The 71,156-nt window shown below is 33.1% G+C and overlaps 9 protein-coding genes and 1 long non-coding RNA gene across 11 annotated transcripts in view; 6 read left to right on the top strand and 4 right to left on the bottom strand.

Annotated features, from left to right (window-relative positions):
* LOC146936268 (glutathione S-transferase T2-like) overlaps positions 1-978 on the bottom strand; it is a 1,108-nt gene extending 130 nt beyond the window's left edge. Inside the window, exon 1 of the mRNA XM_085749183.1 lies at positions 179-978. Within this exon, the coding sequence (XP_085605309.1) occupies positions 179-978 (800 nt within the window). The remainder of the gene's footprint in view (positions 1-178) is intronic.
* Positions 979-8,224: 7,246 nt separating this feature from the next.
* Positions 8,225-9,788, top strand: LOC146936267 (uncharacterized). Its single transcript, XM_085749182.1, has 3 exons — positions 8,225-8,416; positions 8,503-8,748; positions 9,300-9,788. Exons 1-3 carry the CDS (start codon positions 8,225-8,227, stop codon positions 9,786-9,788), a joined length of 927 nt encoding a protein of 308 aa, XP_085605308.1.
* Positions 9,789-9,902: 114 nt separating this feature from the next.
* On the top strand, positions 9,903-10,915 carry LOC146936266 (uncharacterized). Its single transcript, XM_085749180.1, has 3 exons — positions 9,903-10,031; positions 10,175-10,321; positions 10,475-10,915. The coding sequence occupies exons 1-3, from the start codon at positions 9,903-9,905 to the stop codon at positions 10,913-10,915; spliced, it is 717 nt and encodes a 238-aa protein (XP_085605306.1).
* Positions 10,916-31,918: 21,003 nt separating this feature from the next.
* On the top strand, positions 31,919-32,714 carry LOC146936265 (uncharacterized). Its single transcript, XM_085757688.1, has one exon. The coding sequence runs from the start codon at positions 31,959-31,961 to the stop codon at positions 32,460-32,462; it is 504 nt and encodes a 167-aa protein (XP_085613814.1). The 5' UTR covers positions 31,919-31,958; the 3' UTR covers positions 32,463-32,714.
* Positions 32,715-36,863: 4,149 nt separating this feature from the next.
* On the top strand, positions 36,864-39,032 carry LOC146936264 (uncharacterized). Of its 2 annotated transcripts, none has more exons than XR_015030525.1 (2): positions 36,864-37,010; positions 38,644-39,032. It is a non-coding gene; the product is annotated as an uncharacterized LOC146936264 (long non-coding RNA). The 2 variants fall into 2 exon arrangements; XR_015030524.1 differs by having other exon boundaries at positions 38,619-39,032.
* An 813-nt stretch (positions 39,033-39,845) lies between these two features.
* Positions 39,846-42,097, top strand: LOC146936263 (uncharacterized). The gene is made up of 3 exons (XM_085751204.1): positions 39,846-39,954; positions 41,027-41,564; positions 41,667-42,097. Exons 2-3 carry the CDS (start codon positions 41,090-41,092, stop codon positions 41,687-41,689), a joined length of 498 nt encoding a protein of 165 aa, XP_085607330.1. The 5' UTR covers positions 39,846-39,954; positions 41,027-41,089; the 3' UTR covers positions 41,690-42,097.
* On the bottom strand, positions 42,006-44,874 carry LOC146936261 (uncharacterized). Its single transcript, XM_085751203.1, has 2 exons — positions 42,381-44,874; positions 42,006-42,291 (listed from the first exon to the last, which is right to left on the bottom strand). Exons 1-2 carry the CDS (start codon positions 44,124-44,126, stop codon positions 42,121-42,123), a joined length of 1,917 nt encoding a protein of 638 aa, XP_085607329.1. The 5' UTR covers positions 44,127-44,874; the 3' UTR covers positions 42,006-42,120.
* LOC146936262 (uncharacterized) lies at positions 44,178-44,873 on the bottom strand. The gene has a single exon (XM_085749179.1). The coding sequence runs from the start codon at positions 44,871-44,873 to the stop codon at positions 44,178-44,180; it is 696 nt and encodes a 231-aa protein (XP_085605305.1).
* Positions 44,875-55,808: 10,934 nt separating the features above from the next.
* Positions 55,809-56,132, bottom strand: LOC146936260 (uncharacterized). The gene has a single exon (XM_085749178.1). It carries the CDS (start codon positions 56,130-56,132, stop codon positions 55,809-55,811), a length of 324 nt encoding a protein of 107 aa, XP_085605304.1.
* A 3,665-nt stretch (positions 56,133-59,797) lies between these two features.
* Positions 59,798-60,390, top strand: LOC146936259 (uncharacterized). Its single transcript, XM_085757687.1, has one exon. It carries the CDS (start codon positions 59,823-59,825, stop codon positions 60,333-60,335), a length of 513 nt encoding a protein of 170 aa, XP_085613813.1. The 5' UTR covers positions 59,798-59,822; the 3' UTR covers positions 60,336-60,390.
* Positions 60,391-71,156: the final 10,766 nt, after the last annotated feature.

Raw genomic sequence — 71,156 nt, 5'->3', positions numbered from 1 at the left:
GACTAGACAACACTGACAATTATTTAAAGTAAACATTGGGGACTAGACAACACTGACAATTTTGACCGAATACAAACAAATATTAGTGAAATTAATTTCCAAACAGCTCACGCTCCAAGTTTTCCAACATTTTTTTTTCCTGTCATCGAGATGCTCTTGAGAACTTAACTTCATGTACAAGTCCATTTTCTTCAATCTGTTTTTCTCTTGTTGCACTGCGGTGTACTTTTCCATTTTTTCGGTGTACTCTTTAAATTGTTCCATCTCTTGCACCTTCATTTCTTTGAATTGAACCCACTCGTTTTCCACCTCCTTCAAGCCAGCGTCATTGCTTTTCTTTTTTCCTTTTTTTTTAGCTGCCTCCCTTCCCATTGGACGAGCACTAGATCCTACAGAGTCCTCGTGAGATCTCTTAGATCCACTACTACCTGAGCCAACATTTCCTCCCACTTGACTGCCTCCTACTTGACTGCCATAACGTGGTTGATCACGAAGAGCGCGCCATTCTTCCTTTAAAGTAAATTTACCATTCTTCCCACATGCATATATTTCCTGGGCTTTTGCCAAAACATCATCTTCCGACCAACCGCTTGCTTGCTGACGCTTAGCGGTATCATAAGCACCAACCCATTTATTTATTAATTTGCTCATATAATTAAAACGGTTTCGGCATGCAATGACATCGCGTGGAGAATCGAATGAGCAATGCTCATTACAATACTCAGTAATTTTACCCCAATATGCTTCACTTGTCTGGTTTCTCCCGACAACACTGGATGTTCCATATTTTATCCACCCACTAATTAACACCAAATTTTGTTCAGTGTTCCATGATGGTTGGGGGTTTTTTTTGCTCTTAGGAGTTGTATCCTCTTGAGTGACTTCATTGTCTCTTGTCATTTCTCCAACACTCTGAAAATTTTCATTCATCATCGGCATATAACCATTAAATGGGGGTGTTTGAGATGGATATCCCATCATAGATCTAGAATATGGATGAAAGTTGTTTGGAACAGAGGATGGATGATTGAAATTTGAGGCAAAACCAAAATTAGGCATGTTTTGAGGATTTTGGTTGAGAAATTGATTTGGGTTTTGAGGATATTGGTTGGGAAATTGATTTGGGTTTTGAGGATGTTGGTTGAGAAATTGATTTGGGTGTTGATAATTGTTGGGATTTTGGTAGCTAAATGGGTAATCAGAAGAATTTTGGGTGTTGAATTGATTGTTATTGAGATCCATTTCACTAATCAAAGACTAAAACTTTAAAAGAAAGACTAATAATGAGATTAAGAGAGTGAAAAACTTGATTTTTTTTCTGTGTCCAAATGAAATGATCCAAGTCTCTATTTATAGAGAAAAAAAATCACGAATTTTGGTAAAAAAAAAAATAAAATATTTGCAATGAAATAATTGAGTCCAAATTATTAAGAAGATAAAAATCCAAGCAGCCAATCGTAGCAAGCCACGTGGCAATTTCTTTATCCCTTTCCTTTCTCTCACCGCGTGAATTGTTCCCCACTTGCTCTTGTCGGCGCGTGATGTACACGCGCCATTTTCGGCCATTCCCGCAGTTCGCACAGGATTTCAACTTGTTTAATTTTTTCATCCTCTCTTTCCTCTGCATGATATTCAACAAGGCACTGCAATGGCTTCAACCTATTGAATTTGGGATTCAATAGGCCATTGTAAGTGGTCTTATATGAAAACAGAATACTACCATTATTACTTTACTACTCATAGCTAATTTTCTTCCAAATTTTTTCCTTTACTATTTTAGGGTTATTTTTGTCAAACCCACTTTACTAAAACCCACTTTCTTACCTTTCTTTATTTAATAATAAACTTTTCTCTCTCAACTTTCTTTATTTATAATAATAATTTTTTCTCTCTCACCTTTATTTATTTAATAATAAACTTTTCTTTCACCTTTATTTTTTAATAATAAACTTTTCTCTCTCAATTTCACTCTCATTTTTCTTACCAACTTTCTTCATTTTTCATTTTCTCTCTTCACTTTCAACTCAATTTCTCTACTAATTTTCAATTCGGTTTTATTAACAAGTTTTTTTTTTTATGGAGGAAACTAACAAGTATTGTTGTTATAGCAGAATATGATTTTGTATTTTACGATAACACTATTATATAATACGTTAATTATGTTTTTTCACGGGACACATATTAATATTTTTCACACTCAAACATATTAGTAAATAAAATCTATGATTATTTTTATTTATTAGCTTTTTCCATATCGAAAATACTAAACAAGAACAATATTATAATATACTATGATTAATCATACTTCAATTTTTTCCGTTGTTTTTTTTGTTTTGAAAATGTATCACTGAAAAAATCATTGAAGTGTACAAATGTAACACGGGACCCATTTTAGTAACTACAACGAGTGATCGGTTTTAATTAGTATTTTTTTAATAATAAACTTTTCTCTCTCATCTTTCTTTATTTATAATAATAAATTTTTCTCTTACCTTTATTTTTTAATAATAAAATTTTCTCTCTCAATCTCACTCTCCTCTCTTATCTTTTTGTTACCAAGTTTCTTCATTTTTCATTTTCTCTCTTCATTTTCAACTCCATTTTCTCTACTAATTTTCAATTCAATTTTACTAACAAGTTTTTTTTTAGAGGAAACTAACAAGTGTTGTTGTTATATCAGAATATGATTTTGTAATTTACGATAACACTATTATATAATACGTTAATTATGTTTTTTCACGGGACACATATTAATATTTTTCACACTCAAACATATTAGTAAATAAAATCTATGATTATTTTTATTTATTAGCTTTTTTCATATCGCCAATGCTAAAACAAGAACAATATTATAATATACTAGGATTAATCATACTTCAATTTTTTCTGTTGTTTTTTTTTAAATATTTCACTAAAATACCCGTTGGACTGTACAGTTGTAACACGAGACCCATTTTAGTAACTACAACGAGTGATCAGTTTTAATTAATATTTTTTTAATATCTCTAATTAAACACTGCGATTGCCTAAGTTTTATTAATATATTAATAAAATATATTTGGGTGTATGGACTATATATTAATAAAAATATATATGAGTATATGTTTGTTTTATGAAAATATATTAATATATTTTTATTTCTTTAATGGGAACTATATATTGATGAAATACAAATGAGTATATCAACTATATATTAACAAAAATATATCTCACTATATGTTTTTTTACGGGAATATGTTATTATATTTATGAAATGTATTTTCATTTATTAGCTTTTTTAATATCGTCAATACTAAAACAATATTATAATATACTAAGATCAATCAAACTTCAATTTTTTCCTTTTTTTTATTTGAAAATGTATCACTAAAAAAATCATTGGAGTGTACAATTGTAACACGGGACCCATTTTAGTAACTACAACGAGTGATCAGTTTTAATTAGTATTTTTTTAATATCTCTATTTAAACACCGTGACTGCCTAAGTTTTATTAATATATTCAAAATATATATGTGGGTGTGTGAACTATATATTAATAAAAATATATATATGTGAGTATATGTTTGTTTTACGGGAATATATTAGTATATTCTTATTTCTGAAATCTAATGGGAACTATATATTGATAAATATATATATATATATATATATATGAGTGTATGGACTATATATTAATAAAAATATATCTCACTATATGTTTTTATACGGGAATATATTAGTATATGTTTATTTGTGAAATGTATTTTCATTTTTTTAATATCGTCAATACTAAAACAAACAAAAAATTATAATATACTATGATTAATCACACTTCAATTTTTTCCGTTGTTTTTTTTAAATGTATCAATAAAAAACCTGTTAGAGTGTACAATTGTAACACGGGACCCATTTTAGTAACTATAACGAGTGATCAGTTTTAATTAGTATTTTTTAATCTTTCAAAAAAAATTAGTATTTTTTAATATCTCTATTTAAACACCGCAACTGGCAAAGTTTTATTAATATATTAATAAAGTATATGTGGGTGTATGGACTATATATTAATAAAAATATATATGAGTATATGTTTGTTTTACGGGAATATATTAGTATATTCTTATTTCTGAAATCTAATGAGAACTATATATATTGATAAAATATATATGAGTGTATAGACTATATATTAACAAAAATATATCTCAATGTATTTTTTTTACGGGAATATGTTAGCATATCTTTATTTTTTTTTTTTGAGGAAAATAAAACTCATAGCATTTCATTTAAAATAATATTGTCAATACAATGAGGAGGGGAGAGAAAAATACTTGGGCTAGACTGAAATACAGACGCTCTAGCAAGATTGTGAGCGGCCCTATTAGCTTGCCTACGAATAAAAGCTAGTTTAAAGCTAGCATGAGCAGAGAGATATGATCTGTAACTAGTAACAATAGTACCTAGTTCATTTTCGTAGATACAACCACTAAGCACAGAATGAACTATGGATTGGTTATCACTCTCATACACAACGCGTTCAAAGCCTTTGTCAACAGCTACCTTCATAGCAATGAGAAGAGTTGTAGCCTCACATTCGATAACCGGGATAGTATAAGAAAAACACTTTATATATGCTTGAACCAAATGTCCCGAGCTATCACGGAAACAAATGCCAACTCCAAAACAACCTTTGTATCTGAAAAGGGCACAATCCACGTTACACTTAAGCCAATTTAGGGAAGGTTTCTCCTAAGATATTATAGGTGGTGGTGTAGACGTATGATCTTGAGAGTTTTGGATGGCTTGAGTACACCAACGGAAGTCTTGGACTGCATCGGTTGTTGCCCTGCATGTTGTAGAAACATTAAATGTTTTATGCTCTCAAAGAACCTCGTTACGAGCGCGCCATATGCTCCATAGAAGGGCAACAAAACATGATTTTTCTATTTCAGATAAACCTGCAAAAATTGAGAAAAACAACTCGGGTAGAGTATGAAATGACAACAACTTTTGCTCAATTTTTCTCCATAAGTTTATGGCGACCCAGCAGTCTCAAGAATGTGCACAACCAAAGAAAAGGTGCATCTCATCTTCTACCGCGTCATCACATAGTACACATGTCGTCGGGCAAGAGACTCCTCGACAATGAAGGTTGAATCTAGTTGGAAGACATAGTCTAAGTAAGCGCCAACAAAAGTGCTTCATTTTTTGTGGTAATTGAAGCGACCAGACATCTTTCCAATTTCCATCAACTCGAGGGAGAGATTCATGGTCAGTGAGAGATATACATAACTTACATGCTGATTTGACAGTATAACAACCACTTGGCGTAGATGTCCAAACAACTGAATCAGACAAAGCTCTGGAGTAGAGAGGGATTTTACAAATATCTGATACATCTTCTGTATTCATAATTGAGTTCAACAAGGTAAGATCCCAAGTATTTTGTTGGTTATCAAAGAGTTGTGAGACCGTCAAATGAGAGAGGTGATACGATGATGGTGTTGTAGGCTTCATATTGTTACGAGTTCTAATCCACGGATCAGACCATACGTTGATACTTTTTCTGTCTCCAATTCTCCACCTATATCCAAGTGTTAACAGTGGAATGGTGCTCCATATACTCCTCCATGTATAGTTTGGACTATGACCAAGTTTGGCATCCAAAAATCCATTTCTAGGAAAATATTTAGCTTTGAGAACTCTGGTAAGAATAGAGGAAGAGTTTGTGAGAAGCTTCCATCCTTGCTTTCCCAACATGGAAAGGTTGAAACCTTCGAGATCACGGAAATTCAAGCCACCATAGTCTTTGTGGATTGTCATCTTGTCCCATTTGAGCCAATTGATACCGCGCGCTCCATTTTTCTTCGAACCCCAGTAAAAAGAGTTCAACATCCTTTCAATTTCTTCTCCAAAAGAGGTAGGAAGAAGAAAAGCACTCATGCAATAAGAAGGAATAGTTTGGGCAACTGATTTGATTAAAACCTCTTTACCCGCTCTAGAAAGTGATCTTTGGCTCCAATTCTGAATATTTTTCCAGATCCACTCCTTTAGGTATATAAATATAGCTTTTTTATTCCTTCCGACCATAGAAGGAAGACCCAAGTATTTACCTTGGCCGATTACCTCATGTACCCCTAACAATGAAGTAATAGTGGAACAAAAAGATGGGTCAGTATTCCGACTTATCTTTATTTATGAAATATATTTTACGATAACAATATTATATAATACATTAGTTATGATTTTTCATGGGATGCTTATTAGTATTTTTCACACTAAAACATATTAGTCAATAAAAACTATGATTATTTTTATTTATTAGATTTTTTAATATCGTCAGTACTAAAATTTAATATATATTTGTTCATATTAAAATTTAATTATTTTATAATTTTTTATTACTACCGATCAATATATATACATTATTATGCTTTAAATACTTTACATATTTTCACTATGGACAAAAAAATCACTATGTCAAACGCAGCCGAGACGCGACACGCGGCGGAGCCGCGGCCATAAAGCGCGGCGAAGCCGCGCTACCCGTGCTGCAGCACGGGTATCTCGGCTAGTTTATATCCAAAATGAGTTATCATCTCCTTCCAACCATTATCTCATTTTCTGTCATTCTAAAGTGTCTATCTCTCTCCTGATCTTTTCTCTCTTTCTTGATCTTCTCTCCTTATCCTCTCTCTCTTTCTCTCTCTCTCTCTCTCTATATATATATTCTTTCTAAAATTTAGAGACAGATATACATAAATTGTGAAAGGAAGGAGAAAGAGAGAGTGAATGAAAATAGAGGATTCCGTTTCCATTATATCATATGAATAATTTCGTCCCTCTTTTGTCTATTTTTGAAGATCGTATGAATTGTCGAGAAATCGTATGTAGATAATGTAATTTGTCTCAAGCAACTTATAATGATGACGTTTTATTGATAATTTTTTCTTTTGGTAAACGATTTATTTTATACTTAAAATGCATTTATTTGGTCACACCAAAATATCATAATTAATTATGATAATGCTTGATTTTATCCTTGTTGCATTCAAAATTTTACTGAAAAATCAACGGTGGTCAATTCTATTATAAACCTAAATATCGTAACATTTAAATAGTCACTAATCTATGAATTTAATCGATAATTAAATCATATATCTAAGGTTAATAAAACATACACCATCCGGTCACTATTATAAGCATAATTTTGTATTTTAAGTTTATTCAATTAATGATGTATATGGTCTTTATTGTAGACCACATACATCATTTAATGAATGAATCTAAAATGTAAACTTTTGCTTATAATAGTGACCGGAGGGTGTACATACTTATTTGAAAATTATTTTTTTGACATGAAATACTTCCTATTGACACAAGTAATTTACCAAAAATCCCCCAGCGATAGTTAACTACCATTGGGAAAACCGCCGGCAGTTAACTGCCGCTGGCACCAGCGGTAGTTAACTGCCGTTGCAATGTTAATGATATGAACGCGGAAACTCCAGTTTCTGGTTACAGTGTTAGATGCAAAATACTTCCATTTTCAATCCAAAATCATCCAAACCTCATTTGCTCGAAAATCACCCTAATTTCTGCAACTAAATCACAAGTAAGTCATCTTAATCCTATTTACATGCAATGTAGGTTGTTTATGACTTTATTTTACTTAATTTTGAGCAAAATGTTAGTGTTTAGGTTAGGTTAGAAAATACCAAATTATGATAGAATTTGATGTTGTTTAGGATTGTTTATGCTAACATTGTTGTTTAGAGTAGGTTTAGGTACAATGTAGTTGAATTTGATGTTGAATTTACACTAATTGTGATAGTATTTTAAAATGCACTTAAGGTGTTTGATGAAATGCCTAAGTGAAATAATCTTGCTTTTTTTGTGATTTTTTTTCTTCCAAATATGTTAAATTTAATAATGTATATATGTTATAATTATTATAATGTTTGATTTTGACATTTTTTGGCAAGTTTAAGAATGACATAATGTCATACAATACATAATTTTTTTTTATGAAATGTCTAAGTTGAATGATTCTAAGTTTGAATTTTTATGAATGGCCAAGTAAAATTTGTTACATGTTAAATGCCTTAAAAGTACATAGTTTTTAAGGAAATGCTTAGATACATTCAACTTAGGGATATGCCTAAGTAAAATTTGTTACATGTTAAATGCCTTAAAAGTATATATCTTTTGGCAACTTATTTGTGTTTTTTAAATTTGTTTTGAACAGATATGGCTAGGGATGAGGATGAACGGCAGCTGGTTATTAGAGAGGATAGGATGCGCAAAGGTAAAGCGGCGAGTACCGCTAGCGCTCGGAGAGAAAAGGGGGATCAAAACCCGTATGTCCCTAGGACTCGGAAGCGCAGGGACCCGAGGATAGTTGGAGAGGGCTCACAGGCACAGATGGATTACTCCTCCCAGGTGGTTGATCCGATGATTATGCTGGGTATGCGGATGAGGCTTTTGCTGGATATGATCGGATGGACGAGGATATGATGTTTTATCAGCCGCAGGACGAGGCAGAGGATGAGGAGGTAGGAGATGATGAGGGGGTGCCACAGGATGTTGTGGAGGATTATCTTGAGGCAGATAATCTAGTTCCTGAGGGTGAGCCTGAGCCTCAGACTCAGCCACGACGTCGTCGTGTTCCGTTGATACCGTTGTATCCTGTTGGAGGGCCTCTCTTTCCTGGTGGACTTGAGACCACGTCACTGTTGTCCGACTACGCGAGGCACGTGGCGAACCCACTTTGGGTGAACCATCATAATATAAGTGTTTAAATTGTTTAAAATGCTTTAAATGCTTTAAAGTGATTATTTAAAATAATGTAACGTAAGTGTTTTAATTATTAAATATTATGTAGCGTAAGTGATTTAATTATTTAAAATAATGTAGCGTAAATGTTTTAATTATTTAATATTATGTAGCATAAGTGTTTGAATTATTTAATATTATGTAGCGTAAGTGATTTAATTATTTAAAATAATGTAGCGTAAGTGTTTTAATTATTTAAAATAATGTAGCGTAAGTGTTTTAATTATTTAATGTAATGTAGCGTAAGTGTTTTAATTATTTAATATTATGTAGCCTAAGTGATTTAATTATTTAAAATAATGTAGCGTAAGTGATTTAATTATTTAAAAGAATGTAGCGTAAGTGTTTCAATTATTTAATATAATGTAGCGTAAGTGTTTTAATTATTTAATATTATGTAGCGTAAACGTTTTAATTATTTAATATTATGCAGCGTAAGTGTTTGAATTATTTAAAATAGTGACAATGTCTTAATTAATTTGAATTTCAGATGTGGTATGATGAAGTGGGTTACAAGAGTATAAATGCAGGGAAAAGGATGAAAGAGCTTGATAAGCCGGAGGCGGGTTTGAGGTGGTATTGGGAGCCTGTGGAGGGGTCTGGCCTACATGATTTGATATACACCGGGTATTCGACTGTGACCCATGCCATGATACGTGCTATGTACGAGAGGTGGCACACGGAGACCAGTAGTTTTCATCTACATGTGGGTGAGATGACGATCACTTTGGACGATGTGCATAATCTCCTACACATTCCTATTCACGGCCGCATGCTAGACCACGACGAGGCAATGAATCGGGACCGTTCGATTGATTTGATGACCAGGTTGTTGGGCATGTCATATGTTGATGCTAGGGCTAAGGTTAGGAATGAATCTGCTGGTCATATCAGTTATCCCTCACTGAAGCGGGTTTATGAAGACCACCTGACAGAGGCTAGACGGCTTGAGGAGCCACATACGAGGGAGGAGCTATAGGAGAGAACCAGGAGGAGGGTGTGTTGTGTGAGGAGTTTCCTTCTATATCTCGTCGGTTGTGCGTTGTTCACTAACAAAACGAACAGACACATCGACTTGATATATCTTGATTGCATGGCGGACTTGCAGGCGATTGGGAAGTGGTCATGGGGAGGGATGACTTTAGCTTACCTTTACGATTATCTGGATGATTCTGTTATCCTGAATAACAGAACGATGGTTGGTTGTACGACTCTTTTTATGGTAATAATTTAATATTTATCTTCATTTCTTTATGAATTTAGTTTATAAATTTTATTATCATGTTAGATTATTTTATAATGTTTTAGATTTATTGAATATTTAACTCGAATAATGATTTTTGTGTATTATTTATTTTGTTGCAGGGATGGATTTTGGAGCATTTGTCAGGTCCTTACCCAAGGAAGTCTAACCCGGGGTGGAAGCCGGAGAGACCATGTGCTGGGAGATGGCTTACTAGCAGAGGGCAAAAAGATGTGCACCATTACCGCTTACGCCTGGATCGCTTGGAGGTGGATGACGTCAGGTTTTCTACTTATGGTGATCACAGAGACATGCACCCATTTCAGCTTTTGTGCACTTACTCGGGATGACTAATGTGCGGGAAGGAGAGGGTGTACCGTCATTTACCTGAGCGGGTAAAGAGGCAATTATCCTTTGTACAGGACGTTCCCAGACATCCGTCTTCTGTCGTTCAGGTGCCTACGCAGTTGCTGACCACTGTGTTGATGGACGCTCAGGCGTGGTTATTCACTGCTTGGGGAGATGGGTGTGAGAGAGCATGGCATCATGCTCCTGGCTACATGGCTTGGTATGCCAAAGTCTCTTACCTTCGTATTCTCCCACCTGATGAAGGATCTCCTCCCAGGCCGGCGAACGTGGAGCAGATCATAGAGGAGGAGCATGCCATGGAGATGCCTGACACACTGACGATCATCCGGGATGTGGTGCATATAGCTGATGATATTGTGGCCAGGCAAGCCGAGATGACTAAAGAGGAGATTGTCCAGGAGGTGATGCGGATAGCCGGTACTGGTCGTCCTGCCCTTACGTATCAGATTGCATGGCGGCGCAGGGGGCCGAGGCATGCTAGACAACAGGGTTGATTATAATTAGGCTTTTTTTATGTACTTTTTGACAGTGATGTATAATTATGACATGTTCCGTACATTTTGTTATTTCTATGACATTTTCCGACATACCTTTATATTATTTCTTGCGTTTTAATTTTATCTGGTAAATATTATTTTGTACGTACGTTTTAATTTCCCGACATATCCTGGTTCTTTATTTTAATTTGAAATTGGATGCAAAAACAGGAAAAATTCTCCTGGATAACCAGTGCAAACAGCACTGGTCTAGTTAACTGGTGTGAACGGCAGTTAACTGCCACTGGTGCCAGCGGTTGTTAACTGCCGCTGGTACCAGCGGTTGTTAACTGTCGGCGTATCATTCAGCGGTTGTTAACAACCGTTGGGGGCATTTTAGTATTTTACTTGTGTCAATAGGAAGTTTTCATTGTCAGAAAAGCAATTTTCCCCGATTTATTACAATCGGGTATGCCACAAATTCTCTCTCTATAAAATAGCCTCACACTTGCAAAGGGTTTACTAGGGTTTTACACACTTAGGTTTTCATTCAATATACAACGATGGGCAACGGCGGAAATCATTCTCCCTCCGATATGTCAAACAAATCGCTTAATCGTGCGAGACGCGGTGTTGAACCTTCAAATCCCGATGACAACCCTGGTATTGCTTCTATTTTCCCAGTGCATACTTCTGCGTCTTATGCTTTTCTCGGTGCTTCTTCCCATAGGTATCTTATTATTTTTTGAATTTTTTTGTTCTATTGGTTTTTGTTTGATTTAATGTGTTTTTTTTTGTGTTGTTTCTGATTTTAGTAGTTTAACATGGTGGTTTGTTCTATTTATTGGATTTTGAATTATATTAGTGATGGTTCTGTTTTAATTTTCTAGTGGTGGTGGTGTTGGTGTGACTCAAGGTTCAGGATCACAACTTCCTGGTTCCGATTTGTCGACTGCTGTTGAGGGTTTTCATGCTATGAGGTCTGAACCTCCTTCTTTTTGATTTGTGCTTTATATTTGTGTTTTTATTTTGTTTGATTCTGATTTTAGTAGTTTAACATGGTGGTTTGTTCTATTTAATGGATTTTGAATTATATTAGTGATGGTTCTGTTTTAATTTTCAAGTGGTGGTGGTGCTGGTGTGACTCAAGGTTCGGGATCACAACTTCCTGGTTCCGATTTGTCGACTTCTGTTGAGGGTTTTCATGCTATGAGGTCTAAACCTCCTTCTTTTTGATTTGTGCTTTATATTTGTGTTTTTATTTTGTTTTTGTTTCTGATTTTAGTAGTTTAACATGGTGGTTTGTTCTATTTATTGGATTTTGAATTATATTAGTGATGGTTCTGTTTTAATTTTCTAGTGGTGGTGGTGCTGGTGTGACTCAAGGTTCGGGATCACAACTTCCAGGTTTCGATTTTATCGACTGCTGTTGAGGGTTTTCATGCTATGAGGTCTGAACCTCCTTCTTTTTGATTGGTGCTTTATATTTGTGTTTTTATTTTGTTTTTGTTTCTGATTTTAGTAGTTTAACATGGTGGTTTCTTCTATTTATTGGATTTTGAATTTTATTAGTGATGGTTCTGTTTTAATTTTCTAGTGGTGGTGGTGCTGGTGTGACTCAAGGTTTGGGATCACAACTTCCTGGTTCCGATTTGTCGACTGCTGTTAAGGGTTTTCGAGGTCTGAACCTCCTTCTTTTTTATTGGTGCTTTATATTTGTGTTTTTATTTTGTTTTTGTTTCTTATTTTAGTAGTTTAACATGATGGTTTGTTCTATTTATTGGATTTTGAATTATATTAGTGATGGTTCTGTTTTAATTTTGTAGCGGTGGTCGTGCTGGTGTAACTTAAGGTTCGGGATCACATCTTCCTGGTTCCGATTTGTCAGCTGTTGTTGCGGGTTTTCTTGCTATGAGGTTTGAACCTCCTTTTTGATTGGTGCTTTATATTTGTGTTATGTTAATGGTAGTCCAAATGTTTTGTGTTATATATTTTTGTTCTATTGGTTTTTGTTTGATTTAATGTGTTTTTATTTTGTTTTTGTTTCTGATTTTAGTAGTTTAACATGGCGGTTTGTTTTATTTATTGGATTTTGAATTATATTAGTGATGGTTCTGTTTTAATTTTCTAGTGGTGGTGGTGCTGGTGTGACTCAAGGTTCAGGATCACAACTTCATGGTTCCGATTTGTCGACTGTTGTTGAGGGTTTCCATGCTACGAGGTCTGAACCTCATTCTTTTTTATTTGTGCTTTATATTTGTGTTTTTATTTTGTTTGTTTCTGATTTTAGTAGTTTAACATGGTGGTTTGTTCTATTTAATGGATTTTGAATTATATTAGTGATGGTTCTGTTTTAATTTTCAAGTGGTGGTGGTAATGGTGTGACTCAAGGTTCGGGATCACAACTTCCTGGTTTCGATTTGTCGACTTCTGTTGAGGGTTTTCATGCTATGAGGTCTGAATCTCCTTCTTTTTGATTTGTGCTTTATATTTGTGTTTTTATTTTGTTTTTGTTTCTGATTTTAGTAGTTTAACATGGTGGTTTGTTCTATTTGTTGAATTTTGAATCATATTAGTGATGGTTCTGTTTTAATTTTCTAGTGGTGGTGGTACTGGTGTGACTCAAGGTTCGGGATTCCAACTTCCAGGTTCCGATTTGTCGACTGCTGTTGAGGGTTTTCATGCTATGAGGTCTGAACCTCCTTCTTTTTTATTGGTGCTTTATATTTGTGTTTTTGTTTTGTTTTTGTTTCTGATTTTAGTAGTTTAACATGGTGGTTTGTTCTATTTATTGGATATTGAATTTTATTAGTGATGGTTCTGTTTTAATTTTCTAGTGGTGGTGGTGCTGGTGTGACTCAAGGTTCGGGATCACAACTTCCAGGTTCCGATTTTATCGACTGCTGTTGAGGGTTTTCATGCTATGAGGTCTGAACCTCCTTCTTTTTGATTGGTGCTTTATATTTGTGTATTTATTTTGTTTTTGTTTCTGATTTTAGTAGTTTAACATGGTGGTTTGTTCTATTTATTGGATTTTGAATTTTATTAGTGATGGTTCTGTTTTAATTTTCTAGTGGTGGTGCTGGTGTGACTCAAGGTTCGGGATCACCACTTCCTGGTTCCGATTTGTCGACTGCTGTTAAGGGTTTTCGTGGTCTGAACCTCCTTCTTTTTGATTGGTGCTTTATATTTGTGTTTTTATTTTGTTTTTGTTTCTTATTTTAGTAGTTTAACATGGTGGTTTGTTCTATTTATTGGATTTTGAATTACATTAGTGATGGTTCTGTTTTAATTTTCTAGCGGTGGTCGTGCTGGTGTAACTCAAGGTTCGGGATCACATCTTCCTGGTTCCGATTTGTCAGTTGTTGTTGCGGGTTTTCTTGCTATGTGGTCTGAACCTCGTTTTTGATTGGTGCTTTATATTTGTGTTATGTTAATGGTAGTCCAAATGTTTTGTGTTATATATTTTTGTTCTATTGGTTTTTGTTTGATTTAATGTGTTTTTATTTTGTTTTTGTTTCTGATTTTAGTAGTTTCACATGGTGGTTTGTTCTATTTATTGGATTTTGAATTATATTAGTGATGGTTCTGTTTTAATTTTCTAGTGGTTGTGGTGCTGGTGTGACTTAAGGTTCAGGATCACAACTTTCTGGTTCCGATTTGTCTACTGCTGTTGAGGGTTTTCATGCTATGAGGTCTAAACCTCCTTCTTTTTGATTTGTGCTTTATATTTTGTTTGTTTCTGATTTTAGTAGTTTAACATGGTGGTTTGTTCTATTTAATGGATTTTGAATTATATTAGTGATGGTTCTGTTTTAATTTTCAAGTGGTGGTGGTAATGGTGTGACTCAAGGTTCGGGATCACAACTTCCAGGTTTCGATTTTATCGACTGCTGTTGAGGGTTTTCATGCTATGAGGTCTGAACCTCCTTCTTTTTGATTGGTGCTTTATATTTGTGTTTTTATTTTGTTTTTGTTTCTGATTTTAATAGTTTAACATGGTGGTTTCTTCTATTTATTGGATTTTGAATTTTATTAGTGATGGTTCTGTTTTAATTTTCTAGTGGTGGTGGTGCTGGTGTGACTCAAGGTTTGGGATCACAACTTCCTGGTTCCGATTTGTCGACTGCTGTTAAGGGTTTTCGAGGTCTGAACCTCCTTCTTTTTTATTGGTGCTTTATATTTGTGTTTTTATTTTGTTTTTGTTTCTTATTTTAGTAGTTTAACATGATGGTTTGTTCTATTTATTGGATTTTGAATTATATTAGTGATGGTTCTGTTTTAATTTTGTAGCGGTGGTCGTGCTGGTGTAACTTAAGGTTCGGGATCACATCTTCCTGGTTCCGATTTGTCAGCTGTTGTTGCGGGTTTTCTTGCTATGAGGTCTGAACCTCCTTTTTGATTGGTGCTTTATATTTGTGTTATGTTAATGGTAGTCCAAATGTTTTGTGTTATATATTTTTGTTCTATTGGTTTTTGTTTGATTTAATGTGTTTTTATTTTGTTTTTGTTTCTGATTTTAGTAGTTTAACATGGCGGTTTGTTTTATTTATTGGATTTTGAATTATATTAGTGATGGTTCTGTTTTAATTTTCTAGTGGTGGTGGTGCTGGTGTGACTCAAGGTTCAGGATCACAACTTCATGGTTCCGATTTGTCGACTGTTGTTGAGGGTTTCCATGCTACGAGGTCTGAACCTCATTCTTTTTTATTTGTGCTTTATATTTGTGTTTTTATTTTGTTTGTTTCTGATTTTAGTAGTTTAACATGGTGGTTTGTTCTATTTAATGGATTTTGAATTATATTAGTGATGGTTCTGTTTTAATTTTCAAGTGGTGGTGGTAATGGTGTGACTCAAGGTTCGGGATCACAACTTCCTGGTTTCGATTTGTCGACTTCTGTTGAGGGTTTTCATGCTATGAGGTCTGAACCTCCTTCTTTTTGATTTGTGCTTTATATTTGTGTTTTTATTTTGTTTTTGTTTCTGATTTTAGTAGTTTAACATGGTGGTTTGTTCTATTTGTTGAATTTTGAATCATATTAGTGATGGTTCTGTTTTAATTTTCTAGTGGTGGTGGTACTGGTGTGACTCAAGGTTCGGGATTCCAACTTCCAGGTTCCGATTTGTCGACTGCTGTTGAGGGTTTTCATGCTATGAGGTCTGAACCTCCTTCTTTTTTATTGGTGCTTTATATTTGTGTTTTTGTTTTGTTTTTGTTTCTGATTTTAGTAGTTTAACATGGTGGTTTGTTCTATTTATTGGATATTGAATTTTATTAGTGATGGTTCTGTTTTAATTTTCTAGTGGTGGTGGTGCTGGTGTGACTCAAGGTTCGGGATCACAACTTCCAGGTTCCGATTTTATCGACTGCTGTTGAGGGTTTTCATGCTATGAGGTCTGAACCTCCTTCTTTTTGATTGGTGCTTTATATTTGTGTATTTATTTTGTTTTTGTTTCTGATTTTAGTAGTTTAACATGGTGGTTTGTTCTATTTATTGGATTTTGAATTTTATTAGTGATGGTTCTGTTTTAATTTTCTAGTGGTGGTGCTGGTGTGACTCAAGGTTCGGGATCACCACTTCCTGGTTCCGATTTGTCGACTGCTGTTAAGGGTTTTCGTGGTCTGAACCTCCTTCTTTTTGATTGGTGCTTTATATTTGTGTTTTTATTTTGTTTTTGTTTCTTATTTTAGTAGTTTAACATGGTGGTTTGTTCTATTTATTGGATTTTGAATTACATTAGTGATGGTTCTGTTTTAATTTTCTAGCGGTGGTCGTGCTGGTGTAACTCAAGGTTCGGGATCACATCTTCCTGGTTCCGATTTGTCAGTTGTTGTTGCGGGTTTTCTTGCTATGTGGTCTGAACCTCGTTTTTGATTGGTGCTTTATATTTGTGTTATGTTAATGGTAGTCCAAATGTTTTGTGTTATATATTTTTGTTCTATTGGTTTTTGTTTGATTTAATGTGTTTTTATTTTGTTTTTGTTTCTGATTTTAGTAGTTTCACATGGTGGTTTGTTCTATTTATTGGATTTTGAATTATATTAGTGATGGTTCTGTTTTAATTTTCTAGTGGTTGTGGTGCTGGTGTGACTTAAGGTTCAGGATCACAACTTTCTGGTTCCGATTTGTCTACTGCTGTTGAGGGTTTTCATGCTATGAGGTCTAAACCTCCTTCTTTTTGATTTGTGCTTTATATTTTGTTTGTTTCTGATTTTAGTAGTTTAACATGGTGGTTTGTTCTATTTAATGGATTTTGAATTATATTAGTGATGGTTCTGTTTTAATTTTCAAGTGGTGGTGGTAATGGTGTGACTCAAGGTTCGGGATCACAACTTCCTGGTTTCGATTTGTCGACTTCTGTTGAGGGTTTTCATGCTATGAGGTCTGAACCTCCTTCTTTTTGATTTGTGCTTTATATTTGTGTTTTTATTTTGTTTTTGTTTCTGATTTTAGTAGTTTAACATGGTGGTTTGTTCTATTTGTTGAATTTTGAATCATATTAGTGATGGTTCTGTTTTAATTTTCTAGTGGTGGTGGTACTGGTGTGACTCAAGGTTCGGGATTCCAACTTCCAGGTTCCGATTTGTCGACTGCTGTTGAGGGTTTTCATGCTATGAGGTCTGAACCTCCTTCTTTTTTATTGGTGCTTTATATTTGTGTTTTTATTTTGTTTTTGTTTCTGATTTTAGTAGTTTAACATGGTGGTTTGTTCTATTTATTGGATATTGAATTTTATTAGTGATGGTTCTGTTTTAATTTTCTAGTGGTGGTGGTGCTGGTGTGACTCAAGGTTCGGGATCACAACTTCCAGGTTCCGATTTTATCGACTGCTGTTGAGGGTTTTCATGCTATGAGGTCTGAACCTCCTTCTTTTTGATTGGTGCTTTATATTTGTGTATTTATTTTGTTTTTGTTTCTGATTTTAGTAGTTTAACATGGTGGTTTGTTCTATTTATTGGATTTTGAATTTTATTAGTGATGGTTCTGTTTTAATTTTCTAGTGGTGGTGCTGGTGTGACTCAAGGTTCGGGATCACCACTTCCTGGTTCCGATTTGTCGACTGCTGTTAAGGGTTTTCGTGGTCTGAACCTCCTTCTTTTTGATTGGTGCTTTATATTTGTGTTTTTATTTTGTTTTTGTTTCTTATTTTAGTAGTTTAACATGGTGGTTTGTTCTATTTATTGGATTTTGAATTACATTAGTGATGGTTCTGTTTTAATTTTCTAGCGGTGGTCGTGCTGGTGTAACTCAAGGTTCGGGATCACATCTTCCTGGTTCCGATTTGTCAGTTGTTGTTGCGGGTTTTCTTGCTATGTGGTCTGAACCTCGTTTTTGATTGGTGCTTTATATTTGTGTTATGTTAATGGTAGTCCAAATGTTTTGTGTTATATATTTTTGTTCTATTGGTTTTTGTTTGATTTAATGTGTTTTTATTTTGTTTTTGTTTCTGATTTTAGTAGTTTCACATGGTGGTTTGTTCTATTTATTGGATTTTGAATTATATTAGTGATGGTTCTGTTTTAATTTTCTAGTGGTTGTGGTGCTGGTGTGACTTAAGGTTCAGGATCACAACTTTCTGGTTCCGATTTGTCTACTGCTGTTGAGGGTTTTCATGCTATGAGGTCTAAACCTCCTTCTTTTTGATTTGTGCTTTATATTTTGTTTGTTTCTGATTTTAGTAGTTTAACATGGTGGTTTGTTCTATTTAATGGATTTTGAATTATATTAGTGATGGTTATGTTTTAATTTTCAAGTGGTGGTGGTGCTGGTGTGACTCAAGGTTCGGGAGCACAACTTCCTGGTTTCGATTTGTCGACTTCTGTTGAGGGTTTTCATGCTTTGAGGTCTGAACCTCCTTCTTTTTGATTTGTGCTTTATATTTGTGTTTTTATTTTGTTTTTGTTTCTGATTTTAGTAGTTTAACATGGTGATTTGTTCTATTTATTGGATTTTGAATTATATTAGTGATGGTTCTGTTTTAATTTTCTAGTGGTGGTGGTGCTGGTGTGACTTGTAACAGCCCGATTTTTCGTTAGATTTATTTTATTATTTATTTATGTGTGCTATATGTGTTTTTATGTGATTATTTGCCTTTGTGTGTATTTTGGTTGGGATTCGTAGAATTCGGTGTTAGAAGGGTATTTTAGTCATTTTGGACTTAGGGGCATTTTGATCATTTTAAGAGTAGGGGTAATTTTGTAATTGGTCGAGGATTATTTTTAGTGCTTAGTGAGAGTTATTATTTTTACTAAGTGTTGGAGAGTGGAGTAATTATTTAGTTTACCGTTAAGTGAACGTTAGTGTTATATTTTACCGTTAAATGAGTAGTAACATTTTGGGGTTGGGATAGAAATGGGTTAGGCCCATTAAGGTGTGGTGGGTTAAGCCCAACTACATAGGACCTATATATACTCTTGTTAGTGGAGAAAAATAGGTTTTCACCAACATTTGCAATTGATAGAGATAGAGAGGAGAAAAGGGTTTGAAGAGAAAGAACAAGAGAAAAGAGTTGGAGGTTAGAAGGCAAAGAGGGGATTCATCATCTAGGAGCTAAATTGAAGCTTGGGTTAGAAATTCTTGGTGCTAGAGGTAAGAGGGTTAGAATTCAACCATAATTCATAATTTTTCCTTTTTACTCATTTTGTGAAATTGATGAATTGAATCTAATTGTTGTAAATTCGTGCATAATTGTTGTTGTTATGTTTGAGAACATGATTTGTGGGATAATTGTGTGTTAGTATGTGGATTAACATGTTGAAATGTATAAATATGGGTATATTGTGTTCTTGAGCAAATTTGTTGAAAAATGAAGTTGTGGTGTTAAATTGTGCATGAATTCATGTTCATTAGTTGTTGTTATTGATTTGGAACATGTGGTTGTTGGATAGATGCTTTGGGTATCAAAATTGATGATATGAGATGTTGTTGTTGATGAATTGTGATGAATTCATGATTGGTTGTTGTTGTTGTTGAAGTTGTGAGGTGTTGTTGTTGATGTTAGAAACCTTGGGTAATCATAATCTTTGATGTTGTTATGAATTTGTGTTGTTCTTGAGGTTTTCATAAAAATGGGTTGATAATGAAGAAGTTTAATTTTGATGATGTTGAATGAATTAAGAAGATTGTTAGAATGGTTAGAATGGTATGATTTTCTGTTTTAATCACTTGGTTTTGGAGAAAAATCATTTTGGGAAGAAAATGAGTTTTTGAGTAAAAGTCATTTTAAGAGCTTTTACAAAATAAGTCATTTTGGGATGAGTTTGATTAAGTTGTTTTAATGTTGAAATGTCAAGTTTTCAAGTGTGGTTTGTATGGTCTAAGTGTTAGGAATGCATTGGCGAAAACGGAACTGAAATCGGATTCGAAAACAAGATTTTATGCACGAAAACGTAAAAATGCATTTTGCTGTACTGGTGGAATGACACGACCGTGTGTCTGGATGACACGACCGTGTCAGAATCTCCTGTAAGGGATGACACGACCGTGTGTCCTGATGACGCGACCATGTCAGTTCTGCAGAATCCCAAAACCTTGTTTTTTTGTATTTTTGTGTACTTTTAAGCATACCAATGGATTCCAAACACCTAACTTTATTCAATCAATTTATAATTAAGCTTCTAAGAGTATCATAGCTTGGGTCTAACTTGGTTTTATTTTGGAAATGAATTGGTTTTGCAAAATGATGCCAAGAGACGAACTTCGTGATTTTTGGGAATTCTTCATGTGTGGCCGATGAAATGCTTTTGTAACCTCTACTGCACACATATGTGACTTGTGAGAATACATGGCATAGGCAATTGAACTTGTTAAATTGGTTTTGGTTCATAACTTTTTATATTTTCAAAGTTGTGAAATGTGAGACGAACTTGATGAAAAATGATTTTTGAGAGCCAATTGCTTATGAACCCTTTATGAATAGATTAATATGATTATGAGATGATGTATGAATGGTTGTTGAGTGATGAATATGATGTTTGTGATCATATGTTGTATTTGTTCCTTTGTTTGGATTGTAAGGAATTATGTGGAAATGTGGCAACTATATGTTGATTTATGTGGAGATGATTGATGATGTATATATGTGACAACTATATGTTGACTGAATTGTGGGTGTTGTTGGTGATTGTATATATGTCAAGTGGTGGTGAATTGTTGTCGATGCATATATACTAATTGAATGGTGATGAACATGTTTATGTTATGTTGTTTGTTGAACATGTTAAATGTTGATTGTTGGTGGTGAATTCATACATGCTAATATTGATGGTGATCTTGTTGGTGAATGCATGTATGCAAAATGATGGTGATGGTGAGGTGATTATTGTTTGTGTGAACATATGCATTGAGTCGAGTCATATGTTCATGCATTCATGACTGATGGTGGTGGATTTTATATCCAATTGAGGTGATTACGATGTTTTTGTTGCATCGAAGGTGACGACCTTGAGGTGATCTGGTACCGCATGCATCTAGAAGAGTCTAGAATATTGCATGCATTTGAATAATTGATGAGTTGTGTCATAATTGAATATGTGACTTAGTGAATTTGTGCATTGGTGGATTTTGATGAATGTTGTGATTGTGTGGATTAGTGTATATGTACATTTGTGAATTTTGTTGATCATTGTGAATAGTCGAACTATGCTCTAATTGCATGTTTTACTTGTTTGTGCTTATACACTTGGTGAATCTATTTGATGATAATTACTTTGGTAATACTAATGAGGTGAGAATTGTATATGTATATATGTGTGTGTGTATATATATATATATATATATATATATATATATATATATATATATATATATATATATATGATGTGGTGATTTCTTGATAATGATGATTGCTTGCTTATAACTTGAAATGATGGATTGTACTTGTTGAATCAAGCATGCTAGATGAGTAATGAGGTGAGTAATGTTTTCATTGATTGGTCTTGATAAATGATGAACTTTTGTTGATGACTTGATTAAATATGTTTTTTATGCTATGATAATAATGTGATAGCTTGAAGTGCAAGTGATGGGGGATAATAATGTGATGCTAGTGTTCTAGGAGGGATGGTTATGTATATGTGATATGTATGAATCCTTGAATGTTATGTTTTCATATGTGGATTATGATAATGTAATGATAACCCTCAGTGGTTTACCACCTACCTTTCTGTATGGACGGGTAGATGGAGTGCAGGATGCTTAGATTGTATGCTTGATGTTGCCGAGGAGTGGAGTTCCTCTTTTTATGTGAAAGTGTCTAGATTAGGGCTCTGATCTAGGATTTGCATGTTGGATTTAGTTTTGATTATGTAATTTGGAGTTGAGATTTTGTTGTATTTGAGAGATGTATTTATTGTCATGAGATTTGGAGATGTTATTCACATGATTATATATTTTCCGCTGCTATGTTTATGAGACTTGACAATTTATACATGCATGTTTTGTGGATGAATGAAGACGTAACATCTATTTCTAGAATATGTTTATATATTCGCGCGTTTTACCGCTTATTAGAAATAGGGTGTTACATGACTCAAGGTTCGGGATCACAACTTCCAGGTTCCGATTTGTCGACTGCTGTTGAGGGTTTTCATGCTATGAGGTCTGAACCTCCTTCTTTTTGATTGGTGCTTTATATTTGTGTTTTTATTTTGTTTTTGTTTCTGATTTTAGTAGTTTAACATGGTGGTTTGTTCTATTTATTGAATTTTGAATTTTATTAGTGATGGTTCTGTTTTAATTTTCTAGTGGTGGTGGTGCTGGCGTGACTCAAGGTTTGGGATCGCAACTTCCTGGTTTCGATTTGTCGACTGCTATTAAGGGTTTTCGAGGTCTGAACCTCCTTCTTTTTGATTGGTGCTTTATATTTGTGTTTTTATTTTGTTTTTGTTTCTTATTTTAGTAGTTTAACATGGTGGTTTGTTCTATTTATTGGATTTTGAATTATATTAGTGATGGTTCTGTTTTAATTTTCTAGTGGTGGTCGTGCTGGTGTAACTCAAGGTTCGGGATCACATCTTCCTGGTTCCGATTTGTCAGCTGTTGTTGCGGGTTTTCTTGCTATGAGGTCTGAACCTCCTTTTTGATTGGTGCTTTATATTTGTGTTAAGTTAATGGTAGTCCAAATGTTGTGTTATATATTTTTGTTCTATTGGTTTTTGTTTGATTTAATGTGTTTTTATTTTGTTTTTGTTTCTGATTTTAGTAGTTTAACATGGTGGTTTGTTCTATTTATTGGATTTTGAATTATATTAGTGATGGTTCTGTTTTAATTTTCTAGTGGTGGTGGTGCTGGTGTAACTCAAGGTTTGGGATCACATCTTCCTGGTTTCGATTTGTCACCATGTAGAAAAGTTAGTTGAGAAACGAAAATTGCTTTTCTGACAATGAAAACTTCATATTGACACAAGTAAAATACTAAAATGCCCTCAGCGGCAGTTAACAACCGTTGGGTAAAGCGCCGACAGTTACAACCGCTGGATCCAGCGGCAGTTAACTGCCGCTACGTGCGTTCTAGGATGCACCGTCCTTTTCATCATTCAACCTCTTTTTTCATCATTCATTCAACCTATTTTTTCTACATTCAACCTATTTTTTCAACATTTTTCAACATTCAACCTATTTTTTCTACATTCAACCTCTTTTTCCATCATTCATTCAACCTATTTTTTCTACATTTTTCCCCTATAAAAACCCTCACATTCTCTCCTCTTTACTCTCATTTCCTATCATTATCTCCTCTTTACTCTCATTCTTACTCTTTCTTCTACAAAATGTTGGTTTGTCATCATTCGCCTTTCATTGAAAATTTTAAAATTTCAAGAGGTTTCTTTGAATTGGTTTTACCCCAGGATTTAGGGTTTATGGTTTGTGGTTTTTTGCCTTTGTTTTAACCCAAGCGGTAGCTAAATGTATTATTAAACAACAAGAGTGCGAAGGTGAGGAACAATTTTAGGTCATCTTGGTGTTGTCTTGTATGAGTATCTTGGAAAAGAGTATCCAGAAGTTCTAGGAATAAAGATGACTCTACCTATTAAGGATTTAGGGTTTATGGTTTGTGCTTTTTTGTCTTTAGAGTTAAATGTATTATTAAACAACAAGAGTGCAAAGGTGAGGAACAATTTTGGGTCATCTTGGTGTTGTCTTGTATGAGTATCTTGGAGAAGAGTATCCAGAAGATGACTCCACCTATTAAGGAATAAATGTACGACGAAGATGACTCCACCTATTAAGGAATAAATGTACGACGAAGATGTTATTTTTAATGTTATTGGTACAACGAAGCAGATTTAGTTTTACCCCATTGTAAATGTATTATTATATTAATAAAATGTGATTTTATATGTATTACTTGTTTTCCTTTATTTTAGTTTTTATTTGCATTTATTTATATGAAATACAAAAATTCAAATAAAAAATGTGTATTAAAGAAATCTAACGTGAATTTGAATAAAAACTAATTAAATCTAACGTGAATTCAAATAATTAAAATTGCGTATTCGAATAAAAACTAATTAAATCTAACGTGAATTCAAATAATTAAAATTGCGTATTCTAATAAAAATTAATTAAATCTAACTTGAATTCAAATAATTAAAATTCCGTAATGAATAAATAAATTCGAAAAGTGAATAAATAAGATAATTATCACATTACATTATATTACATTCCGGAATGTACCTTCCAACTGCAACAATTGTCTTGCCCCTGAATGGGGAAAATTCAAACTTGCTAAGTAGCAGGACTCCAACATACGATCAACATCTTGAATGATGGTATTCAAGTGTCAAAAGAATGAGGTCCATTCCTTGACACTTGAATACCAGCATTCAAGATGCTTATCGAATGTTGGAGTCATGCCGATTAACATGTTTGAATTGCCCCGTCCAGAGTAAGACAATTGTTGTAGTTGGAATGTGCATTCCAACTACAACAATTGTCTTACCTCTGAAATGAGGTAAATTCAAACTCGCCAAACAACATGACTCACGCATTTCACCCGGCATTTATGTTTTCCTTTGAAAAGAATAAATTTTTGTTAGGCTTGTTTTAGATGATGGTATTCAAGTGCCAATGAAATGAGTTCCATTCCTTGCCACTTAATACCTTCATCTAAACCAGCCTAACAAGAATTTAATCTTTTCAAAGGAAAAATATGAATGTCGAGCGAAATGCTTGAGTCCTGGCCGTTTGGCAAGTTTGAATTACCCCATTTCAGATGTAAGACAATTGTTGTAGTTGGAATGCACCTTACCCTAACTAATGACGATCTTCTGGCGGAATCAAGTTGTTGATGATATCTTCAGTTGATCTCAGCAACGTTACCCGCATATCGATCCACTGGAACATGATGTGCTCCCAAAACATGCTCGTCACGTTTTCGTCGTTCTTTAACTCCACCCAAGTGAATGATACTCTCCCTTAGTCGAGCTTTGGACGTTTATACCGAACGTTTTGCACCCTCCTTGTGTCTCTGGGGTTGACTCCTTGGTTGAATTCATTCAGTTGATCCTTGAGACCTCTTAACGTTACATCAAGGCACCGAACCTTCAACCTCTGAGGTTCTCCGCCGTTGAACTCTTCATGAACGTCGATCCACCCGGCCATTGCTTCAAATCTACACAATTAGAAATTAAAAATAATCAATGAAAAACTCATTCAAACACTTGTAGTGAAAATTTGACATAAACCCTAAAAATCCTAAACAAACCCTAAAAAATTTATAAAATTTAAAAAAAAAGTATAAATTCAAGCAATATAACTTCATTATAACAGGTATTCATAATATATGTTAATAGCATTTCAGATCTACAACATATCTATATTAAAAACAAAAATTCAAAATTTAATAATTAAACAACAACTAAAATTATAAACATATAAACACATATACTAACTAAAATGTATGACAATAACATAAGTGATAACTTACTTGTGATTTAGTGGAAGAAATTTTGGATGATTTGGTAGAGTTTTTTTTAGAGAGAGTGAAAATTTGAGAGAAAGATGGTGATGGTGATGGTGATGATGGAGTGAGTGTCTGGATTATGGACTTGAATATACTACGAACACAACGACAGTTAACTGCCGCTGGAAACAAGCGGTTGTTAACTGTCGGCGCTTAGACTAATGGTTGTTAACTGCCGCTGGAGATAAAAACGTCATTTACTTGTGTCAATAGGAAGTATTCATTGTCCAAAAAGCAATTTTCTACTTATTATTAATTCCATCGGGAAGCATGACTCTCTTAACTAGCAAAGAAGTCTTTTAAGCACAAGTAGAGCCATAATGGACTTGCAAAAAGTTACAAAGTTGCATTACAAGGTCCAAAACTAACAAGAAAAAACAAGCTAAGTAACAACGTTCAGACAGTGAAGAGTATTAAACAATGATAATTAAAATCGAATCACCCAAAAAATTGAAGCTTAAATTTTTCACTTAAAGATTGCAAATATTTAAACAATGATAATTAAAATCGAACGTAAGGTATTTCAATTTCAATCACCCGAAGATTGAAGCTTAATTTTTTTCATTTAAAGATTGCAAATATTACTCCTTATGCATAAATATGTCTATTTCTTTTTTTCCAAATCACCACACAATAGAAAGTCAAATATCAAAGCCAATAGAACCTACTTCGAAAAGCCACCAAAATCATCAAAGTACTTAAAATAATAGGAAATACTCCCATGAGTCACTATAACAAAGCCTAACCAAGATGATACCAAGGACCGGATCCTGCTAAAAAAGTATCATATAACAGATAAATGATTCTTATCTTTGTTCAAACTGCAACCCAATATGCATGATTGGTCGTTATTATGAAGTACTCTCATCCTTACCAAGTTGTCTTTAGTATGAATGTGATTGAGTAATAAATACCTCAAAGATCATTGAAATCACACTAATTGACACATTGAATTTAGGTATACTGAAGTTCTTCAGCGCATGTGTAGTGGTTGTTTTCCAACGCGTGATCGCCTTAGTAGCAGAGGCTTATCATGCCCACTTGATTGTGTAATTTGTAACAACAATTATGAAGACATCTTTCATGTTCTTATAGAATGTCTTAAAACTATTCAGGGTGGCATGATATGAATTTATGGGACACAATAAATAGGGTTTTGCATCAAGATTATAATATACATGCACTTATTTTTACTTTTTTGAAGTAATTTTCTCTAGACCAATGTGAGCTCCTGGCCACAGTCATATGGAGTCTATGGAAGAGTCATAATCTAAAACTCAAAGGAATAAATGGTTTTAAAAAAGGGTTAAATCAGTTTTTGGTCCCTATAAATATGTCAATTTTTTTTGTTTTAATCCCTCTAATAAATTTCTTCGACTTTTAGTCCCAAAATTTGTTACATCTTCACTTTGAGTCTCTCTTTTAAAGTAAACTCACATGTAGAATTCATATTTTTAAATAAAATTTTACAGAAAATTTATAATATTATAAAAATCTCTCTAAAAAAATTAGAAGTTTTTAACAAAACCTGAATTAAATATGAATTTTTATATTTTTGATGGTTAAAAATCATAGTATTTAATTTATGTTTTGTTAAAAAATTCTAAATTTTTTGGGGTGATGTTTTTACAATATTTTACACATTTATGCATAATTATATTAAAAAAAGGGTTAATAGGGCTTTACCCCCTGCCATCTGGGCAACTTTTGGTTTACCCCCCTATGGAAAAAAAACTTGAAGATTCCCCCCTGTAAAATAAAGATTCCTTGGTTTACCCCCCAAAGCCAACAGTCAGCATATGACTGGACAAATTTGATGACGTGGCGTGCTGACATGGTATTTTATTTATTTTTTGATTTTTTTAATTTCCATGTGGCATAATTAAAAAAAATAAAAAAAATAAAAAAATTTAAAAAAAATCATTTTTATAAACCCAAAAAGTCTTTTTATTTTGAAAAAATCTAAACTTTTTTTAATTTCATTTTTTTCTATTTTTTTATTTTGATAATTAAATTTCAGAACTTTTAAATATCTTCTTAAATTAAAAAAAATCTGATTTTTTTCTAATTTTTTAAATTTTAAAAAAACTGAATTTTTTAAAAAAAATATGAATGTTTTAAAAATCTAAATGTCATAAAAAAATTAAAATAAAATAAAATGAAATTAAAAAAACAAATTCTTATAAAAATTATGGAATAAAAATTTCGAATTTTTTCTATATTTAATTTCTCTGAAAAAAAATGAAATTAAGATTTTGACAATTAAAATAAAAATAGAATTTTCAGATTATATAATTTTCCATAAAAATATAATTTTTCAGATTATATAATTTTAAAAATTATGTTAAAAAAGATGAAATACCTAAAATACCCTCGATAAATTAAAAAAAAATCCCATTTCTTTTTCTCTCTTCTTCTCCAACGTGAATCCCATTTCCAGATTCTTAATTTTTATTTTTTTTATTACATCTCACTTACAAAATAACTTAAAAAATAACTTAATAAATTAAAAAATAACTTTAAAAAATCAAGATTATTAAAAAAAACTTTAAAATTAATTTTTTTTTTCCTCTTCTTTCTCCAGCGCCTTCTCTTCTTCTTCTCTCCTCCTTCATCAACACAACATCAACAACACACAACAATCCACAACAACAACACATCAATCTCATCATCTTTTCCATTTTTTTGAACAACCCTTTTTTCATAGAAACTCATAGAAACTCAATCCGGGCAAGAAAAAATTGAACAACCCTTTTTTCATTTTTTTGAAAAGAAGAAGAAGAAGGAAACAAAATGCGCCCCTGTTCAAAGAAGAAGAATAGGAATCAAAATCATGTCCAATTCGAATTTTACAAGAGAAATTTGGGGATTTTAGGGATTTGAAAATTTGGGGTTTTTGAATAAATCTTTTCCATCTGATTTTGTTTTCCTGGTTTGAAATTGGGTTGAAGAAGATATGATTGATTTGATTTTGTTGTTCTTCTTCTTGTTTTTGTTGTTGTTGAAGGAGTGAAAAAGAAGAAGAAAAGGATGAAGAGAAGGGAAGAAAAAAAGGATACGGTGGAGAGAAGAGAGAGAGATGATTTTTTTGTTTTTAAGTTTTTTTTTAATTGTAAATAAAAAATAAAAAGGACATATAAATGATAAATATAATTTTTTTTTCCTTGTCAAAAAAAAAATTATTTTTTTTAAAATAAAAAGATTTTTTGGGTTTATAATTTTTTTTTTAATTTTGCCACGTGGAAATTAAAAAAAAATAAAAAAGTAAATAAAATACCATGTCAGCACGCCACGTCATCAAATTTATTCAGTCAGATGCTGACTGTTGGCTATAGGGGGGTAAACCAAAGAATCTTTATTTTACAAGGGGGAATCTTCAAGTTTTTTTCCCACAGGGGGTAAACCAAAAAGCCCCCAAATGGCGGGGGGTAAAACCCTATTAACCCTTAAAAAAATACAAAATTTCACTTAAAAATAAAGAACAAAAATAATGATTGAAAATTTTATATAGACTACTACCTCCGTCCCAATTTAATTGACACAATTTTGTTTTTCACACATATTAAGAAAAATGTATAAATAAAGGGGAAAGCGGAATATATCGTATTGGGAATGATAAAAGTAGTACTCCCTCCGTTTCAAAATACATGTCCATTTTTTGCAATGTGCACTATTCACTTGACTTACTTTGACCATATTTTTTAACTAATCTATAAATATAAATATTAGCGTGTGAGATGTTGTTTGATTTGTCTCGACAAATATTTTCAAAATATTTAATTTTTATAATTTTTTACTTTAGATAATTAAAGATATTAACAGTCAAAATTGTGCATTGGCATGCGTGAAGTGGTTGACTTGGACATGTATTTTGAAACGGAGGGAGTATTATTTAGTGTTATATTGTATTGGGAATGATGAAAGTTGTATTGAAAATTGAAATGAGTCAGTTATTTTGGGACACTTTTTCTTAGAAAATGGGTCAGTTATTCCGGGACGGAGGGAGTAAAAGTTAATTTTCTTAAAAGACTAAAATAAAAAATTAATATATTTATAGAAATTAAATACATATTTAACCAAAAAAAATTGTGAATTCAAAGGAAGTAAGTGGTTTATGGTCGAGACTTGGACAACACGTATCAAATTACACCGTTAAAGGGTGAGAGTGAGACAGTGAGTGACAGCTCTAACTTACCGAATATGAGCACTGTTGTTTTGATAAGGATCACTTTGCATGTCAGAGATTTTGCACTTCTATCTACCATCCATCTCAAAAAGTGAGTCTACAGTCAAATTCATCATTTGTTTTTGAAAAAAAGTCAAATACATGATATCTACATTTTCCCCTCAAAAGAAGGTATACATGATATCTACATGATCCTCTTCCTTAAGAAAAGATAAATAAATCTACATGGTCCTTTTATAAAAGAAATTATGAAACCGTTTGTTATAGTTTTTTTTAATAAAATAATCATTTTAAAAATGTTGTATCTATTTGTTATAGTTTTAAAAAAATTAAAATATAAAAAATTTAAAAATAGCTTCAATTGAGAAACCGTTAAGAACAACTTCTAAAAAAAATAGATTTTTTTAGAGGAGATAGAAAATATGATTTAAAAGATTGTACTAATTTGTATAAAAAATGATTTTTATATAGTTGTATTCAAACAAACTAAATTATTTATTTAGAAAAGTGATTTTTATTTCGGTAAACAAACACAAAATAGATTCTGATTTTTCCTAAAAACTCTAAAAAATAATCTCTAAATTATTTTATGTTAAAATCATTTTTATTTTAATCCGTAACAAACGAGTCATATATCTACATGATATCGTGCTAGTATTATAGGGTTCTAGTTAACATAACCTTTTATTAAATGTAAGTTTCTTTTTCTTCTAGAAATACAACTATAAATCAATGCAATTTGACACCGTTGATAAAAAAAAAAAATCATCTAAGATTTTAAGCTCAATTTCTCACAAGAAAAGTTCAATTTCTATTATCAATGTAACGATATTTTCGATAAGTGATCTGTAAGTATTTATATAAAGATATTGTTAACGAATGTCTTAAGAACATTAGTTAAAGAATCTATAAAAAAATTGTCTCAAAAATACAAGTCGCATTTGTGAGGATAACAAATACAACATTTCCGTGTACAAACTTGTTTCTTTTAATGGCTTAATCAATATCGATCATTAACATTTCTTTTTATATAAACGTTTTTAAGTCTTATAGTCTTCTTTAACTTTGATGATCATTTAAACTTTATTTAATAATAATAAAAGAAACACTACTTCCTTCTCATTTTAATTGTTTCTTTAACATTTTTTTATCTATATTAAAATAATTGTCATATTAGAATACCAATGCAACATTAATTATTTTTTGGTCATGTTAACCAGTGCCCCCGGCATTAGTTAAACAACAAAAAATGAAAAGAAAAAACAAAGTCAACATTAAAAAGCAACATTTTTTCAAGTTTTAAAAAGTAAAATACACAATTTTAGAGAAAATATTTCATTTTATAATTCCTTAATCAGTATAATCAGTGTACCCCGGGTCACTATTAACATTTTCCTTATTTTTTTCATTATTATACTTTTATTTATTGAACTTCGTCAAGTTAATTACTTTACTAACTATAATTAAAAAGTATTTTAATAAACTATATTATTAATTTTATCATTGAAATTAACGCAATTAATAATTTTCTTAAAATATATTCACAATCCTTAAACAATTATTAAAATGAAAGGGAAGGAAGACAACTCTAAAGTACCGTAGTTATATTTTTAACTATTAAATATATTATTATAGTGATTTATTAAGTTCTAGTATTCTTTATAAAAATATATTATTATAGTGATTTATTAAGTTCTAGTATTCTTTATAAATAACATGAATTGTTTTAAAAATATTCAAAACTAATTTAATAATTTTTATTTAGAAACTAAATTGTTCATGAAAAAAGTAAGGACTAAATTGAGTCTCCACCTTTATATATTTAATCAAATTCCAATATTGAATGCAACCACTTTACTCTTCAATTCATATTCCTCTAGGTGTCTTTTCCTCTTCTACTTCCAACCAATGTCTTCTTCATCCAACCCTTTTCCATTTCCCTCTTCTCAATCAAACTTCAACATTCCAAGCAAAAACTATGCTCACACCATGACCATAGGAACCCCTGAAATATCACAAAACAGTTCTGAAGAAAAAGAAGCAACCATAGACCTTCATGTTCAAGGCATGTATAAGCTTTACATTCAACCCTTTCAAGGTCTTCCACCTTTATCAATGGAAAAGGGTTTCATGGTGTCACCAAAGTTTACTTACAAGCTAAAGGTTCCACTTTTTTACCTCATGAAAAATCCAAACTTTTTTTCCTTCTGTGTGTCTCAAAAATTGGCAAAGTTACCTATTAGCCCTAGTTTGGCTGCTTATATAGAACCACATATTGTTCAAAATGCTATTGAAGTTGGAAATAGGAGTCCAAACATGGAGTTTAAGATTGTTTTTGATGTTAAGGTTGTTGAGATTGATTTGGCAAGTAGTGGTGAGTGTGATGGGTATCGAAGACGTGGTCTCATTTAAAAGGATTATTTTCCGTGCGTAACTCTGAAGACTAAAGACTAACTTGAAATTAGTATAAAGTGTTACTTTTTCCAACCAAATTTTTAATGCATGAGTCAGACTTCGAACCCGTAACAAACATGATCAAACTAGATGTATGTTGTTGTTCAGTTTGGGTATGTATTTATCTGTCTGGGGTTTTCCCAAATGAACTTTTTGTTATGAAATTTTTATTCCTATTTTGCACAAAGAAAATAAAGAAAGATTATATTACTAATTGTGTATTTTTCTTTTCTCTGTTTTACGATAATCTTACGGTGGGTTGTATTATTTTACTGATCTTAAATTGTTAATTATTCTTTTCTATGCTGTATATTTCAATTCAATGAACAGTCATTAAGCATAAAGGTTTCCAGTAAAATGTAATTTTTTTCCATCAATTATTATGGAACACATGTAGTAACTGAGATAAATTTTGAGTGAAACTACGTTCATTTTACAATTTAGTAAAGTCTATTAGTAAATTTACATTTTTTTTAATAGTAAAGTTTTATATTGAATATTGTAGATGTGAAAGAGTGTACAAGTCATTCGAACAACAAGATAAAAAATATATACTTTGTTTTGATTGACTTTGTAAATAAAAATTGAATCAAAACAAACTAAACTAACGTGGTTTGAGTTGGTTTGGTTGTTGCGATTTTTTGTGAGCTATACAATTAAAGTCAAATTGAAACGTTAAAAGCCACTTATCTCCATCAATGTTTTAAATTTGATGAAATTTTACAATTTCATTCAACAATGTTTACATCAACATATACGAAGTTAAAAACATATGGATAAAAGTGAAGAAATGCAAAAGACTAATTGTATGTTTAGTTCAGCTTTTATTAGAATTGATTTTGAATGAATTGATTCAGTAAAATTGATTTTAGAAAAAAGTGAGTGAATGGAAAGTGATTTATGTTTGAAAGTATTTATGCAAAAGTGGATTTATTCATGAATTTATGGCTAAAATCAATTGTAGAAGTCAAGTCAAGCTACAAATTGTAGCTTCAAGTAGAATCAATTCTACAAGCAAAATCAATTATACTTTAAATCATTCAAACATCATAAAATCAATTCTACAACATCTAGAATCACTTTTGACCCTGTAGAATTGAAGCCAAACACATATTTATCATTTTCTAAAAGTTTTTATTGAATTTATATGATTCAAGATATATCTAACATAAACATATATCCATAAGTGCAAGTAGAAATAAATTAAAGCACATACATACATTTTTGAAATTAAAAGCATAGAAGAAAGTTAGTAAGAGTAAAAACATGTCTTAGTAAAAAAAAAAATAGAGAAAAAAATGTCATTCCATAAAATTTCTCATTGAATTTCTATGAGTACTAGGTTTGGTAACAAAAGTTTATTTAGTGTTTATCTGAAACTTGCAATTGAGTTAAAAATGATTTAAATCTATAAAGCCCCGATACGGATAAGGGTGTGGGTACGATACGATACGGGTACGGGGATACGTGAATTTTTTAAATTTAGTATACGATACAGTTAGGATGCGTTAACAGAAATTTATAATAAAACTTATATATATGTAAAATACTTGAAGAAAATTAACACTGATTACTCTTCATTATTGTATTATTATAAAAGTTACAATTTTTTAAAAATACTACATGTGATCAAAATAATTTTTTTTGTAAGTTTTCTTATAAACCATATTACATTATCATATGTTGGGATATCGAGAGAAACATCATTAAAAGAACTCAACACAAACTTTATCTAATGTTGATTAACTGAATCACATCTCTCGCTACGTTCATCCACAAGAAGTATAATTTGTGTTTCATCGAGAAATAATTTTATTGATGTGTAGTGCCCTAAATTTGTCCGGCCTTTCCAAAAAAAATAAAAATAAATGACAATAGATTTTATCTTGTTTTTTTTTCTCTTTGTTAATTTTCTCATAAAAAAAATAAAATAAAAAAAGATAAGCTAAACGTTTCATTCATAGAATCATTAATTAAGTACAAATGTGTTCAATCCATTTACTCTTCTTTTACATCAATAAATAAAATAAAAATACAAAAATATATAAAATAACCAAAAATATCTTTAAAAGAGGACAGCAATGCAACACAGTGTAAGCCTTCACTCTCCTTCCTTTTCAACACAAGGCAGTGCGAGATTTTGTCCATCACCCCAATTCAAGATTAAAGAACTCCTGTTTTACTTGACTTTGATGTCTCTGCCCAACAAGTGGATGTGTTTTTTCTTCCTGTGTCAAATTTATCAGGGTTAAATATGTTTTTGGTCCCTATAAATATACCAACTTTTCGTTTTGGTCCCTCTAAAATTTTCCGTCAACTTTTAGTTCCTATAAAATTTTCAATCACTACTTTTGGTCCCTATTTTTAAGTTAATTTTTGTATTTTTTAATAAAATTATGCAGAAATGTGTAGAATATGAAAAAAATAGAATTTTTTAACAAAACATGAATTAAATATGAATTTTTAACCGTAAAAAATGTAAAAATTCATATTAAATTCATGTTATGTTAAAAAATTTTAATTTTTTTTGGAGAGATTCTTATAATATTATGAATTTTTCTGCAAATTTTTATTCAAAAATATGAATTCTACATATGATTTTACTTTAAAAGAGGGACCAAAAGTGAAAAAGGAAAATTTTTAAGGGATTAAAAGTTGAAGGAAATTTTTAGAGGGACTAAAACGAAAAATTGATATATTTATAGGGACCAAAAACATATTTAACCCAATTTATTACAAACAGCCCACTAAATTGTAACATGGGAAAGAACCAAAGGAGGTTGAAAAAGAGAAGAGCAGCACCGAAAAAATAAAAAATGAATAGTAACAAATACTCCTCATTTCAAACCCATTCACACAAACTTCATGCAAGTGGCCATTTTGTCTTCAAAAGCATTGAATTCTTAGCCCAACACTACACTAACAAACAGTTTATCTAGTTTGAAATATGGAGTTCTCTAGCCCTGCACTACAAAGAAAAATGGTTCTAAAGATGAGGCTAATTGGAAACATGAATGAAGATTCACATTACAGATGCACAATCTTTATGGTGTGTTTGGTTTAGAAGAGAAGTTGTGAAGAGAGAAATAGATAAGAGAGAAGTTGTGAAGAGAGAAAAAGGTGAGAAATAGAGTAGATTTGATGGGTTGTTTGGTATAAGAGAAAGAAGAGAGAAATAGAAGAGAAAGAGATGCTACTTTTTTTGAAAAGACAAAAATACCCTTGAATTAAAACTAAAATATAATTTATTATGTTTAGTTAAATTAATTTATGACAGATACTACCCACACCCCAAATAATCCAAGTTGCACCCCAAAATTACTAATATACCCTTTAATTAAAATAAAAATTTCAATTCAATTCAAAACCCACAAAACACAGTTACGTGTTCTAAGTTCACGTATCCCCCTCAAACCCAGAAAAAGCCAATCGCGTATCTATTCTATATATAAAAGTTGTCCCAAGCCAATTTTGAAGCCCTAATTTTTCCAAAACCCTAATGGCTACAATTACTGTTTTACCCTAACTAAATCGTTAATCTATTTATCTATAAAAAATAAAGAAATAACAAATCGCTCCTAATTTTCGTAAACAGATAAACAGATATAAAAATTGTTTCCTGCCTATTCTTATGCATAGCAAAATCGCTCCTTTGCTTAACAAAATCTCCTATTTTCCTACCTTCTCTCATACCAATCGCTCCTGATTTTCCTAAACAGATAAACAGATATCAAAATCGTTTCCTACCTATTCTCATCTATTCTATATATAAAAGTTGTCCCAAGCCAATTTTGAAGCCCTAATTTTTCCAAAGCCCTAATGGCTACAATTACTATTTTACCCTAACTAAATCGTTAATCTATTTATCTATAAAAAATAAAGAAATAACAAATCGCTCCTAATTTTCGTAAACAGATAAACAGATATAAAAATTGTTTCCTGCCTATTCTTATGCATAGCAAAATCGCTCCTTTGTTTAACAAAATCTCCTATTTTCCTACCTTCTCTCATACCAATCGCTCCTGATTTTCCTAAACAGATAAACAGATATCAAAATCGTTTCCTACCTATTCTCATGCAAAGCTAAATCGCTCCTTTGCCACATCTGTGTCTTTTCCATTTTCATTGTTGTCTTTCTCCTCTCATCACTTCCCTTCGCCAATGCTCTCGGTTCCGGCACCACCCTTGCCGTCAACTCCATTGCCACCGTCTATGGCTTCAGATCATCACAGCAAACTCATAACCTCAGTTGCTACCGCCACAGTCAGTTCTTTCTCTATCTCTCTCTCTCTACACGATATGTTGCCCTCACCATAGCCAACCCAATTGGCTTATGATTTCCCTCCTTTTCCCTTTAATGAAATGCGGTGTATATGTTTTTTTGGTAGATCTGAAATCACATCTTTTTTAATTTTTGGTTGACGTTATTTTTCATTGTATCGCAGCTGGTTGTTTTTGTTGAGATTAATGGTGGAACTGAAATTCCTTTCCGTCTCAGTAGAGAAGGTAGGTTTGGCCACTGCTATTGATTTTACATGGATTTCTTTTAGCATAATGTTTCTTCAATTTTTCAATTCCAACTCTTTAAATTGGGGATCCTTTGATTTTCTTTATCCCACAACAAGTTTGGCTGTTTTCATTTTTTCTTTTGTTCTAAATTATCTCTCTTTTGTTCTCTATTTATGCGACTACACCACTTAGACTAGAAGTCTCTTCCTTCACAGATTTTGTACTGATAAAAAATCTAATGTGAATTTACTATGATATGACATTAATTTGATGTTAATTTGCTATGTCCATGACTAAGTCATATTTAGTTTCATTAATTTTCTTCTTATTTCTTGATTTTTTTTAAGATGCTTCTTAGTTATTGAATTAGTTGTAAAGAATTGGACACTAATTATGTAGTGATTTTTTTAGATTCTTGGCAACGGATATGTATTTGGAAGATGGGAACATTGTGGCAGTGCTACAACAACCGGTAGGTGAGTACTGTAGGGAACCAGGTACTGAAGTTCTTTCCATTGAAATTACTCTTATTTAATTGTACATATGTTTAGTGCTCCAAGCTCCTAAAACACTATGATGATTCAACGGATTTGATATTTGGTATGATTGCTATCAACTATTACTAAATTCAATTGGATTAGTTTTTGTGTTAATACCTGCGGTGGATCTTATCATAAGATTTCGTGCATAGTTATAAAAAAGGAAGTTATTCTACATAATGCAGTTGTATATAAGTTTTATTGTTTATGTAATTATGTTAATTTTTTATTTATTTTTTCTATCTCATTGGAATGAAGCTTTAGTTGGTCTTATGTTGTTATGTTTCTATCCATTGAATAAACTCCTACACAATTTCCATTTCACCCGGTTTGTTGGGATAAACCTTTAATTAAGCAGGCTTCATTGTGACATGAAAGATTGTAAACTTCACTACTGTCTTCTAGAGGTAACCTAAGAATATAAAACTCTACTCTTGATATTAAGTGGGACAAGCAACTGGTTTTGTGGCCTTAGTGATTTTTCTGCTTGGAGTTTTGTGGTTGCCCATTAGTAGGTTCGCAGAATTGTTAAGGTCGGTTTTGTTTTCTTCAATTTGGTTTCAGATGTTATGGCACAATTATGTATTTTTTTTAGCTTTGCTACTCCAGTTTTGCATCTCTTTATGTTGAAGTCATTGTCGTAATATGAGAATGATGCTTGATTATATTTTGCTTTCTTTAGTCTTTAGATATACATTGATGAATAATTTGGAGGCTTATTATCATGTTTTTAGGTTCCTGTAGGAATTTTGGAAGTTGTTTTGATGTATTTTACTTTTTCACATGCCCTGAGTTTTTCATGTCTCGATAGAGAAAAAATATATGATAATAGAGTATGTTGTTTTTACCCTGACATATCACAACCAAAACCTGGCATAATGTGGTCAACTAAAGCTATATTTGATGAGATGCTCTACATGTTTTCTTTAATCTTATTGTTTTTGACATGTTTTCTTATACAAAAAAGGGGAAGTCAAGTCATGATAGTTTGGTCATTTTACCTTTGATTTAGCCTGTCTTCGAGTTGGAGTTGCTCTGTCTAAGTAGTGTGTTGTAGTTTTTGCAGTGTTGATATATGCATACTGTTTCAGGATTTTGGTTGCTGTATTGTATCTTCAGTGGGGAGTTGATGTATCAATCAAGAGAGACGTAGCTAGCAGACTATCCATATCACTGTTTTTCAGCTTGCCGAATTCATTTAGACTGTTGTATTTTGTGAGAGGTGCCTTATAACTGTGCAACTCATGCTTCTCTGTGGCAGAAGTTGCCTCTGTATAGTTTGCTGAGTATAAGTGATCAAGTTTCTTTCAATTGAGGCAAATAATGTGTCTTGATGAATTTTTTAGTGGCTTTGGTGTTATAACACTCTTTTTCCCACATTGTAATGGTGTAAGTCCGTGACCAACTTATTGGTGTTGAATACTTATGTAAACTATAGTTATAGTTATGCTGAAATATTCTAATACATTAATTTTACTAACTATATAAAGAACAACCATCAATTCTCCTAAAAAAGTCATATTGTTTTAAGCCAAGAGCACTCCCACATGATTTTTTATAGTGAAGTGATGTCATCTTGGATCAGTGGCTTTCACACTCTTATAAGGGTTCTATTGTTGTCTGCTGTATCAAATTATTTATTTTTTAACAGCAAGTGAAGTATCAATTTATTTCCAAGTTTTCAAAAACTACAGGTTTTGCATATTAGGTATGTTCCTAATCAATTGGCACACTTTTAGTAAAATTGAAAGAGAATAAAGAGTAAAATACAATTGTATTGCACTGAAGTGTGTTTATGTCACATTACTAATTCAATCTTAAAAATCATAAATCACTGATATTGAACAATGCATTAATAAGCTTCCTAGACACACTTTTGCGACAAGCTATTGGTTTTTTTTTTTTTTTGAAACAACAAAATAAGCTATTGGATGTATAGAGAGTGAACTGAATTGGATCACAGAGGAAACAATCAAACATGTGGAGGACATTAATATGATTAAGTTGTGATCAAGTTGTCTAAAAAATATCAAGTAGTGATCACGTTCCTATTACCCCATCCAGCAAAAACTTATAACTTAGACTACTTTTGTAAGATAAAATCTTATATTAGTGTAAGGTTGTGATAAATTTATTTTGTTTCATGTCATTGTATTCGATTGTCTTATTGCGAATATAATATCATGTCATACATGTTAGTCGCAACTAGCAATTTAAAAAAATCATTTGTTCAAAAATAATCTTCATCTATATCAGACCCGTGCGATAGCACGGGTGAAAAGTCTAGTTCTAAGTTCACGTATCCCTCAAACCCAGAAAGAAGCCAATTGCGCCTTCATCTCCTTCCTGCCAATTGCACAGTATCCAATTGCGCCAATCGCGTGTCTTCTCCATTAGGTTTGGTAAGTTTTCAATTCTTCATCTCTTTCGGCGATTGGCGTATCCGTTGCTTTATTTTCAGTGATTTATCATTTTCTTAGTTGGACTGTGTTGATTCTATGTTCTATTTGAATAAGAATGCTATGATTTTTTGTTGTTGTTTGCAACTGGGATTGGTGTTTTCTGGTTGGTGGTTAGCGTGAATTCATTTCACGTATCCTACACATCATTTTAATACGTGAATTCATTTTACGTACCAGTATCTGAATTGAATCATTCAAAACTAAATCTTTGGAACTAACAAACTTTTAGAATAATTTGAGAAAATTACAGAAGTGAATGAGACTGAGTTTTGAATCAGTCAATTTAGTCCTGCAATTTTCACTAAAGGTGAAGGATTAGTGTAATAGATGATTTTCAATTTCACTAATCATTTTAGAGAGACCACATATTATTTTCAATTTTGCTTGTGTGCACAATCGGTCTTGCAGAATCTAATCACTACTTCACATGATTATTGATTGAATAGCTTATACAAATTATATAATATAGTTTTTTATCCCTCTTGTTCAAATAAAGCTTGTATTCTACACATAATCATTGTTGTAAATTGGTACTCACACATCTGGTCTACATAAAAGCTGATATGATAATTGAATCAGACAAATATAGAGCTCATGTAAATGAATATTAAACCACTGGTATTTATGGTGGCATTTAAATGTCACTGGTATTTATGCTGCTTTTTGAAGTTGACGTTGCTTCAATGGAAATGCTTTCATCCTCAAGTAAAAGCTTTTTACTATAGAAAGAGCTTCTATCCTGGTTTAGCACCTGCATAATCGTCATTTAAAACTTCAGTACTTAGCATTGACATCTTATAGTTGCTTTGGAACATAGAGTAAAGATTATTGTTACAAACCTGCAACGTGCACACAGAATCTGTTGCAGCAAATATTGCACCAATTGCTGAAATTTTATTTACGAAGTGAGTTACAATCAGAATTTGATAGTTGACAAATATATCGATGATATTTCATTCAAACAAGTCATCTAATTAGTTGCTAAGTGATGTGGTTTTTACTATATCTGCAGGCATGGATTTACGAACACTTACCTATTTTATGCATTGATTGTTGTAGAGTGCGACCAGATTATATGGAACAGCTACCCCGATCCATTAAATGGAAGCCGAGGAGAGATAAAGGCCAGGTGCTTCCTTTCAGGCAGGCTCTTGATAATATTACTGTTGATCAAATTTGTTGGAATCCTTACATTGCACACAGAGATTTTCGGCCATTGCAAGATGCATCTTTTTACAAGGGTTGGATTAGGTGGGGTCTTAAGATGTATGCACATCTTCCTGATAGGGTACTACGACAATACGGGCATGTACAAGGTATTCCTTCGTCACCAAACGATGTCACATGCCATTCGACCACTTCAAAGGATGTGGATCTTATGTTCACGCAGTATGCCATCCATGTGGTCGATCCCGGTCTCGTTGCAAATTACCCGTCAGCCTGTGTTGATGGGAATATGGATTTGGTTTCGTATGATCTCTCATCCTTACATCATACGACGAGATCCAAACCCAATTGTTTCAAGCCCGTCTACAGATGCAACATCATTGGTAATTTTGTAACTTTTAATTTATATTAGTCAATTTCATGTATAAACGTCGTAGTTTTCATGTATAGTTGATTATTTTTTCCTTAATTTTGCTTGATAGCAGCTGAGGGCCATGCAGATTGTTAATACGCTTCTCGACAAACAATATACTGCACCTGATGGGATCGCACTTGCAAATGAGTTAGTGGATTTGTTAACTACAGAGAAAGGTGTTAAAGACCGGTCAAACGAAGAGCCATACAAGAAAAAGAAAAAAAGAAGAATTAGAGAGACTCAGTGACTTTATGCATGTAACTAGAAATGCAACTTTATCTACTTTCGCTACAAGTGCTACTTCATGCATTTAACTAGAAGTGCAACTTTTATGTATTTTAACATTTCAGTACAAGTGCAACTTCATGCATTTATTTAACTAGAAGTGCAACTTTCGACCAAAAAAAAAACTAGAAGTGCAACTTTATGTATTTTAACAATTTCAATACAAGTGCAACTTTCATAACAATTTCATGAAAGCACCAAAAAGTATTTTGATGATATCTCGACTACATATAAGATCATTAAATAGGATCACCAAGGTTTATAACAGGTTCATATGTATATGGAAATATTGTCAACCAAGACTGTATGCGTGTAAGATATGCAGTTTCCCAGGTGTGAGCTTCTTCTTTGCAAAACTTTTTCCATAAATTTGTTGCTGGTGGTATTGGAGCATTAGGCTTTAAATAAACCTGTTAAAACAGAGAAAACTTATAAATTTGATGAACTTGTTCGTTCAAATAATTATAGTAAAAAATAATTAAAAGATGTAATAATTTACCTGTACAAAGTGACAGTAATTAACGTAGGTAATTACAATGAGACTAGATGATGGTGTAAATGGACTTCTAAGAGGGAAAAAAGTCATTGGCATGTCCACCGACAATGAGACTAGTGTGATATTATACTTTGAAGCAATCACATGACCCATTGCTGGAAGAGTCATCCACTTATCCCTAGTTGCATATCCGTCAACATATAAACTTTGGATCATACCTTGAACATAATCTTCCCCACCAAACATCCTTGCGTAATCATCCTTCCACTCTAGAAGCTCTTCCAAACATTCCTGACGAATTAGAGGCCACGAGTCTTCACCTCTACCAAGCAAAGCGCCAACTGCACGATATCCACAATTACCATCCGGGCCTACATCCAGAACATCATCTATGTAATGGTGGATCTCTTTATGTAACCATTCTATAAAGGGTAACAGTCTAGGTTGATTAACCTTATTGACTGAAGATCGAGGTGTAAGCTTTTGTCGCAATGGTTGTGTTGTAAACTTCTGAATTGGTGGTGTAGGTGTTAGTTTATGGACTGAACCTTGGGATTCAATAGCTGCATCTACATGTTCCCACCAAGATGGATCACGCTTTGTTGATTTTTGTCTCTTGGACAACTTTCTCTTCCCTATCTTTGGTGCACCCTTAACATTTGTTTTGATTGGCGGTGGACACATTGAGGTGGTTATTGGGAAAACAAGTTCATGTACTTTACTCTTAAGTGCAATTTTTCCACACATATCAAGCTCATCAAATTTTCTCATTAATGCATCAATCAAAGGTTTCATCGATAACTCTGATGATTTGTTGAATCCATCATCGAAAAAATTTAACCTCCTCCAAAAAATATGAACTGCATCCAATGGGATGGCACTAGGCATCATACTATATCTGGCTAGTTCACATGCACAAGGTAGACCATGAGTCGTCCTAATAGTGCAACGACAACTACACTTATCAATACCGACGTACTTCACCCGATCAAACTCATTGGCAATGTGCGATAATGCATGTCTCGAAACATGGCCACACAAGTGAGCGTACAATCTAGTACTATGTCGATGTTCCTTTTGAAATATGCTTTTTTCGAATGATGATTTTATCTCATTGTGTTGTAGTATGATCATGCTAGAAGCTGCATCCCAAACACTACATATGTCCCCCATGCTATCTTGCAATATCCTCTTCAAACTCCAATGTGAAGACTCAGCCCTATTAGTCGTTGTGTTCCCTAAGTGCATAACCTTGTTTGTCCATGCCTCAACAAATCTTTCTTTATAAGGAATCAACCACTGTTCATGTACATAATCATGAAAAATGGTAAAATCAATACAAATTTCTTTGAAAACTTTCAACTGTTCCTGATACTCAGCTTCATTAGAACAATATACTACACCTTCCCATGCCTCCATGACCATTTTTCGTTTCTCCTTTGGAGACACAGTCATCTTGCATTTGGCTTTCACATTCTTGCATACATGAAATAGACACAATAAATTTACCGCATCTGGGAAAACAAGTTGCACATCATTCATCAAGGCAAGATCTCTATCAGTAACAATGACACTAACATCACCACATGTAATTTGTTCTTTCAACTTTTGTAGTGCCCATACAAAGTTATCAAGGCGCTCATATTGTAAATAAGCAAATGCCACTGAAAATGTCATTCCGGTAGAGGTAACACCGACAATCTCAAGCAATGGCAATTTATACTTGCAAGTCTTATATGTGCTATCCATAATCAAAACTAGGTGGAACTTATTGACAAGTGTGATTGAATCTGGATGTGCCTATAATATGTCCCTCAACTTATCAGAATCACCCACCTTTCTATACTGATACACATAATTGTCACGTTCCAACAACGACATTAAATGTTGCATTTCAGTCCTATTTCCCCTAATGGATGACCGGTATGATTGACGTGCATTATAAACCTGCTTGATGGTTGTTAAACTCTCAGCATTATGATCCCTAAATGTCATCAATATATTTCTCGGTTTAACCATATTCTTTTTCATGCCACCGAGTAAATTTTTCTCTTCATGAGATAATCTTCCAAGAAAAGGATGGCCCGTCAATAGGCTCGATAAATTATGGTTGTGCATACCATATTCCACATGGATAGTCCATCCTTTACCATCCTTTGAGGGTATTCCTCTTAGTCTAAATGGACACTCACACTTTTTGGTACATGCACCCCTAACAGGTTTAAGATTCTTCCAAGGTCTATACTTTCCGCTTCTTTCACAACCGAGAATTAGTCTTGTCCTAGTTCCTGGTTTTGCTGTGGCTGTTTCAGACCTATAAATCACAACAACAACACCATTTTCCTTCCCAACATTTCTAGCCCATTTCAATAAATCATCACGTGTAGCAAACACTTTATCATTGATAAATACAGCGGTAGAATCTACTAATTGTGGTTCTTCAAGTTTCATTTCATTGTTAGCCGTGTCAACATTTTCTTCTTCTTCGATGTTCATTCTGAAGAGAAAAAAAAATTGTAAAATTTACTGAAACATAATATAAAACTGTGAAATTGATAAATGTGGTGGATTTTTAGATTTACTTAGTTTGTGTGAACTAATTTACATAAAGTAAGTTTACTTGTGCATATATTCATGTTCACTGTATTCATGTTCACGTGTTCAAGCACATTAATTATGTATACGTAAATTCAGTTTACATAGTTTATGTAAACTTAGATTACATGAGTTAAGTAAACTGAGTTTACATACACTACGTAAACTGAGTTTACATACACTATGTAAACTGAGTTTACAAAGTTAAGTAAACTTAATTATGTATACGTAAATTCAGTTTACATAGTTTATGTAAACTTAGTTTACATTAGTTAAGTAAACTGAGTTTACATACACTATGTAAACTGAGTTTACAGAAGTTAAGTAAACTAAAGTAAACTGAGTTTACACAGTTTATGTAAACTGAGTTTACACAGTTCATGTAAACTGGGTTTACGTGTATGTTATTGCTTTTTTAGAATATGTACGTAAACTAAATTCACGCCAGACATATGTAAACTTAAACTACGTTAAACTTAAATCGATTCCAACAAATCGACTATAAACAAATCGACAGACACATGAAATTAACAACTATAAACATCCATGGTAAAATTAACAACATCGAATAAATCATAGAGCAAACCCTAAATAGAAACTTGAAGAAATTTATGAAATTCACTCACCTGTATAAATCGAGTACGTATCAATGAAATATATGTTGATTCAATTGACGATTTTAGTAGGTATTGATTGCATATCCATGGTGGTTTGTGGGTGAAAAAGGGGTGAGGGTTCAGAATGACAATGAAAGAACGATTTTTAGAAATTTACATGAAGAGGGCAATTTTGGTATTATTGTAAAATTTTAAATAAATTTGGGTGTAACTAGAATTATATGGGGTGAGACTAGAAAGAGTCTTAATTTATTGGTTCTATATAATTAATTTTTTTAGGATATAATTAAATTATTATTAACTGATGTAATTATTAATATACTTTAATTCAATCTTTGACAAAATTAGTTTATTTCATTTAATATAATTTAATTTAACAATTTAATTTAAAGTATATTATATATTTTCAAAACACAAATTTGAGAGCAACTCTGTCTTGTTGCTAGTCCAGCCTCATTTATTTATTTATTTTTATAATACACACGCAAAGTTTTCTTTTTTCTGTATTTGTAGCAACAAAAAAAAAATGGGCTTGGTATGTTTATCCAAAAATTTCTTGAAAAGAATTAAAAGTGCATAAGTATGAATTTGCAGGGGCATAACGGTCTGTTTGGTTGGAGTGAAGAGAGAAATAGGAGAGAAGTACCAAACTTCTCTTGTTTGGAGAGCAAAGAGTTTGTGAAGAGAGAATAAAAATAGGTGGGCCCTACCACCTTTTTGTTTCTCTTCAATTAAGGGAAGAAATGCAGGGGAGTGACGTGGAGATAACAAATGCACCTTTATGCCCCTGCAAATTCATACTTATGCACTTTTAATTCTTTTCAATAAATTTTTGGATAAACATGCCAAGCCCATTTTTTTTTTGTTGCTACAAATACAGAAAAAAGAAAACTTTGCGTGTGTATTATAAAAATAAATAAATAAATGAGGCTGGACTAGCAACAAGACAGAGTTGCTCTAAAATTTGTGTTTTGAAAATATATAATATACTTTAAATTAAATTGTTAAATTAAATTATATTAAATGAAATAAACTAATTTTGTCAAAGATTGAATTAAAGTATATTAATAATTACATCAGTTGATAATAATTTAATTATATCCTAAAAAAATTAATTATATAGAACCAATAAATTAATTTAACTAAACATAATAAATTATATTTTAGTTTTAATTCAAGGGTATTTTTGTCTTTTCAAAAAAAAGTAGCATCTCTTTCTCTTCTATTTCTCTCTTCTTTCTCTTATACCAAACAACCCATCAAATCTACTCTATTTCTCACCTTTTTCTCTCTTCACAACTTCTCTCTTATCTATTTCTCTCTTCACAACTTCTCTCTTATCTATTTCTCTCTTCACAACTTCTCTTCTAAACCAAACACACCATAAAGGTGCATTTGCTATCTCCACGTCACTCCCCTGCATTTCTTCCCTTAATTGAAGAGAAACAAAATGGTGGTAGGGCCCACCTATTTTTATTCTCTCTTCACAAACTCTTTGCTCTCCAAACAAGAGAAGTTTGGTACTTCTCTCCTATTTCTCTCTTCACTAACTCTCTCTTCTTTAACTCTCTCCAACCAAACAGACCGTTAGTGTGAAATAGTGGAAATTCATTTCAATTATTTTGGTTAAATTTTCCCTATAAATAGGGACAATCTTTGACAGCAAAAGGGACACAATCTTCACTAACCGAGAGTGTTGAGAGACAATCTTCTGAACAAAATAGAGAGTTTGAAATTAAAATAATTTGAGTGAAAATCAAAGGAAAGAAAAGAGATTTGTCATACCTTCCTCTTTGCTCTTCAAGAGGTAAATCTTTCCTCTTATATTTAATTTAGCATGTTATTATTAATTAATATTATAAAGACTTTTTGTTTGGGCTGGTTTGGGCCTGAGTAGTGAAACCATGATAACTTAATTTTGCTATTAAAAGCTCTCATTCAGGCAGCATTTAGTATGATTAAGATTTTATTCCATTTTAATAAAAAATCTAAAAGTAACGATTGCGTCAAATCCACTTTTGATTCGATTACTATTTAGATTTCAAAAATAATCGATGACTACGTCGAATCCTCTTTTGATTTGGTCATTGTTAAAAAAAAAAAAATTAAAAGTGTTTAAAATACTATGAGTTTAGTGGAACGGAAAAAGGAAAACTTGGGTAGACACCTGACGCTTTCCCGAATGCGGAACGCGAGATCTCCATCTCGATCAGGTTCAAAGTATTCATCTTTCGATTAAATTCTTAATAAAACAAAAATAATAAAATCATTTTTTTTGTGTGCGAGTGAAAAAGGATAAATTGGGTAGACACCCGACGCTTCCCCGAATATTCGGAAATGAGGTAGACACTTTGCTTTCGGTCGGATATTCGTCCTCCGTTTAAAATCAATCTCAACCCACCAAGCTTTATTTTTTCTCGCCCATGTGCGTTTAATTTTTTCTCTCAAAACGGATACCATCGCCCAAGTGCGAGTCCGTCTTTTTTAAAAAAAAAGCAAACTTTTTCGCCTAAGCGCGCGACCAAACCATTTTCATAAATAAAATCAATCAACACACAAACATTTTCTACCCTAGAACTACGTAGCTTTGAATTCTCCATCGCACCAGGAGATACGTAGGAGCAAGATCAAACTCTTGTCAAGCATAATAATAAAAAACCTTTTTTTTTCTTTCTATCTAGATGCATTGTATTCCCATTTAAAAACTCAATTTTTTGTTTGCATTTAATAATAAGGAGAAATTAATATTTTAAGTTAACAATATTTTGAACAATTAATTAGAAGTAACCGTTTTTTAACGGATGTTGGAGGGTGCTAATACCTTCCCTACGCATAATCGACTCCCGAACCTAAAATTTGGTTTCAAAGACCATTTTTTCTTTTAAAAGGGTTTTTATGACGTTTTCCCTATTTTAGTAAACATTGGTGGGGACTTCATTGTCTTTCGAGCAGCCCTCGAATTTTTTAGGCCTCTTCATGATGCATATCTAAAATTGAATCATATACATCTATAATGAATTTTTTACAACATTGTCTCACTTTTTTACTCTTCATCTTTTTCTAGGATAAGTATCTTAGAAGTATCCTTGTGTATCCGTGGAGTATCACATAAGTATCTGATAAAATATTCATCAAAAATTAAAATAATTAATTCTGATACTTCGTGGGTACGTATCCGCGAGTATCCGTGGAGTATCGGTATCCGATACGTATCCGATACAGGTACGTCTCTGTTTTGGAGTATCCGGGGATTCATAGGTTTAAATACTCCCAAACAAAATACAATATTTACTTTCAATTGGTTCATTTTGCAATTTTTCTATTGGATTAGTTCAGTTTTGAACACCCACAACTATACCTATAAGTTGGAAATACATTACAAGTGATACTACAACTACAAATAAAGAATCAAATTCATGCTAGAAACATGTGCCAAATCACATCAAAAGTTCTTATAGTCTTTATCATCTACTCCTCCCGTCGTAAATTATAAGTCGTTATAGTTGTTACACAAATTAAGAAATGTAAACATTGTTGCACGATACAGATAAATTTTCATTATTGGTATGAGAACAATAAATTTAAGAATTAAAATAAAAGAGTAATAAAAAGTTAAGGATAATAAATTTAAGGTTATGCTAACAAATTCCCTAAGAACACTTGTTAAGGATTCAATAATATAAATAATTGATAAATTTTATGTAAAAAAAATTACTTTATATTGTTTCAATGTCTTGAATGCCCAAAATTCAAAGATAAAATTTCTATTTTAAATTCCAAGATAAATTTAATACAAAAAGAACAATAATGTTTTATTAGTATTGTAATGACTTATAAAATGAAACATTTTTTCCAACAAGATTTATAATTTAGTTACAATAGATGGAGTAGTCATGGAAAAAGAGAAAACACATTTTTTTATCAAGTAGTTTAATAGTTAAAAATTCATTATTTATATCAAAGAAGTAAAAAATTTAAAGCTCGAAACTCGATTCAACATTGTAAAAAAAACAAACTCAATCCAACATATCACAACATCTTTATTAATTGAATTAAGATCATAAAGATAAAACAAAAATACTTTAGTTATTGTTATTTGTGACAACCATGGTACAAATTCTCATAGACTCGCTATACTTTATTTTTTTGAAGAAGCAAAGCTAACATTTAAAAGATAAAATTAAAACATCCTGCAACACAAGATATGCTATAAAAATGTCAAAATGCAAGGAAAGATCAAAGATTGCAAATGACAAAACCCCCTGAACACTACAAACAACAACAAGGATGCCAAGTAACTCCAAAAGAGATAAAACTCAAGCACCAAGATAGCAACTAAAGCCACCGAAGATCGGAAAGATAGGGGCACCTTAGGATCTAGCTCCAAGCCACTAACAAGCTACCGGAAGACCGCAAACAATGCAATGAACATCATCTACTACTCCAGAACGAAAAGAGCTAGGATTTTGAGATACGACCAAGGATTCTCTAAAAACGCGATCCGATAACACACGCCTAAAGAGCACTTGATTCCTCTAAAACATGAAATGACCATTTGAGAGTCTAAGCACAATGGAGATGCACCTTTTCAATGCAGAGTTTATTGGAAATTACCAACACTATTTCTATCAAATCTTTTACATGATGACCTCACTTTAATGGAGATGCACCTTATCAATGCAAAGTTTATTGGAAATTACCAACACTACACCCTAGTTACTTTTCTTTACTCACACATGCATCACATCACATAGCCACCTAAAAAAAAAAGTAAAATATAACTAATGTATGCTTTATACAATTAATGCAAGTTCTTAATTTACTTACTCCATAATTTTTTAAGGGTCTTGCTAACAAATGTCCTAAGAATATTTGTTAAGGATTCAAAAATAGAAATAATTGGTAATGTAGAAAAAAATCATTTTTTAAAGTTTCAATATGTTGAATGCATCATTCCCAAGACAAAGTTTCTTATTTAAACTTATTAACAAGTGTCTTGAGGGTACTTGTTAGCATTTCCTTTTTTTAAAGGAAAGACAAAAAAAAGAGACATGTTAAGGTATTAAAGATAATTGTAGGATATTTTAGGGGAGTGTATCACTTTACTTCGTAGTGTTTCTTTGCAGTTTAATGTTACAAATTCCTGGAGGTGGCAGCTAGAGCCTTCTACAGGCTACACAGTTAGTGGCGTATACCAGTTACTAACCTTTCAAGACACTCCTCAGGTAGAACATGCAACATAATTAATTTGGCATAAACAAGTTCCCCTAAAAGTTTCAATTTTTGCATGGAGGCTGTTGCAGGATCGGTTGCCTATAAGGTCAAACCTAGTGGCTCGCGGTTTTATTCCAGATGTTGATGTGGGATGTTTGGTAGGTTGTGGTCACTTGGAGACCTCTCAACATTTATTCTTATCATGTAAATTTTATGGCTCTTTATGGCATGAGGTGCGGTCCTGGCTTGGTGTGTCGGGACCAGACCCTCACAACATCTCAGATCACTTTTATCATTTTACTCATTCGGCGGGTGGGTTGCGTGCAAGGCGCTCATTATTACAACTAGTTTGGTTACATTGTGCTTAGACTATATGGAATGACCGTAATCATAGATTGTTTAAAAATGTAGAATCAATAATTCATCTGCTAGATAAAGTAAAGCACTATTCTGTACGGTGGCTAAAAGCTAGTAACACCAACTTTGTTTATGGTTTTAGCTCGTGGTGGTCAAGCCCCTTGTTATGTTTGGACATTGGCTAATCGATAATTCTAGCATTGAAACGTTGTAATTATTAGGGGTCTCCTTAGTACACCTTGTGCTTTGGAGACTTCCTAACTTTGTTAATATATACCATTTTTTATTGTTAAAAAAGAAAAAAGCTATTTCAACTTAATTTTGTAAAAAAAAAAGAAGCTTAATAGCTCTTTTTTTATAGGCTTAATTACAATTTTGTCCCACTAAGTATCCGAAAATTGTGATTTTGGCCCCCTAATAAAAATAACTACTTTCGAGTCCCCTATGTTTAACCCCTTTTGCAGTTTTGGCCCCCAGGTCAATTTTGACCTAGTCAATGCATACGTGGCGCACACATGGACGCGTATGTAATTTTTTTTAAAAATAAATAAAAATGCCACGTGTAAATACATTAATTAAAAAAATAAAGAAAAACAAAATAATATTTAATTAAAAAAATAAATATTTTTATATATTTTTAAATTTAAAAAAACAAAAATAATTTAAAATAAAAAATTAAAAAATAAAAAATTACACACATGTCGTCCACATGTGTGTTGACTGGGTCAAAATTGGTCTGGGGGCCAAAACTGCAAAAGGGCTATTCATAGGGGGCTCGAAAGTAGTTATTTTTATTAGGGGGCCAAAATCGCAACTTTTGGATACTTAGGGAGCCAAAACATTAATTAAGCATTTTTTATATGAAATTGCCTTAAAAATATTGAATTGAGATAAATTTGATCCTCTGATGTTTATTTGAGTGTCTAAATAAAAGATGGCAATTAATTGAGAAGTTTCTCTATATTATATCATGCATCTAACACAACTCTAATGAGAACAAACAAGAACAAGGACCAGTTTCTCGCATAAGCAACAAAACTTGACCCTCTAATTGCCAAAGTAATACATTTATTGAGTTCATGATATGGTAACAAGACACATTGGATCATCTTTTTTTTTTGAAGAAAACATTGGATCATCTTATCAATGGTAATATAGAAATAGAGCCTTTTGATGGGTACCAAGACTTCTGAATGTACGAGGACCTTTCTGCATTTTGGGAAAAGTTTTTCTGCTCACGATTACAACTTTTTACAAGTCTTATTCAAGCAACTAATTCATTTCACCTATCTAGTTGCAAGATCAAGATATGAGAGCCGGTGAACATGATTTTAAACTCAACATGCCTTTTATTTTGAAAGTTGTTTTCACGTGTATTTTGAGCTACATTTTTGTATGCTCTTGTTGGAAATAAAGTGCGAGTAATTATGTCCCACATCGGTTAAAAATGGAAGAAAGGTTGGATATATAATAGAAGGGACACATATACCTAATGTCTTTAGGATTTGAGTGGAATAACGGTATCTACGTCTTGCTCCTCACAAGTCCTCTGTCCTCTAGTTTTTTGGGTCCTCTAGTTTTTGTTTTTTGGGTAAAAGCAAAAGTGTGTGTCTCTCTCATTCGAGACGAAGCGTCCCGTTCACAAATGAAACATTTCCAAAGAACCAGAAGGGATATATCAAACAAAGGGTATCTCAAATCGGTTGTCCTTGAAGGAGTAGTTTCATAGCTTACACATGGATGAAAATACAAAAGTATTTGATCACCTAAGTAATCTCAAAGGGTATCTCAAATTGGTTGTTCTTGAAGGAGTAGTTTCATAGCTTACACATGGATGAAAATACGAAAGTATTTGATCACCTAAGTAATCTCAAAGGTATTGCCTCTGGATTAGAAACTATTAGAGTGAAGATGAAGATAAAGCGTTGAGACTCATATGGTCCCTTCCATCTTTCCATGAGCATATTAAATTAAACCTGTTTTGATATATGGGAAGAAAACTCTTTTGAAGAAGTTGAAGTCAAACTCATTGTTGGTAGCTAGAGGTGAGCCACATGAGAAGAAAAACAATGGAATGGTTCCGAAATGTTGGAAATGTGGAAAGCCTAGACATGTAAAGTCAAAGTGTTATGATGGATCAAAGTCAGAAAAAGGCTTTGATTTAAATGATAGCAATGTCTCCCTCACCATGGGAGATGTTGCTATTTTCTAAAAATTGAGAATTGTGTCCTCATGGAATTTCCACACTGCCATGACAAAGGATAAATATTGCTAGCGGATTAGTGCATGTACAACATGTGCTGTGAGATTATATCGGTGGTTGAAGAGCTTCCTGCCAACATGGAAGTTGCACCATATATCTTCAACCTGTTTTTCGACATGTGGAAACTCTTGAAGTGGGTTTAGCTTCGAGTGAAGTATACTCTTACGGTCAATGTTTCGCAAATCGAGTGTTAACACTCCGAGTTTACCGAGTTTACGTGTTTAGGTACCAAAATCGTGTTAACTCGGAGGTAAACTCGATTTCTGGTAAAATCGGAAGGTTTGACGAGTTTGACCGAGTTAACACTCAGTAAACTGGTGTAAACTCGACCGAGTTTACCGAGTTTTACGAGTTTACATCTAACAAAAATAATCGGCCCTTTTTTTGGGCCCATTTTTTTTCAAAACCCATAGTTACCTTTACAGTAACACGTTGTTCCTCAGATGAAACATTTTTTTTTCTTTCTTCTCTAAGTTCTCAAACCATGAACAAGGGAGCACATATCAGTTAGGGTTGCGATTCCAACAGTGGAAATTCATATTTCAACGTTGATGATTGCGACACCGGTTAGGGTTGCGGTTGTGGTGTTTATTGCCCTTTTGAAGAAATTAACTAGTTTATTTTCTAGATAGTTTCATTAACAACTTTAGGAACTTGTGAAACTTGCTTTTTTGGATGGTTTTATGGATGGCTTAAACTTAGAGACTTATGAAACTTATGATTTTGTGCGTTAATTTTTGTATTTTGATGCTAAGTTGAACATAATGTTTTATTATGGTAGTTTGGTATAATTTGCCTTTGTAATTAAGTCATATTTTGCACTGTTGACCTATTTACAATATTATATTAGCTTATACATATGGCATGCATATAATAAATTTTATATAATTTTAATTTTAGGTAAACTCGTACGAGTTCTCGAGTCGAGTTTACGAGTCGAGTTTACCTAGGCAAAACGAGTTGAGGTAAACTCTCGAGTTGTAAAACCTTGCTTACGGTAGAGTATGATAGTTCTTTTGAATTATGATTGTCGGTGATGATAATGAAAGCGGATGTACTATTTTCAATCAAGGTGGAGATTGTTGGTGTTTATTTTTTGAAAGAAAGAAAGATTGTTGGTGTTTATTGAAAGTATACATGTTGAAAAATTTCCACATCGCTTAGAATTGTAAGGGAAGAAGTAGAACAAGACTATATATATATATATCTTCTATACAAGACGTACTAGTCAGAAACACTTTAAGTTTATATATGACTCATTTTGTTTCTCTTATACTCTTGTGTTAGAGTGTTGTGAGGGGTATGTTAGACAATTTTTTTTTTTTTTGGAGAGTGTGGGTATATTGACATTGTGAGATGGTTGAGGGTAGTCTATGTGTTGTAACAATTTTCATATAATATCATTCTCTAGTTGTCATTAGACAATGTTCGTGGTTTTCCTCCGATTTTGAAATTTCCACTTTACATTCTTTTGTCCTTTTATTTTTCTCTCTGCCTGTTTGTTTTTTCCAACACCTCTGTCTGAGAGTAAAACACATTGTTGACTTTGTAGCTTGCTCATTAGTGGTGTGATTCCTCTAAAGCTTGAGTTTACTAAGCTACACTTGAGAGAACTAGAGTATAGATATTGGAAAGGAAATACTTTGCGGTTTGTCGGTTAGGTGGGTACGTTAGAAGGGACTGGACTAGCTATCAATTTGATATGTAGTGAACTAATATAAATATTTTGTGTTAATATTTTTTTTCTTGCTAATATTTTTTATTTTAAAGCTTGTTAATATATTTTAAAACACATTTTAAATAACTATTCTTTTCAAAAAGGGTTTTAAAATAGTTTTATTTATGAAAAGATTTTAAAACCGAATTGAAGCTCCATTTCTTGTGTTTTTCACCACGTTGAATTGGCATCAAAGCTCGATCACTTAGTTGTGGTAGAAAAAATCTAGTATGAAAAACATGTCTTTTGATAGTGAGAATGATAAGGTTGGCAGTTATGTCAACAAACCTCCGTTGTTTACGGGAGAAGATTTTAAAGACAAGATTCAAACATTTTTTTCTTCTATCAAATAACCTTGAGTCATGGGATATAGTTGAAGATGGTTAAACTGAACTCCTATATGATGAAGGTGCTGTCATAAGTAAAATAAAATAAAACTAAGCACTGAATAAGGCGAAAACCTTCATGATAAATGTTATTATCAAGAAAAAGTACGACCAATGTCTCACAAGGGCGCAAGAAAGGAAACCTCTAAGGTGGGGCATATCTTTTTTTTTTTTTTTTAAAAAAAAAAAAACAGGTTGGTAGCAAAGCACTAACCAACCCCAAAATATATTAAAAAGGATGAAAGACAAACAGCCTGGAGGGGGCCAAACCAAACTCCAGGATTAGCAAAATCTATAGCTTGGCCAACCACGTTTGTTCTTAGCATAATGCTCTCCAATGAACAAAGGAGCATCGTGCCAAACTGTGTAAGAATTCAAAGAAAGTGCTTGATTAGCAAGTGAATCAGCTACCTGATTACCTTCCCTATAAATATGTGTAACAATACAGTTCATGCTTCTAATCATTGCCATAGCATTGTTCCATCTGTTCCTTATCTCCCAAGGGACCTTATCAGGCTTTTTAGTAGCAAGAACCACTAAAGTTGAATCAGATTCGAACCAAATATTGCTCCAATTCATATCTTTTGCAATTTCAACTGCTCTCATGAGACCACAAAGTTCTGCATGGTAAGATGTTCTTAAACCAAGAGGTTATGCAAAGCAAATAACTGCTTCAGCCTCCTCATTCCTAAAAATTCCCCCACAACCTGAAACACTAGGGTTACCTTTTGATGCACCATCAATATTACATTTCAACCATGAATGGATAGGAGGATGCCAAATTACTTCCTTTATTTGAGGCGCCTTTGGATGGTGAATTGTTACATTGAATTTTTTGAGAATTATGAAGTCCCTGATTGAATTGTTTGAAATCTTTGAAGTTAAGTTTCCAGATAAAAATGATTTAGGCACACATAGATCGATAAGAAAATTTTTAAAGATAAAAGTAAAAAATGATGTGACTAACTTATTTTTCTTTTAATTCTCTCCGTTTATATATGTATGTGTGCCCAAATATTTTTTATTTGGGTTTGTGACTAGGTAAGAATTGCTCCTTTAACGTGTTCTGATTGAGATATGAAGGAATACTCAAGTCTCACATTCAAAGATGTATTGGCGAAAAAATATGAGCCATTTAAAATGAAAGAAAATGAGACTATTAAAAAGATGTTTTCTACGTATCAAACTCTTGTGTCTAGTCTGAAGGCGTTGAATAAAAGTTATACTACAACATATCATGTAGGGAAATTCTAGGGAGACTACAAGGTAAGTGGGGACCCAAAGTTAATGCAACTTAAGAAGCTAAGTGTCTATTTGGTTTAGTAGTGGGAGGAGCTTAACGCACGTCTCGGGTGAAACTGGAATTCCTAGCTTCTCATTCCAAGACCAAATAGTGGATAATGACATGATTTTTAGTTGCCACGAATTTGAAACTCCACACCAAACACACGCTAAATATCTCAACAAACTACCTCTTGATGAACTAATAAATTCTCTCATATCACATGTGATAGAGCTAGATGAAGATGATCCTGCGAAGAAACCTATATAATAACTTAAAGTAAAAAAGAAAAGGCTTCATGTCAACGGCTCTGGAGACAAAAGTCGAACCAAATGAAGAATCAATTGATGATTTACATTGTGATGAACTCTCGTTCATATCCAAAAGAATTCAACGTCTGATGGTTAAAATGGGAAAGCACTATAGGAGAGCTTTCCAAGAGAAAACAATGGAGACTTTGATGAAAAGAAAGATAGAAATAAAAAGATCATCTTCTATGAATGTGAAAAATCATGACATGTCAAAACAAATTGTCCAGAGCTAGAAAAAGTGAAGCTTAAGTTTTGTTTGGGAGTTTGGAGGAGAGGAGAAGGGAAGACTTTCGAGAGTTGAAAATATAGGTGAAAATGGTAAAACCTTTCACATTTTTTGAAAGTGTAGTTTTGCTTATGATTAATATATTTTAAATTTTAAAAATATTATAACTACATAAATTAAATTTGAAGAATTCATGTAAATCCTCCAAAACCCTCATACAATTTTTGAGTTTCCCCGGATGAGAAAGATTTTGTATTATGAAGAAAAATGAACCTCCAAAGTCTTCTCCTTTCAATGTCATCTATTTCTTCCATTTGCTCCTTTTTTTTTAAACCCCTCTCATTCCTTCATCTCCAAACTCGCAAACAAAGCCTTAAAGAAAACGAATCTCGGGACAGTAAGACATGTCTCATGGAAACATAGGATAATCCCGAAGAATCATCTGATGATGATCATGCGAATATGGCTCTTATGGCAAGTACTCACTCTGATAATAGTGATGTAGAACATGTCGAGACTTGCTCTACAACGAGGGGAAGAAGTAAGTCTTGGTATCTGAATAGAGGTTACTCACAACACCTGGATAATGGAAAACGTGCTCTAATGGAAAACTCCTAACTATCAGGGTAGCACTTTGGTGCCATTAATGGCACCGTGCCATTAAATTTGGGCCACACAAACACATTGCCATTGCATCTGGGCCACACAACACATCTATCTTGGTGCCATTAATGGCCCAGATTTAATGGCACGGTGCCATTAATGGCACCAAAGTTCTACCCCTAACTATCAATGGGAAGATATCTTTTCAAAACTTCTTACTGTAGATATATAGAATTAAACTTATAAAATGAATTTGAATAATCACTTTATAAACAAGTGATTACTAGAGCACATTTGTTACTCATTAAAATAAAAATCATTTTTACATTGAATAATTTAGAGATTATTTTTTTAGAGATTCTATAAAAAATCAGAATGAGGGGTAACCTTGGCGCAACTGGTAAAGTTGTTGTCATGTGACTGTAGGTTGCCTTTTTTTTTTTAAATTATTATTTTTTTTTATAAAATATCAGAATCTATTTTGCGTTTGTCTACCCTAACAATTTTTTTTTATTTTTTTTATAAATAATTTAGTTTCTTTTAGATACAACTATATAAAAGAGATTTTTTGTTACAAAATTAATTCAATCTTTTGATCCTTATTTTCTCTCTCCTCTAAAGAAAATATATTTTTGGAGAAGCTACTCTGAGCTCGTTTGTATAGTTTTTTTAAGAAAAAAACACTTAAAAAAATCATTTTTATGAGTATTGCATCCGTTTGTTTGTCACAGTTAAAAAAAAATCAGAATTTAAAAAAAATCTAAAAAACAAACTTCAAATGAGAAGCCGCTAAGAGTAGCTTCTTAAAAAATAATTTTTTTTAGAGGAGAGAGAAAATAAGGGTCAAAAGATTGAACTAATTTTGTAACAAAAAATCCCTTTTATATAGTTGTATCCAAACAAACTAAATTATTATTTATTATTTTAAAAGTGATTTTTGTTATGGTAGACAAACACAAAATAGATTCTACTTTTTTTATTTAATTATAAAATTTCTAAATTATTCAATGTTAAAATCACTTTTATTTTAATCCGTAACAAACGGGCTATAATAGCTTCGTATTTGAAGTTGTTTTTAGATTCTGATTTTTTTTTACAAGAAAAAAAAAGCTTTAAAATGATTTTTTTTTAAAGTTGTAATAAACAGATGCAATACTCATAAAAATGATTATTTTTTTAAATATTTTTTTCTTCTTAAAAAAGCTATAACAAACAGACTTTTAATATCTATACAGTATTGTTTGATAAAAGAAAGCAATGTTACTCAAATTTAGCATCTGGTACACGATCCTAATTTCAAACCATGCATATGTTTTCATAGCATTTATTGCATCTAGTGCATTCATTTTGTCTCGTTAAATCATTCGAAAAGACACGAGTCTCAAATAACATACAATTAAGCTGATGTTTATTCTTGAGTACGGTTCATTGTCTCACGCATCGAGTCATCACGATGTTTGAAAAACTCATGACATTTTTTGTCTTTTGAGGTTCGATGCCATTTAAGACGCGTCGTTTCAAATTAAAATAATTCATATCATTTTAAAAGATTGAATATTTTTTATTATCCAGTTTCCATAAAATCACTCATCACATATTCACAATCACCTACACGTTTTGAACCATAAAATCTTCCCACTCTCTCTAAATATCCCACTCTCTCTAACTCTACACGTTTTGAACCATAAAATCTTCCCTATTTAGAAAACTATCATTATCATCAATGGCCTCAAGGGGGAAACAATCCAAATTCACATATAAAAAGGATGAGGTACTATTATATATTTAGTCAAATTCCAAGAGTGAGATGCATCCACTACACTCTTGATATTTCTCTAGGTGTCTTTTCCTCTTTCCCTTTAAATTCACCAACAATGTCATCATCATCCAACCATACAAATCTTTTCCCATTTCCCTTTTCTGAATCAAACCATAAGATACCAAGCAAAAACTATAGCCACATTATGAGCATAGGAACCCCAGAAATATCAACAAACATCACTAATGAAAAAGTAGCAACAATAGACCTTCATGTTCAAGGATTCTATAAGCTCTATGTTCAACCCTTTAAAGGTATTCCACCTTTAACAATGGAGAATAGTTTTATTGAGTCACCAAAGTATGGTTACAAGTTAAAGTTTCCTCTTCTCTTTCTCACAAAAAACCCATCATTATTTTCCTTTTGTGTGTCTCAAAAATTGGAAAAATTACCCATAAGTTCTGGTTTGGCTGCGTATATAGAACCACATATTGTTCAAAATGCTATTGAATTGGGAAACAAGAGTCCAAACAAGGAATTTAAGATTGTTTTCGATGTTAAGGTTGTTGAGATTGATTTGGCAGATAGTCGTGAGTGTGATGGGTATCGTAGACGAGGTCTCATTTAAAAGAAGAGAAAAGATATTTGTTCAGATATTTATTAGAATAATTGTTGGGACAACCAGAGGCGAATCCTTTCAATGGGATGGGGTAGCTTTGGCTACCCCAAAATTTTTATTTTTATTGAGTCACTAGGTATGTTAATATAGTTAGCTACCCCAATAATATATTTTTAGCTACCTCAAATAAATTTATTTGCACAAAAATAGCATAAATTAAAAGGTTAACAAATTATTACTTGATGTATAAATTTATTTGTCTTATTTTTACATTTTGGTCTCTACAACAACTATAGACAAAACATTTTTAGCAATATGAATTATCAATAGTGAAACATAATAGACGATAATTTAATAATACAAATAGCTTATTTGTCTACGTTGAAAAATAAATTGTTAATCTATTTAGCAAGTATTCAATTGTAAATATATTTGACTTCTCGAAACCTAATATTATAGAGATTAAACATATTTAACCTTTAAATTTAATATATAATATTTTAAAATATATAATTTTTCTTTATCTAAAAAAATTATTTGTATTTGGCCCCCTCGTAAAAAAATTCTTAGCTTCGCTGCTGGGGACAACATTTTCTTTCTACTTCATTTGAAACAAATACAACAAGAGAGAATGTAAAAATACAATGCAACTATAAGCGAGTTGTTCCAAATGTTTTTCTAATATGATTATACAAAAATCATTTCTCTTAAAAGAATTATGTTATTCTCATTGATAGTTATTTGTTTGTGTGAGGTTTATCTAAACTCTTTGTTCTGCAATTTTAATTTTGATTTTGAATAAAAAGGTACTTATATACCACTCTAATCCTTTTAAAAGTCCTCGTGAGCTTAGCTCAGTTGGTATGGACAATGCATAATTAGCTCAGTTGGTATGGACAATGCATAATATATGCAAGGTATGGGGTTCGAACCTCGGCCAGTAAAAAAAAATCCTTTTAAAAAAAAAATATGCCGCTCCCATTATTTTAGAGTATTTAGCACATTTGAAAAAAAAATTGCCACAAAATAAATTACACTTTAATGTTTAAAATTCATAGATTTTAGAGTATTTAGCACATTTGAAAAAAAAATTGCCACAAAATAAATTACACTTTAATGTTTAAAATCAAATTTTCTTTTTTACGAATTATATCATATTAATATTACTCCATACATCTCAAAATAAATGTCATACTTGATCATTTTACACGAAGTAACAAAATGTGATAAGTAAAAGAGAGATAATGGTTATTTTACCGAATTATCCTTTTTCTTTGCGAAGATTTTACCATATTTTTTTTAACAATCTTAACTCATTTCATTAATAATAAGAGTTTCAATACAACTCAAGCACCCCATTGAGAAAAGCATTTTTCACATTTAGTTGTGTGATATGCCACCCTTTTGTGATAGCTATAGTAAGCACTAAGTGTTGGGTTTGATTGTAAAGTTTCTTAATAAAGAAGGAGGTTAAAAATTATTAGCTATTGGAGAAGTCCCACATTGCTTAGTGCGGTGAAGCAAGGGGAAGACCAAGAATATATATTGGACCTAGGTTCTTTGTTTTTAGATGCACTAGTCAGTATCATTTTAAGCCTATATCTGACTTAGTTTAAATATTTGTTTTGTGAGAGTGTGGTTGTACAAGGGCATTGGGTGTGAGAGTGTGTGAAGTCTATGTGTTGTAAAAATTTTCACATAGTAATAATTCTCTCTTTATCGGTTTAGACAACGGTCGTGGTTTTTTTTCTTTCGATTTTGGAGTTTCCACGTTATATTCCTCTGATGTGATTGTGCTTATTATGCTTTGTGGTTGCAGGATTGTTTGACTTTCCCCATCAGAAAAAGAAATGTGATATTATGAAGGTGTTGAAGAAGGGTCGTACTGTACATCTACTATGTCTTATTCAAGTGCAATGAAGTGTGAAATGTTTGGACATTTAAAGAGAAATTGTCCAGGCATAGCAGTATCTGAAGAAGACTTTGAGGCAAGTGCTAGCAACGTCTCCCTTGTTTTGGGAGATGATGGTAATATTATCTAGAAGATAAAATGTATCCTAATGGTATTTTCGTTATACCATGCAAAAGGACAAGTTATTGCTAGCGGATTCAGAACAACACGAGCATTGGTTGGTATTGATGCAAGGTGTGTGGTGAGATGTGTCGATGGCTGAAGAACTTCCTGAAAGCCAACATGGGAGTTGCACCATTATCTTTCAGCAAGGTTTCGACGTGAAGAAATTCTTGGAATGGTTCAGTTTCAAGTGAAGTATACTCTTTATGATGGAGTATGATTGTCGGTATAGACAATGCAAGCGGAAGATGTAACTCTTACAATAAGGTGGAGATTGTTGGGTTTGATTGTCAAGTTTCTTAAATAAAGAAGAAGGTTAAAAAAATATTAGCTATTGGTGAAGTCCCACATTGCTTAGTATGGTGAAGCAACGGGAAGACCAAGACTATATATTGGACATAAGTTCTTTGTTTTTAGATGCACCGCTGGTTGTACTGGGGCATTGGGGTGAGAGTGAGAGAAGTCTATGTGTTGTAAAAACTTTCACATCCAGTTTTAGAGTTTTTTCGTTATATTTTTGTGTTCTGATTGTGCTTATGTTTTGTTTTATCTTGGTTTTCGGGTGTCAAACATTGATTACGTTTGAACCTTTCTAAACCGGTGATATCTTATTTTTTCTTGGGAAGGGAAAAAGTAAGCAAAACCCTTGAGAATCGAGGTCCGGGAGTTGTTTTCGCTACGGGAAGGTGTTAGGCACCCATAACGACTATAGTATCCTATAGGAACCGTCTTTAATTTCTACGCGCGCGCTTTATTTTTAAATGCTATTTGAAAATGTTATTTACACCTAAAGGTATTCTAAGTGAAGAATTGGAGGGAGAAGAATGTTTTTGGATTTTTATTTTAGTTGAATTGAAGGAATTTTGTTCCTTGCCTACGTACCCGTTTAAGGGATCAAATCCACCGTAGTTCTCTCTCAAAAAATGTTTTTTGTTTTTGTTGGTTGATTTTAAATTTGAAAATGGGATTTTGAAGAATAGAAAGAGGCCTCAAGGGCATGAGATTTAGAAAATGTGAGGTGGGATTAGTGATTTGCAAAATATGGTCAAAGTATGATTATTTTCATTGGATTTTTGATTAAGAAAATAAAAGGAAAATTCAATGGGGTTTTGGACCCCAAGGTTTATTATGAAAAAAAAGTTTGAGTGATATTGTTTATATTTTTTTGGAAAATTGAGTTTTTTCTAAGTATAAAGCCTAAACATACATCTAAACATGCAATCCTAAACATACATCTAAACATGCATATTCTAGCTATTTATCTAAAGTGAAGTGTGTGCATGTGTCGGTGCTTGTGTCGGTGTACATCATTAGAGTCCATTGTCCTTTACATCATACCCTAGATACATTCTATGGCCTCTTTGCCAAGAAATTAAAAGTGGCATAAAAGTAAAATATTACAAGAACTCCTAATTATTACATTCTAATTTTTGGTACAAATTAAATTGCAAGAAGATAAAGGAGAATATGGGATGAGAATATGGAATGCTCATGGTGTATGCAACAAGTGAACAAATGGTTAGTAATAATAGGCATGTGATAGTAGAAAAGATTGACAAAGAGGCATGATAACATGATAAAATGGCAAGGAAAGATGACAAAATACATCTAACAAGATACCAAAATTCCAAGCAAACAAAAGACTCATAACCCTCACATTGTAACATTTTTTCAAAGAGTTTTGGGGTCAGCCCTAATGTGAGAGTTACAAGAAAATTATAAGCCAAGGAATCATGATATGAAATTAGGTATATTTTTGCACCAATTCACATATTAAAATGACAAATAACTTGCTAACTAAGCAACCAATTATCACCCATTCAAAACAGCACCAAACACTACATATTATGCAACAAATAACACCCTAAGATCACCCATCGAGTACCACTTATCATGAGCCAAGATATTGGAATTAAAACGTGCAAAAAGGCTTCACAAAATATGATGAAAAACAACACAAATCATTCACAATTTCACATGCATTTTCTCTAACAATTTTCAACATGCAAAAGGTCACAAGAAACAAGTCTTAATCACTCAAAACAAATGTAAAAGAAAGCACAAGATTTTTACAAGTTTTTTTTTATCAAGATTTTCAACAAAAATTAAAGAAAAAAACAATAAACCAAAGTAAAGATAATTCTCCAGTATTTCTTGATCAATCTTGCCATGCAATATGTCAAAATTGATCAAAAAGTACAAACAAAATTATAGGAATTTTTCCAGAATTTTTAAAGGATTTTTTGAACATGCAGGGGTGCAATTAGCAACAAAATAGTAAACAGGCAGGAAAGGGGGGGGGGTGTACGTAGCAATCTGGAAAAAATGAGCACAAAACGTTGGGCCTAAGAGCAATTTCGAAATGGGCTATATACACATATATAAGGGTCCTTTTCTTCACAACTCCTCATTTTACTCATGTCTTTCTCTTTCCTCTCTTCACAACTCAAACGAATTCTCTCTTCTCTCACCCATTCTCGCCGGAAAACTCATGCCTGGCCGGAAAACTCATCAACTCGCCGGAAACTTCATCTTCTCCGGCGAGAAGTGCAGATTCCGGCGAGTCTCGAAATACTCCGATCTAAAGCAAATTTTTATAGTTTTGTAACCGGTTTTCTCTCCTCTATTCAAATTCAAGCATATCTTTCGAAATTAAATCAAGAATGGCCTAAATCTGATGCAACCAGGTTCGCAAACAACACGCAAACAGAAACAGAGACACGTAAAAGCGTAAGGATATGGCGTTTACCTTGTTCAACGTTTCAGTGTTGAATTTCCTTGCTGTGATTCTTGCTAATCCGTTCCTTTGATCTGCGCCTCACTTTCTTCTTGCTTCTGGTTTCGGATGCGTGTTCGTAACTCAGGAACAACAATACCAGAAACGTTTTTCACGTTTGGAAGCGAAACTCGTTCTGGATTTTGCTTCGTTGTATGCGTTGAATACCGATCTGAAGCCTTATCGCTGTACTCGAATCTTTGTTTGAGAATCAGAAATTGGCTTGATGAATTTGTTGTTTCTTTGATGCTGGAACGAGAGCTAAAGCTTTGTGTTGTTGGAAATGGATTTTCGCAGCTCCTTGAGGAATTGTTGAGGACGAGTTCGGTGAATTCGTTGTTGTACGACGGTGGATTGTGGTGGTTTGGTGGTCGGAGAAATTGGTTGTGGAGGAGGAAGTGGTGGATTGTGGTTGTTATGGTGGTGAAGTAGGTGGTTGAAAATTGGTTATGGTGGAGGAAAAGTTTGTTAGAGGAGAGAGAAAGTGGGAAAGAAAAAATGAGAAAGAAAAAAAACTTTGTGATTTTTTTTGTGGAATTTTGTGAAAAAATGATTGGTAATGATTGAATGTGTGGACTTTGACTTATATAGGTGATGTGGGATGCTTGGACCAATGAGGAAATGCCATGTGTACTTGACTTGTAACAAACTTTTAAAGACCAATAACATTTGGACACGTGGCACTTGGACTCTAACAAACTTAAAAGGGATTAAAACGTAAATAACCAAAGTGCGCGGACTAAAATGAAAATTAAAACTAAAATTGAATTTAAAAAAGTAAATTGAAAATTAACGTAAAGCGAGACGATTAAAAACAACAAAGCGGATTAAAATGAATCAGAAATATTATGTGAAATGACCAAAACGCCCCTAGGGGCTAAAAACGACTAAAAATGACTCAGATGAAATTTAAAAATGGATTTTTTAACAAGGGATTAAAGCAAGAGTTTATACAAGCGAATTAAAATACTCAGAGACAATTTTTAGAATTTAAACAGGGTTTTAACACGCGAAAGGACTAAAATGCCCCTAGGGGCAAAACTGACTCAAAAATGACTTCAAATGCAATTTTAAAAGGGATTTTGACATAGAATGAAACAAAGACTTATTCAACCTATTTGAAAGGACTCAAACAAAATTTTGAAAGACTGAGAGAAATTTGACATAGGAAATGACTAAAATACCCTTGCATGTAACTTTTGCAAATAACATTGAAATAAAATGCAGAGAAAGATGTAATTGATCAGAGACAGTTCAAATGACTTAAAATGCAAGAAAGAAGAATTGGACTAGTATTTTTAGGTCCAAAATTAGGGTATAACAGCTGCCCCTATTTAAGTTTCTTTGTCCGGAGAGTCAAGAGACGAAGTCTTAGAGTTGACGGGACGAAGATACTTAAATATTAACATTTGCACTGTTTTTGGACATAAAAATACGCTTTCAGAGTTTCAAAAACGTGAATGTTATGTAATGTTTGATTATGAATGCAAGACAAACAACTGGAGTCTATGGAACCTGTCATGTTACTGGGGATTCAGATAGCCACTGACAGGGTAGACAAACCAGGGATAGAAAATAAGGTACAAGTTGTTCTTTGGGTCGAACTAGTCACTTGACCGAGGAATACGAAACAAGAGATAAGTGCAAGCTGTTCTTGGGATTGAACTTGGCGCTTGACCGGAAACATAGACATATAGGCTGATACAAGCGGTTCTTTGGATCGAACTTGACACTTGGTTGAAGATACAAACAGATAGGCAGACACAAACTGTTCCTTTGGATTGAACTGGCTGTTTGGCTGGAGACATAGACAAAAGGGTCGATACAAGCTGTTTCTTTGGATCGAACTTGCTTGTTGGATTATCACCACATCATGTGGGAAAGTACAGACTGTTCTCTTAGATCGAACTTGTCGTTTGACCGATGACGAAGCATAAGCTGGGTACAAACTGTTCTTCAGATTGAACTTGTCGTCTGACTGATAACAAAGCATGAGCTGGGTACAAACTGTTCTTCAAATCGAACTTGCCATTTGACCAATAACAAAGCATAAGCTGGGTACAAACGGTTCTATCGAACTTGCCGTTTGACCGGAAGCATAGGTATATAAGCAGGTACAAGTGGTTCTTTTTTTGGATCGAACCTGGCACTTGACCAGTAACAAGATACAAATTGAAAGTCTGGCTTAACAAGATACCAATTGAGGGTAAATTGTTATTGACTTGATTTGGAAATAGACATGACCATTTTTTGTTGGCCCAAGAGTAAATTGAGAGTAAATTGACATTGATTTGAATTGAAAATTGACATTGACATTGACATTGGCTTGGAAATTGAAATTGACATTGACATTGACATTTGACATTGACATTTGACATTGACATTGGCTCGGCAATTGAAATTGACATTGACATTGGATATTGGAGAGTTGCAGTTGACATTGAGATTGGATTGAAATTGGAATTTGACATTGGAATTGGATTGAAATTGGAATTTGACATTGGAATTGGATTGAAATTGGAATTTGACATTGGAATTGGAATTGAAATTGGATATTGACATTGGAGATTGTTATGGAAATTGGAATTGAAATTGGATATTGGCATTGGAGGTTGCCATTGAAATTGGAATTGGAATTGGAGATTGGAAATTTGGCATTGTCATTGGATACTGACATTGAAATTGGAAATGAGATTGCTTCGAATTTGACAGTTGAAATTGAAATTGAGATTGGAAATTGCTTCGAATTTGACAGTTTGACATTGAAATTGGAAATTGCTTCGAATTTGACAGGTTGAAATTGGATTGAATTTGGAATTGGAATTGAAATTGAAATTGAAATTGAATTTGACAGTTGGAATTTGGATTGAATTTGACAGTTGACAGTTGAAAGTTGGATATGCAACATGTATGTATGGTATAGCAAGATTATTGGGTGTATGAGCACATAGAATGTATGATTATGCATGTATGAATGCTTGAAATGCATGATTGGCTGGCAGTTGGACAGAGAAAGTTTCACAGAGATGGACAAGACATTGGAAGATTGGGCACGTAGTGGCTCGTGCTGCAACATATTCACAGGGGAAAACCTCTTTGGAGAGACCGTCGTTGGGAGACGTATCGAAACCATGGCTGAAGGCAATAAAACTTGTAAAGGAGGGACCCTTGGAAGATCCTTGGATACAGGTCGCCGCTGCTAGGCGTGTCAGTGCTGGGTAAACATTGGATGTTCGCATCTGTGGTCAATGCTTTTCAATATTCTTTTCATTTTTCATTTTCAAACCCCACTTTTGCCTGAACCGCCCTTTCGGGTTTTCGATTCACCGGGGAATAAATATTCTTTTCATTGCCCCATTTTTGCCTGAATTGCCTTCGTAGGTTGTCAGTCAGCGGGGTGCTCATTTTTGCCTAAGCCGCCCTTTCGGGTTTTCAACTTAGCGAGCTCTTTATTTGTATTTTTTTATTTTTTTCATTTTCATTCTGTTTTTTCATTCTTGCCATTGACCACAGATCATCCTGGGGAGTAACCTGCTTATAACATGTATTGAAATAGACATTGACACTCATTCATTCATGCATGTTTCATTGAAATGTACCTTATTGCTCAGGTTTGCTTTCAAAATAGACAGAAAAAGATTTTTCAATTTTCAAAAATATTTGTTTCAGACATTAACGTTATCAAAATAGAAAGAAAGTATTTTGTATACGGCATTGAAAGTGGAAAGAAAAAGAAAATAGAGTTTCAAACAATAGCACAGGCTCAAATTGATGTAGAAGAGTGAGAGTCAGCCAAAGGCATGACTTCATGGATTTACAAAGCTTGAAAATTGGTAATTTTATTGGTTGGTGATACATTGAACACGATGACCGCTACATTTCATAGAAATTTTGAATTCACAAGTATAGAAACCTCTGATGAAGATGATCATTGACAGTTGCAGATGCCCCAAGGGGTGATGGTGATTTGCCAGATATAGTTACTTGTCTTTTATTGTCAACCTCATTTTTGCATGAACCGCCCTTTCGGGTTTTCGGCTCATCGAGGCGCTCATTCTTGCCTGAGTTGCGTACAATCTCAGCGAGCTCTTTCATATTCATTTTTTTGTCCCTAACTTTTGCCTGGATCGCCCTTTCGGGTTTTCGATCCACCGGGAAGCGCATTTTTGCCTAGGCCGCCCTTTCGGGTTTTCGACCTACCGCGCTGTTCTTTTCTTTCTAGACAAAGTATTTCTTGACTATATCGGCATTAACAGGATTTGGGAGTTCAACACCATCCATGTGTGTAAGAATCAAAGCACCACCAGAGAAAGCCTTCTTGACAACATAAGGACCTTCATAGTTAGGTGTCCACTTGCCCCTTGGGTCGGGTTGCTGACTTATTCTTCTTTTCAATACCAGTTCCCCTTCCTTGAATTCTCGCGGTCGGACTTTCTTGTCAAAAGCATTCTTCATTCGCACTTGATACAACTGTCCATGAGTCATAGCATTCATACGTTTCTCTTCAATTAGATTCAATTGATCATACCGACTTTGACACCATTCAGCCTCAGTTAGCTTTGCTTCCATGATTACTCGAAGAGATGGAATCTCCACTTCCAGAGGGAGAACTGCTTCCATGCCATACACAAGAGAGAAAGGGGTTGCCCCGGTTGAACTGCGCACCGTAGTACGGTAACCATGCAAGGCAAATGGCAGCATCTCATGCCAGTCCTTGTAGGTAGTGACCATCTTCTGAACAATCTTCTTGATGTTCTTGTTAGCGGCCTCAACTGCACCATTCATCTGAGGTCTATACGGAGAAGAGTTGTGATGTTCAATCTTGAATTCTTCACATAAAGCTTGCATCATACTATTGTTCAGATTGGAACCATTGTCAGTGATAATTTTGTTGGGAACACCATATCGACAGATGATGTTATTCTTGATAAACTTCACAACAACTTGCTTGGTCACATTTGCGTAGGAAGCAGCTTCAACCCACTTGGTGAAGTAATCAATTGCCACTAGAATGAAACGATGTCCATTGGAAGCCTTCGGTTCAATCCTTCCGATCATGTCAATGCCCCACATAGAGAAAGGCCATGGGGAAGAGATAACATTGAGAGCATGTGGAGGCACATGAATCTTGTCAGCATAAATTTGACACTTGTGGCATCTTTTGGCATGTCTGTTGCAGTCACGTTCCATAGTTATCCAGTAATAGCCGGCTCTTAACAGTTTTCTTGACATGGCGTGACCCGAAGCATGGGTCCCAAAGGTACCATCATGTACATCATGCATCAATTTCTCGGCTTCTTGCTTATCAACACATCTCAACAAGACCATGTCATAGTTCCTCTTGTATAGGATTTCTCCGTCCAGAAGGAATTTGCTAGCCCATCGTCTCAGAGTCTTTTTATCCCTGTTGGAAGCACCGGGTGGATATTCACGCTTTTGCAAGAATTGCTTGATGTTGTAATACCAAGGCTCTTTATCATTCACATCTCTATCAGCTTGACCTGACATATTTTCAATATTAAACACATGAGCGGGTCTATCAAGACGCTGCACTTTGATTACAGGCACATCATTCCAGTGGTTGACACGAAACATGGAAGACAAAGTAGCGAGAGCATCAGCCATCTGGTTTTCATCCCGAGGGATGTGGTGCAGCTCAACCTTGGTAAAGTATGTCAACAGACGTCTTGCATAGTCACGGTATGGGATCAGCTTCTCATGATAAGTTTCCCATTCACCCTTTATCTGATTGATAACAAGTGCAGAATCTCCATAGATGTCAAGGTGTTTGATTCTCAGGTCAAGGGCTTCTTCGATGCCCAAGATGCATGCTTCATATTCAGCTATGTTGTTTGTGCAGTCAAAGGTTATTCGAGCGGTGAAAGGAATGTGGTGCCCCTGCGGAGTTACAATGATGGCCCCAATTCCTTTACCATAAGCATTAACAGCACCATCAAACACCAATCCCCACTTGCTATTG

This window comes from Medicago sativa, chromosome 3 (genome assembly GCF_051527215.1).
Source record: "Medicago sativa cultivar Bolivia chromosome 3, Bolivia_mono, whole genome shotgun sequence".
Classification (NCBI taxonomy): domain Eukaryota; kingdom Viridiplantae; phylum Streptophyta; class Magnoliopsida; order Fabales; family Fabaceae; genus Medicago; species Medicago sativa.
Note: the sequence above shows the minus strand (reverse complement) of the source record. Positions and strands in the feature narration are given on the sequence as shown.

Excerpts from the sequence above, each read along its gene's own strand:
- LOC146936260 (XM_085749178.1), bottom strand. The coding sequence starts at position 56,132 with ATGAGAGCAGTTGAAATTGCAAAAGATATGAATTGGAGCAATATTTGG.
- LOC146936262 (XM_085749179.1), bottom strand. The coding sequence starts at position 44,873 with ATGAACATCGAAGAAGAAGAAAATGTTGACACGGCTAACAATGAAATG.
- LOC146936265 (XM_085757688.1), top strand. The coding sequence starts at position 31,959 with ATGTCTTCTTCATCCAACCCTTTTCCATTTCCCTCTTCTCAATCAAAC.
- LOC146936261 (XM_085751203.1), bottom strand. The coding sequence starts at position 44,126 with ATGGATAGCACATATAAGACTTGCAAGTATAAATTGCCATTGCTTGAG. Across the intron at positions 42,292-42,380 it reads ATTACTGTCACTTTGTACAG|GTTTATTTAAAGCCTAATGC; the intron begins GTAAATTATTAC and ends CTGTTTTAACAG.
- LOC146936263 (XM_085751204.1), top strand. The coding sequence starts at position 41,090 with ATGGAACAGCTACCCCGATCCATTAAATGGAAGCCGAGGAGAGATAAA. Across the intron at positions 41,565-41,666 it reads CTACAGATGCAACATCATTG|CTGAGGGCCATGCAGATTGT; the intron begins GTAATTTTGTAA and ends GCTTGATAGCAG.
- LOC146936266 (XM_085749180.1), top strand. The coding sequence starts at position 9,903 with ATGGCGGACTTGCAGGCGATTGGGAAGTGGTCATGGGGAGGGATGACT. Across the intron at positions 10,032-10,174 it reads GTTGTACGACTCTTTTTATG|GGATGGATTTTGGAGCATTT; the intron begins GTAATAATTTAA and ends ATTTTGTTGCAG. Across the intron at positions 10,322-10,474 it reads TACGCCTGGATCGCTTGGAG|GACGTTCCCAGACATCCGTC; the intron begins GTGGATGACGTC and ends TCCTTTGTACAG.
- LOC146936259 (XM_085757687.1), top strand. The coding sequence starts at position 59,823 with ATGTCATCATCATCCAACCATACAAATCTTTTCCCATTTCCCTTTTCT.
- LOC146936267 (XM_085749182.1), top strand. The coding sequence starts at position 8,225 with ATGGCTAGGGATGAGGATGAACGGCAGCTGGTTATTAGAGAGGATAGG. Across the intron at positions 8,417-8,502 it reads AGATGGATTACTCCTCCCAG|CCGCAGGACGAGGCAGAGGA; the intron begins GTGGTTGATCCG and ends ATGTTTTATCAG. Across the intron at positions 8,749-9,299 it reads ACGTGGCGAACCCACTTTGG|ATGTGGTATGATGAAGTGGG; the intron begins GTGAACCATCAT and ends TTTGAATTTCAG.